Here is a 72,089-nt window from a genome sequence, read left to right as displayed (position 1 = left end):
TGTGCGAGCGCTCTGGTGTGGTCCTACCGGTGGGGGCGCTGGTTCCTGGAGGTTGGCGTGAGGTGCGCGATGAGGTCCCGGGGGAACAGGCCATGCTGGTACAGGTAAGACTGGCAGCTTCTCCATGCTGCAGACTGCTGGGCACCGCCATCTTAGTTTCGGTCATGTGACCTGAATGGGCCAATCAGGTTGGAGCTCTGCATTTGACTCTCAGCAGCCTACCTTGCACCATCCCATGGTACTTAAGGGTGTTCAGCACACCCTCTAGTTGCCAGTCTGTCACGGCCAGGGTTTCTCAACATGGTAGTTACTGGGTATTACCTGTGAGGTTGTTATGGCGGGCGGTCTCTGGCAGCGGTGTTGGTGTTTGGCGAGGAGAATTGGCTGCCCGTGGTTCTGTGAGGGCACATTGTCACTAGGCCTGGTGAGGTCTGGCGGTGTTTCCGTTCCATTGGCATGCGCGCCGCCATCTTGCCTGCGGCCAGGTGATTCCGTCTGTCCAATCCTGGTAGGTCATGTGCTCATTCCAGCCAGTCACAGCGCGGCACTGAGTATTTAGGAAGGTCAAGAGCCTTCCTTCCTTTAACAGTGCAACGTGTTTCTCAGCTGCGGATAAGAGAGAGTACCTGTGCCTTACCTGCCTGTCTGTTTACGCTACTAGCCTGAACCTTGCCTGCTCCAACCTGCTGGATTTACCCTGCACCCTCTACATACCTTTCACCTGCCTGAGTTCCTGAACCTGCTGTTCCCTGCACCTTGCCTCCCTTCACTCCCAGCTGGACTTCATTACCTCAGCCTGCATTTGTTACAGCTTACCATACCTGCACTCATTACAGCTCATCTTTCCTGCATTCAGTTACAGCTCATCATATCTGCATTCTGTTACAGCTCACCATATTTGTTTACTGGACTGTTCCTGCCTGTCACTATCTGGACATTTCCCATTAACCCCCACTACAGTTATCAAGTGCACTTTAGTGCTACAGTCAGGTCCATAAATATTGGGACATTGACAGACTTTTCATATTTTGGCCTCCATTCACCACCACAATGGCTTTGAAATGAAACAAACAAGATGTGCTTTAACTGCAGACTTTCAGATTTAATTTGAGGGTAATTACATCCAAATCAGGTGAACGGTGTAGGAATTACAACGGTTTCTATATGTGCCTCCCACTTTTTAAGGGGATAAGTAATGGGACAAACTAAACAATCCTAAATCTAACTTTCACTTTTTAATACTTTGTTGCAAATCCTTTCCAGGCAATTACAGCCTGAAGTCTGGAACGCATAGACATCACCAGACGCTGGGTTTCATCCCTGGTGATGCTCTGCCAGGCCTCTACTGCAAATGTCTTCAGTTCCTGCTTGTTCTTGGGGCATTTTCCCTTCAGTTTTGTCTTCATCAAGTGAAATGCATGCTCAGTCAGATTCAGGTCAGGGGATTGACTTGGCCATTGCATAATATTCCACTTTTTAGCCTTAAAAAACTCTTTAGTTGCTTTTGCAGTATGCTTCGGGTCATTGTCCATCTGCACTGTGAAGCACCGTCCAATGAGTTCTGAAGCATTTGACAGAATATGAGCATATAATATTGCCCAAAACACTTCAGAATTCATTCTGCTGCTTTTGTCAGCAGTCACATCATCAATAAATACAAGGGAACCAGTTCCATTGGCAGCCATACATGCCCACGCCATGACACTACCACCACCATGCTTCACTGATGAGGTGGTATGTTTTGGATCATGAGCAGTTCCTTTCCTTCTCCATACTCTTCTCTTCCCATCACTGTGGTACAAGTTGATCTTTGTCTCATCTGTCCATAGGATGTTGTTTCAGAATTGTAATGGCTTTTTTAGATGTTGTTTGGCAAACTCTAATCTGGTTTTTCTGTTTTGGTGGCTCACCAATGGTTTACATCTTGTGGTGAACCCTCTATATTCACTCTTGTGAAGTCTTCTCTTGATTGTTGACTTTGCCACATATACACCTACCTCCTGGAGAGTGTTCTTGATTTGGCCAACTGTTGTGAAGGGGTTTTTCTTCACCAGGGAAATAATTCTTCTGTCAACCACAACAGTTGTTTTCCGTGGTCTTCCAGGTCTTTTGGTGTTGCTGAGCTCTCCGGTGCATTCTTTATTTTTAAGAATGTTCCAAACAGTTGATTTGGCCACACCTAATGTTTTTGCTATCTCTCTGATGGGTTTGTTTTGATTTTATAGCCTAATGATGGCTTGCTTCACTGATAGTGACAGCTCTTTGGATCTTATATTGAGAGTCGACAGCAACTGATTCCAAATGCAAATGTCACACCTACAATCAAGTCCAGACCTTTCACCTGCTTAATTGATAATGAAATATTGAGGGAATAGCCCACACCTGTCCATGAAATAGCTTTTGAGTTGAGAGTCCCATTACTTTTGGCCCCTTAAAAAGTGGGAGGCACATATAGAAACCATTGTAATTCCTACACCGTTCACCTGATTTGGATGTAATTGCCCTCAAATTAAATCTGAAAGTCTGCAGTTAAAGCACATCTTGTTTGTTTCATTTCAAAGCCATTGTGGTGGTGAATAGAGGCCAAAATATGAAAATTCTGTCAATGTCCCAATATTTATGGACCTGACTGTATACCTGGACTTTTTATTTGCCATTCCCATGTCTTCTAAGTCAGTTATTAAAAACTCCACTTTTTCATTTAAGTCTGCTTCTGTGTCTGCTCCTATCACCACCCCAAGTCCAACAAATTCAGAACCTCACACAGTGCAACATGTTCTCAGCCTTGCTGTGTGAGAGTTCTATGTGCTCCCTAGCCTTGGTATATTGCAGTCTCAGCAGTGTCTCGTTTGCTTCCTGTCAGCATTCCCGGCAGTTCCCAGGATTCCTGCACCAGCTGTACCCCACATCTCACCCTCCACTTGTTACTGACCAGCCGCACGCACTCAGAACCCACTGCAGTTTACAGACCTCTGATCCTCAGTATACCTCCATTGGAATTTCTTCTTTGTCAATTCATTACCAAGCACCTATTTCTCTGCCTCACGTCAATTGGATTCATTCATTACCAGACACCTGCCTCTATGCTTCACAACTATTGGATTGTTTTATTATCAGACACTTGTTTTGCAGCTCCCCAGCAATTGGACATTTATCCTCAGTTCACCCATGGACTTTTCTTCCAGTTTTTATATCTTTGTTTAATCCCATGAATCTAAATACTCCCATTAAACCAGCTGCCTTTCAGTTTAACAAGACCATTCCTACTTCGACTCCTGATTCCATCCCGGGTCCAAAAAACCCCAGGTCCTGACACCTTTGGGTTGGCTATACTTTTGTTAAAAAATGTCATGCCACTGTTGTTAGCTGTTTAACTTTTGTAGAACTTTAATGGCATTGTGGATATTCCTAATATGCCATATGATTCTCTGGTTATAGGGTCTTTTTGTCATGTCTTTGCATTTTAATACACAATCACATTACTGCAATACACAACTCCTGGTGTTTAATAGTTTAGAAAGTCTCTGATATCCCAGACTTTGTAAATCTAGTTGTATATTTTTGGGTTTGCACTACATAGTCACTGTTTTATAGTGAATTTATTCACTGTATGACATTCAACAACTGTGCCCTTCTTTGTTGCCTGAAAATTACTGTAAAACAACTTATTCTTTAAGGCATTTGATTTTTGCCAACTCATGGATACTTTTTGGCCTACTATCTGTTCCAAATTCTTGTTGGTTTATAATGCATTCCAAAGTGTTTGTAGTATTCTTCTGATTTCTGGCCCTTGTTCCCATAGCTTTTGGTGGTGGTAATAGCAACACTTCATGTGTTTTGGAGTCCACTCATTTCATAGCTTCCTTGATTGTTTCCTTACTATATACTTTTATTTTATCAACTGTTTCTTCATTTCCTCAGATCTTTCTATAGTTTAATCCTTCTTATCAGTTCCATTTCATGTATGAATATTCTCCTTTGGGAACTGCTGTAATGAAGAAAACTGTTTGTGAATGTTTTATTTCTGAGTATGTTTGTTGGCTGATTAGCATTTTCTAATTTCTCAGTTTTGAGGTCTAAGAATCTGGTTGAACTTTGACTTGCCTCAAAAGTTAGTTAGGCTGTTGTGATATAGTTTTTTAATTAATTTTTCTTACATTTTCTTCTCTCCTTCTCAGAGTATTAACCACTTACCTGGCATGGTCATAATTTTCTGACCACACCAGGCAGTTCTTTATCTGCTCTGGTCACAAAATTTCAACCAGTCAGATAAACATAAGGGCGGCTGCAGGAATAGAATCTTCCCGCAGCTGCTGTTTTCAGAGGGACCTTCTGGTCCCTCTGCTTGCCTGCACCCTCTCCCCCTGTGTTGCTGTGCTGCCAATCACTGCTGATTGGTCAGCAAAGCAGGACCCCCCACCAAGCAGCTGCAAAGATTAACAGCCACTGGGAAAAAGTAAATTAACCTCCCCCTCACCCTCCTTGTATACCTGGTGCCTGAAACCTGTCTCAAATTGAATGTCACGATGGTCACAATGTTTCCGATGTTCTGATGGTGGCTTAGATGTTCCGATGTTCGAAAAAACAATTTTTGTTTACAAATCTAAAAAATATATATATATATATTTTTTTGGGATGAAATCATTTTGGATGAGTTAAAATGGATGTTCCTGACCTAATTCACTCACAAAAAAAACAACAATTTTGGAGCATTTTTTAGAAAAAAAATTGTCAGTTTAGTGGTTCAGATATAGGGCCTGTTTCAGAGATATACACTCATGTTGCTTCAGCTGCAAACTTGTACACAGCAGTAGTGTGAAAATGCTAATGATCCAGCTACCAGGAATTGATGTGAGTCACCCACCTGTGGCTTCTTAAATCTTTGTACAAAGATGAAGCCTGGTCACCAATCAGTCCATTATCAGACTTCTGAGTAACCCTATGGTCACTCGGTAAAGGTAATGAGATGCTGGACCCATTTTTACTGCATATGGGATTGCAGTCATTGACAGAGACATGCCTTGAAAATGGCTGAGGCATGATGTGTTTGGGTCACCTCATCCCCATTGCTGCCAGCAAACAGTGCCTACCTGTCAATCACATTGCACATAAAACCTCACTGCAAGCAACATTGATAATCAAACTTGACTCATACGCAGTGCGACTAAGATGTACGCGCAGACCACCGATAATAGTTAAACTGTTTATACATTGGCATTGTGTCAATCTCTGATACAGGCCTATCATCAATAAACCTTAGCAAAAGGATGTTGTTCACTGTATATTTTTCATTAGCTTAATTGAAACCAAAGTCACATTATCATCAGCCTATGTTGGGGCACAAGTTGTTCCCTTCATTGTGCTCCTCAGTTGCAAATAATATTTTTAATTAAAAACAAATACATTTTTAGAGAGAACAAATTTCAGTAACTGTATTAGAAAATGTCAACGTCTCTTTTCATGGTCATGATAAATAAATATTAAGCTGCTTCTATGGATGGAATTCAATTCAATGTGAATTGAATAGTTCCGGGAGCTTTTCAATTTAGCATGCTGTTATGTCAGAGAATGCCGGTTCTCATAACTTAACATGGGTGTTTAGGTGTGAGAACCAACATTCTCTGACTAAAGTTCCAGGTGCACTGCTTTTAGCATCGCGTTAAGCAGGAAAACATCTGCATGTCTGCCACTTTTGTTGGATTTATCCTCGCATCCCCATGGGGGTGTGAGAAGAAATCCTTAGCCCACCCAAACACAGCGTTGAAGTGAATAGATTTGGGAGCTCCCTCCCACAGGTATTCAACATTACATTGAATTGAATTCCCCCCTATATCAGTTGGATGTTCTATATAAACTGTAATTTTAGGGTTCAAAAAATATGGTTTCTACATGAACACAAACTTTAGAAAACTGAAAGAAGTCATAGTATTTAATAGCAGCACACATAGAAACTTACATCAAAGTTAAAATAGATCAACATCAACTTTGCCTGCCAAATGGGGTGCAGTGAACACAAGTATTCGACAACAGCAAATGGAGCAGTCTAGCAGTGGTTTGGTTCAGTCTTTTTAAACAATCCACATTCTAATTCCGATCTCTGGCATTGAGTTCTCACGTCCCGATCAGTGATATTGCGGCATTGCAATGTCACCAAGCCACGTGACCACCCAACCAGTGAGCACATTTATATATTAGATGATGTATAGGCATATAAGTAAACCTATTCAATATTGGATTGGCAGAGGAGGACTCAAAAGCTGTCATGGTGAGGATACCAAAGTGAAGCTGCCAAGTAAATACATTCAATTTGAATTCTATGGTAATATTCTTATATGAAGATGGCTTTTTAGGTGAAAGTTGCAATAGATAAGTCTTGAAAATATTGTTAAATGGTTAACAATGCTTATACCCTATTGAATGAAATCTATAACTGGGTATTGCATATCCAATAAATTAAAATAGAGAGGGAGATAGATTTAACTTCTAGAGAACAACTTTTTGGGAAAGTGTGGTGGTGCATTTACGATAATATTTGAAGTGTTAAAAGATAATAACTGTCCTGTTTTAAATACAATATATATAACTTTAGGTAGTTACTCCCAAAACGTGGGTATTTATGACACTCACGGGAGATGAGGTTATCTCACTCTAAAGCTACTAAAATTTTACAACTTTTATTAAACATTACAGGGTAAAATTAATAGGCTGTGGCTTTGAGACATCTGTGAGTCCTGCAGCCCATTACATTTACCCCTACATGTTTTAAATAATTTTTCCCAAAACTAACAACTAAGGTCAGGTTTGGGGCTCAATATGAGAATCAATTAAGTTACTATATTTGGAATTAGAGATGATTGGTTCCAGAAGCGGCTCCTGTCCTCTTACCTGAGCGGGGCTGCCACTGCTGCTGCTGGCCTGGGTCCTGGCACCTCCTCAATAAATCAAGCAGGCATCGGGACCTGCGCATGAGCGGCGGTGGCACCACGCATGCGCACGCCTAACTCCAGCTTATTGAGGCTGCATTGTTTGTTTAACCCATATCTCACGTATTTTACATTACATGTAAGTCCCTCATGATTTTAGGTGTTGTGAGATGGCCAAAATTACTGAAAATTAATGTTATTGATGTTAATAATACTATAGGAAGAAAAAAATCAGGTCCAAGTTACATAAGTTTAGCAGTTTTAACCAAAATTTAAAGAAATTCAAATAAATAACAGAACCAAAACACTTGAGGGTGCTTTTGCCAAAACCAAAACATGATGATGATTTAGAACCAAAACACGGGGGTCTGTATACATCTGTATTTGCAATTGAATATTTTTAATTAAATGTGGACATTAATGTAAAATATTATTTCTTGGCTTTTGTAAGGAGTTCAGTTGTCTTATAGATCAATGGTTTGGGTCAAGTAAAGTGCCCATGATCAAGACAGTGCCATTGTTTAATGAGGCCATGCTTTAGATAAGCTTGAGCACTTTTTAGTTGTGCTGTTTGGATGCGAGGAGAAAAATGTTTGGAAAGGCTCAAAGAAAGGGGTCACTCAATGTCCTATATCATCAAACATATCATGACTTAAAATATAACTTTTATTTGTAACTATTAAAATGAATTTTACTCAATAACAAATGTAGAAGCAAACAAAAATACAGTATGTACAGTAGGCTGTTGGCCAAAACAGTCTTCCTCAGAAAACGCACTAAATAAAAAAGTGTAGTGGTAATGTTGGGTGGGTGAGGAGGAAGGGGAATAATCTCAATTAATAAATATTTTAAGCAGTGATATACGTGATAATATATGAAATCTTTAAAATGCATTGATCGAAACCCAACATTTAAAAATCTGTATATTTTATTACATATTTGTAAAAATGTGTGATTAGTCTCTATATGTAGATAAGGATGGGGAAAAAAGGCATGACACCTTAATGCTTTCCAAATATTGCATTGCAATATAATTACTTAGCAACATCTATATAATACTATACATTACTTGGGGCATTTCTTAAAACAAGTTACCAGTGGGTTCAGATTATTTTATAAATGGTTAAATACAATATTGGAAAGCTGACAGAAATTCTTCTCCTGGAGTGTCATTGAATACGCATGTGTGACTGCATTTAGATACTTGTGCAATGTTTTCCTTTATGTTTCTATTACTGTATGTAGAGCAGCTACAAATATACTTCCTGCTGTCTCATGAGATCACAATATAGATGACAGTTACAAGAAGGAACTGTTTAAATTTGATGAGGCATTGGGCTAATACATAATTTTGCAATAAGATATTTTATAACAGTCACGCTATTCCAGTCTCATGCATATCGAGGTCAATTTTGCTGTAAAATAAATAAATTCTTTAATACTTTACATCTGAATAAAATGTTCTTTCTACGGACTCAGATCTTAAACATCATTTTTATATTGGATGCTGAAAATATCAGTAACAACAGGCTTTTCTGATAGATGATAGATAGATAGAAAGATAGGTAGATTGATAGATAGATATGAGATAGGTAGATAGATAGATAGATATGAGATAGGTAGATAGATAGATAGATAGATAGATACATACATACATACATACATACAATGGTGTAACTCCTGGAGGCAACAGAAGCATTTGTCTCAAGGAGTCAGGTGACAGGGGAGACCCAGGGGGCACACAGAGACATGGGGAGGGCAGAAAACATAGAGCTTTGTAGTTTGACCCACACACTGCCTCTCTAATGCTACAGGCAGTGCATGGGTCTACAAAGGCTGCACAGGCATTTACACAGGCTACAAAGATTGTGCACCTATGCCTCCCTGCTCCCTCCTGCTGTTTCTGAAGTACAGTATGTGTCAGTAAAATGAATGAGGAGGAATGATGGGTGGTGGTGTAGAAGTTGTCCCTGGTGCTATGAGAAACAAAGGGGTTGAGGTGGGTGGGTGTTGGAGACCTTTCCATCACACTGCTTGTACAAAGGTGGATGGATGGATAGATAGATACAGTAGATAGATAGATAGATAGATAGATAGATAGATAGATAGATAGATAGATAGATAGATAGATAGATAGATAGATATTATATTGTATTTATGATCCCTTTTGACCAACCAGTTTGAGAAACAGTTTTACAGAATTTTGACCATGATGGTCACTGAAGACCTAATTCTACAACAAAGATGACAACAAAAATGAAGTAGAGCGGACTCTGGAAACAAAATGTTCAATTGAAATTGGTACTGACCTTTGAAAGATATGCATCCACCACCTACAAAATAAATACCTGCCCATTGTTACCCCTTTTGTAAACAGCAGAGAGATTAGTTGCCCTATGATTAGTAGTTAAGACATATAGTAAACTGCAAATTAAATGGGACAAAGCTTATTTTTTTCCTGAATTTTATTTATTAAAAAACTACCTATAATCAATTACCTGTTGCTAATAACTAATATGACTATCCTTAGTGGCAATACATTGTTTTACATGAGTTTGCTTCATTTTAATCGTAAGGAGTTTATGAGTTTTTTTATCGGTATTCTTGCAGTTCTTCCAGCTTCTAGAAATGTGTGTCACGCAATCAATTCACCAGCTGCTGGTGGACAAATAACGCTCTTTCCAATCGTAGTTTGTCACTTTAGGGCATCGTTTTACATTTCTGTCTGCATTTCGCCTCCTGATTCAGTGACAAGGAGCCAGTATCAATGTAAGATTTAAACACTAGATTTACGGAGTCAGTAATATTAGGAACTGTCATTAATGTGTGCTTCCTATCTAACCCCGACATTTAAAGCAACATAATACAAAAACGTACTTTGTCCCAATAAATTTAGAAAGATGAAAAATGTTCTACAGAATTAGTACATTTAGGTCATATTCTTCAATGCCCCATGTTGAACATGCCAAAGCATATATCACAGCTAATCCATATTCATTTCAATAGAAAAAAGTTTGATTACTAACTAATTGGTTAAAAACTATTATTGTTTTATATAGTGAGTTTATACAACACAGAATAATATAGACTAACAGCTCTTACATAACTTTACGAATTTAGGAAAAACCTTGTTCTACTGCCTCTGGGTCCACACCCCTCAGGCACACATTGAGCCTATTAAGATTTCCACTTTGTTAGGTCAGCAAAGCAATATACACACATAGAGTATGCACAGTCTACAGATAAGGATATGAGCACATATTTACTCAATATGTGTGCATATATAAATAAGGATATATAGATATATATTTTTTTGGTAGTGAAACAGTGAATTGCATTGTAATACAATAAACCAAGCATTCCAAATGATAATGCTTAATTCAGTTCACAGTAATTCCCATATCCTACAGTCAGAGCAAGTCTTGACATAATTTGGCAGTGGAGTAGTGAATGTGAATATTTTAGAGGTGGGGGAAATATTGATTTACAATGTTTAATGTTCTCTGTGTCCATTTGGTAGTGCATGGTGGTAATTGTCTTGTTGGCATGGTAGTCATAGTTTTAAGAGTCATTTATAACAGCCAATGCCAAAAAAATAGCAAATTGGTTTAACTGCTTCAGAGATGTAAAATTGATCAAACTATTTAGTAAATAATAGGTTATTTATTAAATGAAACCAATGTCATGAATTTACTTAAATCCATATGGGGAAGTAAGCCTTCCAAGTTGAATATTACAGATGAAACATGGAATAACATAATGTACAAGACTTAATAAATTCCTGACAAAGAGCAAAGTAACACTTTGAGGGGTCTATTTACTAAGCCTTGGATGGACATAAAGTGAATGGAGATAAGGTACCAGCCAATCATCTCCTAACTGCCATATCTGTGGCTCTGTTTGAAAAATGACAGTTAGGAGCTGATTGGCTGGTACCTTATTTCAGTTCACTTTTATCTCCATCCAAAACTTAGTAAATAGACCCCTGAGGCTTATGTAGACTTAGGAGCAAAGCTAAAAAGGAGAATATTTGCACCTTGGTAAACCTAGGTTACACTGCAGGGGGCAAATTTAAAATGAACAGACAGATTTAGAGTTAGGATGGGGCATTTTCCAGTTTGATTCTAAATTTCATTTTAAAAATGACGCTGACCAGTATTTGTGCGCTACATAGAACAGCAGCTAATACTTTCTCTGCATGTAAAAATAAATAAATGCATTTGCATCATATGTACAGTAACATGGTTGGTCCAAGACCAAATTTGCTCCTTTTTATATTTGTTTTTAAATCTACTTTAGCCCCATAATGTGACTGATATAGGAAAAAAAAAGGTTAACATAAGGAGATGTGTATAGAATATTGCATGGTATACATTTCCTGTATCTAAGCATTATAGTAAACGGGTTCGGTATGGGATCCTGCTCGGCAGGATACTGGGGGTCAAAATACCATCAGCGGAATCCCGACAGTCAGAATCCTGACACAATTAGGTAAGTGTCCAAACCCTAACCCCTAACCTTCCCAATAACCCTAACCCATCTATCCAGCAGCCAAAGCCTCTCCCCCACAGCCTAACCCTAACCCTCACTCTGCATACTAACCATAAACACTAACCCTAACCCCTAACCCTCCCAATAACCCTTACCCACCTATCCAGCAGCCAAACCCTCTCCCCCACAGCCTAACCCTAACCCTCACTCTGCATACTAACCATAAACACTAACCCTAACCCCTAACCCTCCCACTAACCCTAACCCACCTATACAGCAGCCAAACCCTCTCCCACACAGCCTAACCCTAACCCTCACTCTGCATACTAACCATAAACACTAACCCTAACCCCTAACCTTCCCACTAACCCTAACCCACCTATTCAGCAGCCTAACCCTAACCCTCTCCCCCACAGCCTAACCCTAACCCTCACTCTGCATACTAACCATAAACACTAACCCTAACCCCTAACCCTCCCACTAACCCTAACCCATCTATCCAGCAGCCTAACCCTAACCCTCTCCCCCATAGCCTAACCCTAACCCTCACTCTGCATACTAACCATAAACACTAACCCTAACCCCTAACCCTCCCACTAACCCTAACCCATCTATCCAGCAGCCTAACCCTAACCCTCTCCCCCACAGCCTAACCCTAACCCTCACTCTGCATACTAACCATAAACACTAACCCTAACCCATAACCCTCCCACTAACCCTAACCCACCTATACAGCAGCCAAACCCTCTCCCACACAGCCTAACCCTAACCCTCACTCTGCATACTAACCATAAGCACTAACCCTAAACTAAACCCTCCCCCTAACCCTAATTTTTACCATCAAGATATCAGCGCTCGGTATTCAGCATCCTGACCACCAGGATGCCAACCAACTACATCCCTAGTAAACAATTAAATACTGATAATAGCAGTAAACATTGACCAGCATATGCCCAAAACACAGGTTGTAGTCCTGATCCTGATCGCCAGGATGCCGATGTGGAGCATTCAGCTGTTATATAAAAGATGCTTTTAAGCATTATATTATTACCAGTTCGTAAAAAAAAAAGATTAAATTAATGCTATTATGGCAGTGAGTAATGTACAATCTAAAAGCCAGACTACACTTATATATTCGTACTCAGTATATAATTATACCCATGCGAAAGAGATCTGAGTATAATCACAAATACATAGGAATTCTGTACATAGAGTGTACAGTACACACCTTATGCTTGCTTCCTCCCTTACACCTGCAACTAGAGGACAGACCAGCAACTCCTCCCAATTTACCTGTGTGGAGCAATCCTGGCACTAGGCCAAGCTACCTTGAGAGTGTATATAAACATCACCAAGAACTGACCAACCTGTTCCTTACCTATCATCCACGGTGCTGCCCCAGCTCGTAAGACAATGGGAACCTTAAATGGGATCCCACTGTGGATCCTACTAGTCATTTTAGGCCCATTAAATGGTGAGTATTCTGCTACTATTTTGCGACCTTTCTAAGTGGGAATATCCATAAACCTTGTCAGATATTTTTAGGACTTATTTATATTTACTTTTATATTTGTTCAATACAAAATATTATGTTAACGTTATAAAAACTATTTTTAAATGAAATATTACAATGAAATTTACAGTATGTAAGTATGTATGGTTAAAGGACATATATGCATAACTTTCATTATATCACTATAGATGCAAAGATTGTCTTAAAATATATTCTATACAATTTAGCAAAGTATTAAAAAGGTGGTTACTCCATTAGCACATGTCAAGTAAAGATGGGTAATTTATGCTTTTTGAGCACAACTACAAAAAAATTATATTCACTTGTATCTATGAATACAGTCCAATCAGTTTTGTGGGATTTGTAAATTATGTTTCATGTTGTAAAATTAAACAATAGGATGTTATTATTCACTGATATGTCAAAACCAATATACTGTCAATTTTGTTAGCTACTGTGTTGCACATTCCCAATATTCCTAGGAGGTGCATTTATTAGTGTGACAAATATGGAAAGACAATTCTTTTTCTATACCTATCTCTGACTTTTTGTGTATTTATACATCTGTGTGTTTTAAAACCTACAAATATTTTAGTAGTAAATTTTTATGAGTGTTATAAACTAACTACTGTAATAATGCTCATTGTATTAACATAAATGTGTAAATTCCTGTATTTGATAAATGGGCTAGGTTCATATCTCATCTGTCTGTCTGTCTGTCTGTCTGTCTGTCTGTCTGTCTATCATATACTTATTAATCTAGTATAGATTAGTAACTTGTTCAAAACTGACTGTGACATTTCACAAATATTCCCTGTGGAACTTGCTGTAAGTGTTTTTAGCCCTATTGCAATCTCAGCTTTATTTACAGACAATACATTTAATACAGCGGCTGCTTCGCCTGTGTGCGCGTATGCTATGCGAAGATATGCAAATGTCGCAGAGGCCAACAGATGTATTGAGATGCCCGCTGGTGGCTTTGCACATACAAGCATCTGAGTACAAAGACACAGCATCAGTTGCAGATCATTCGATTAACGCAGTCCTGAGTGAGCCTATGGTCCTGCAGAATGGCCACAGGAACTGAAATGACGGAGCCATATTTCTTGCATACGGGATCGCAAATGCCGGCTGCGACATGCATCCAAAATGGTTGCGACACACTTGCGTTCTTTCTTTCACTCCAAATTGCGTCCTACAAATGCTCCCTGTGTGTTAATCACACTGCGAGCAAAAAGCTGCTGTCAGCGACTACGGTAATGTATCGTGATGCATGCGCCTTACCACTCAGACGCATGCACAGATGGCCAATAATCGCTCAACTGCGATTACATCAGCATAGCGCACATCTCTGAATCAGGCTCTATATTTATGAAATCTGCACTTGATTTAAGGCAGTGTTATAAAAGAGAGTTAATAGGAATGTCACTTTAATGGGAGGTGTAGAGCAATTCCTGTGTATGCTATGTAAATCTCTGAGAAAGTGTGGCTGACATCCAGGCAGTGGTAACAGCACACAGGAGTGGTGTTGGCAGGTTGGAAGCCAGGTGTCTTTGGCTGGATCATACCTCCATAAGAGTTCTATGATGAAATGTGTAGCAATGTGATTTAAAGCTGGTATGTATCATTCATATTTTCATGCAAAGGAAATTCTGCTGTTTTTTTCATTCAAATTTTATGAGGTTTCATTATATATTTAAAGCAGATTATGTCAAGATTGTAGACAGCTTTACAAGTTTATTTGTGAACTATTCAATTTGTGTGTAAATCACTCTCCCTCAATCGACTTGTCTCACTTTATTGTTGTGCTTGATCTCAACATGAAAAATGTCTAAAGAGTAACACGATAAACTTGATTTAAAATACTGTACAAACAGTTTATTGGCATTGATTGATACATATATGCACACTCACACAGTTATTTAAGTCCACACAAAATGAAAGAGGTTTTACGTCGTCGTCGCCCCCCTCAAAAAAAAAGACTGTCCTTACAAAATAAGTGACATTTAAAAGGTATTCATTGCTTATTTTGTGGATGTGTGACCACACTGAACAGGAGGGGAAGAGAAACGTAATGTAAAGCTTTTTATCTAAAGGCATTTTAGATTACAGTATACAAAGGTGTTGTTTGCTGTAATTTGCTTACTTTTGTTGTGCATCATATACTATATTATTTATTATTCATATAATCCTGCTAATAAAATTTTACTCTGTGAATGAGCTTGAGCATTGAGTTTTAGCAATAATTCAATTATCTATATAGTATTATTACTTTGCCTGTATCATATTACAGTTTTGAAGTGGGATGTGTATTAAATAAGGAGTTTTCTAATCTGGTTATATTAAATTAATATTTCATTTGATAGATGGGTTTCTATAACATAGAGTCACAGGCTACAAGGTCAAGGTTTTTTTTCCAAGCCTAATATAGTTCAAACTTCAGTTTATTAATTTAGAGTAAATTATACATGTATAATAAAATTTTCTGACATGGTAAGGGCAGTTTCATGCACGCACGCATAAACACACACACACATGCACAAACATACACACACATGCACAAACATACATACACACACACACTTGCACAAACAAACACACATGCACAAACATACATACACACACACATGCACAAACAAACACACATGCACAAACATACATACACACACACACTTGCAAAATCTATTAAATGTCTTTATTGTACACAAGTAAATCAACTTGTATTTTAAGTTTAGTCATCCTTATAGTTAATGTTTCTTGATAGTTATACTGTACAGTATGTCAAATTAATAATTTATTGGGACTGAGAATGTCTAAAGCAGACTGAGCCAACTATGTTCTGCAGCTCCAAGAGCAATACTACTGTATGTTATCTTCTATCACTGCATTTTAAATCATTTAAACATTTTTCATTTAGGTATTGAGAAAAAAGGTGAATGTTTTATCTTCTCTTGCCAATTAATTATTGAAGTCTCATTCCATGTTATAAACACTCCTTTGTTTTATTATCAATACAGCGCAAGTGGAGTATGCAGACTACTCTGTAGATGAGACTGTTGATACTGTTGATTACACTGTTGATGAGACCTTGCAAGGACAACTGCAGCAACAACAGCAACAGCAGCAGCAACAACAACAACAACAACAACAACAAAACAGTAAGTATGAATTATTATCACTGCTATTCATTTCAAAGTAGCCAACAAACTATGGCCTAAGGTAATATAATATAGAGTAATATACATTACTGTGACAGTTAACAAAGGACATCAATATTGTATAGATAAGTATAGATAACTATGTGCAACATGACAACATAGCACAAAAACATGATAAACAAGTACTACTAACACTATACATAGACTTAGCAATTTCTCACCTAATACTATATTTTTATAATTATTATTTTCAGTTTTGATAAGTGGCCCTCCAAGAATATCATTGATCGCAGTGTCTGCAAAAAGCCCTGTGGTGAAGGGTAAGTTGAGAAGAATTTTTATTGAAAAAAACTGCTAGAAGATATATTATCAATAGTACAACTTTAGTTAACAGCCATATACCCAAGGAGATTCAGGTAAGTGCATCCACTTATTGCAGGTGAGGAGTATGTACTGAACACCGATTGGAAGAGCTCAGCATACATGTAGGGTAAACAGATTAGCCTAGGGCTGATTCACAGAACTTGTAGTAAGAGAGCTAGTCGCCAGTTAAGATCTTAACACCAAGGATCCCTCTTTAGGACCAGTCCAGACCCAATCAGCGCAGACAGCCACAGAATGAAGAATACAGTATTCTGTATAAAATACATATAAAGTTTTATTTTATTTTTTTAAACAAACATTCAGCGACCCCATGAGCTGTCAGCCTACTCCTGGTTAGGGCAATGGACAATCTGCTTTTTCATTGCTAGAATTTGTATATAAATAGTGAACAGGGGTGTAGTACTGAGTAACCAATTGCATACAATAGTGCATTACTGAAATTTTACAGGTTAGGTTACAAAGCATAAAGCTAGTTATCGCAATCATAATTACGCCAGATTGATTTTCCTTAATAGTCAAAATATTGTGATGGACATTTTGCTTATCAAGTTTATCTTGCAGCTGTCAACGTAGCTCACAATAACAGGGTGTGTAGCACCTGGGGGAACTTCCACTTCAAGAACTTTGATGGGGATATCTTCCACTTCCCGGGCACCTGCAACTATGTCTATTCATCTCACTGCAAAAGCACATATGAAGAATTCAACATTCAGATACGGCGCAGTGTTGTGGACAATGTGCCAGTCATCGTCAAGATCTCCATGAAACTTGATGGACTTATAGTGCAGATTAATCATAATACCATCTCAATCAATGGAGAAGTGTAAGCTGCTATAAATGAAATATGATAAATATTGACAAATAATTCATCCCACCATATTATACACTTAGAGCAAGATTATCCATAATAGAGGCACATATTATTTCAACCAAGTGTTTCCCAAACTTAGTCCTCTAGGACTCCTAGCAGTGCATGTTCTTCAGATCTCCCAGATGGAGCACAGGTGTATTAATTACTGGATGACATATTTTGAAACATCCACAGGTACTGCTAAGTATTTAACTTGTGATACTGAGGAGATCTATAAAACAATTGGGGTTCTTGAGGACCAAGTTTGGAAAACACTGCTCTATACATTTACATGTTTTGTGTTTTTATGGGGAGAGCTGGGAGAAGGGGTCAAGCCAGTTTCTTGGCTAGGGCCAAATAGGGTTTTAATCTGGCTCTGCAGATAAACTAATTTAATTGGGTCTTGCCATCATATTATCTTAACTACTGTATGAGCTGGTAACACATGTACTGGAAAAATCAACAGTCAAGCAAGTTAAATACAGTGGGCATAAGAACAGAGTTGTAAAATAGACTATTAAAATGGGTGGGTATTTACATATTGGTCCCATTCTTTTGTTTTTCTTCTGTCTGTTGTACAATTACTGTATGTATTGATTACTATCTAGAAAAAGATTAATTTATGTATTTTACAATACAGCAAGAACAGCTTCAAACAACAAGCTTCATGTGCGTATAGGAAATAACAACCCCTTTACCTACACTTTATGAATAATATTAGAATAAAATAAATGATGACCACTGTACAGCATAGTAAAATAAATCTAATTTAATAATAGTTACAGTACAAAATACATAAAAAAAAAATTACACTTGGGAGTGGGAATCACAAAAAAATAAAAAATATAAAAAAAAAAATATGCACTATAAAAGTCTGGTCATAAACAAAGCAAAAATATACCACGCTATTTACTTGTAAACTTCCTTTGTTGTTACGCATTTTGGTTCATACTTTTATGGCCCATATTTATTTATATTTTTTTGTGATTCCCACTCCCAAGAGTAATGGGTTAATTTATGCAGTATTTACTGTAACTATTATTAAATTGGTATTAATTTACTACACACTTGTTACCATTTATTTTATTATCATATTATGCATTTATTAGTCCCACCACTCAATAGCCTAATCACTTGGACCTATCGCTACTTTCTTTTTATTACTTTTATACATATTGGGAATTGTCAATTCCCTTTTGATAGCTTTTGGGTATTGTATAAACAATATGTATTATTTTTTGCATGCCTTTACCTAAACTGACTGTATCTCTTGTCAGGGTCATACACGCACTTTCAGCATTTATTGGAGAAGTTATGGACATAGTCGCAAGCCTGTTGGCCAGACTTCTTTCTCATAAGCCTTTATAAAAATCTATCACTGTTTCAAATACAATGTTGATAGGCTTGTATCTAGATTACTTGGATCTGGAACCCAGTAGACTTATGCTGAATTATGCTAATTAAAGTGATTAATTCATTTATGAAAATGCAAACACTGTATTAATTTATCTCTTAATATTTCATCAGAGTCCAGCTGCCTTTCAGTGGTTCTGGGGTTCAAATTGAGAAACACGGAGTATATCTCACAGTGACCTCAAAACTTGGTCTGGTGTTCATGTGGAATGATGATGATAGTCTACTGGTAAGAGAATAATAATATGTTACATGACATTGGGGAGGGAATGTTCATATGTTTTTCAATAATTTTGCGTGTAAATATTTTCCTTGCCTTTTGCTATTTTGTGATAACTATTATTTTCTTTATCTCTATATCATATAGTTGGAACTGGATGAAAAGTTTGCCAACCAGACCTGTGGGTTGTGTGGTGACTTCAATGGTATCTCAATCCACAATGAATTCATGTCCAATGGTCAGTTTCACATTGTTGTATGTTAAGTTATATATAGTATAGTAGTTCTAATAACATACTAATTTAACACTTTAAATGATATCAAGGCCTATCAAGTGTTCCTATCTTTCAGGAGAGATATAAGGGGGGGTGCAATTATGGAATTAGTACAAAGGGAAATTGTGACGTTACTCAGAAAAATCTCATCTAGGGGGTATATTTAAGGCGTGGGTTTTTAGACGTTGAGATGTAGCCCATAGCAACCAATCAGATTCTACTTATCATTTATTTAGTACTTTCTAGAACAGGAGTGGGCAATAAGCAGCCCTCCAGCTGTTGGTGAACTACAAATCCCAGCATTCATTGCAACAGTTTTAGCATGCCCAAATAGCAAAACTGTGGCAAGGCATGTTGGCAAGTGTAGTTCTACAACAGATGGCGGGGCCGCTTATTGCCCATCCCTATTCTAGAAGATAATAGCCAGAATCTGATTTGTTGCTATGGGCAACATCTCCACTTCTAAAAAACCCGTAACTTAGTAAATATACCTCTATGGTGAGTTTGCAAACGTGAGTTTGTTTCATGAAACTTGCATACTTTGCGCAAGTACATGCAAATGGAAGATTTAATTAGAAATTGCAATTTACTGTAGTCACAGCGAAGTTGCATGTCTTTTTAAAAAAACAGTGACATGGATGAAGCGAATGAAGAAGTTAGAAAACCATCCTGCACCCCAAAAAAGTGACAACTTAGATAGCAGGACCATATAGAAGGCTGTTAGTGGCCATAAGGAAAGTACTAGAGATTTTTACAGTGTCAAACAGTTGATTTTTGCCCTTTTTTTATTAATGGCTGACATTTTGGGGTACAGAAAAATGTCTACATAGTAATATTTCAGTGTTTGTAATCAAGTTTGTAAAAAGTTGTAATAATCACTTTTACCTTTCATCTACAAATCCCCACATACCTGTTTCCCATCAATACAACATCACCACATATCTGTCCCACATCATTTAGACCTCCACATACCTTTCCCACATCATTTACACCTCCACATACCTGTCCCACATCATTTATACCTCCACATACCTGTCCCACATCATTTACACCTCCACATACCTGTCCCCCATAATTTACACCTCCACATACCTGTCCCCCATAATTTACACCTCCATATACCTGTCTCACATCATTTACACCTCCACATACCTGTCCCACATCATTTACACCTTTACATACCTGTCCCATATCATTTACACCTCCACATACCTGTCCCCCATCATTTACACCTCCACATACCTGTCCCAAATCATTTACACCTATACATACCTGTCCCACATCATTTACACCTCCACATACCTGTCCCACATAATTAAAACCTCCACATACCTGTCCCCCATCATTTCCACCTCCACATACCTGTCCCCCATCATATACACCTCCACATACCTGTCCCACATCATTTACACCTCCACACACCTGTCCCACATCATTTACACCTCTTCATACATATCCCACATCATTTACACCTCCACACACCTGTCCCACATCATTTACACCTCCACATACCTATCCCACATCATTTACACCTCCACATACCTGTCCCACATAATTTACACCTCCACATACCTGACCCACATCATTTAACCCTTTATTAAGCTTTTTAGAGAAATTCACCTGAAAACTGATTTGTTTTATTTGCCAAATTATGTTATTTAAATACCTCCAAGAAATAATTATTCATTGGGAGGGGTGCACCCGATGTTTTGCACTGTGTCCCATCATTTTTACCTTAAAATAAAGATTTTCACTATCTTTTCACATCCTCAGCGGGGTGCGTACAAAAATAATCCAAATTTCTTCTGACAAATCAATGCAAGTTTGGAATTAAATTGCAAATGTAATTCACAGTACAAGTTCGCCTTGGGAATGGCTCGCAGGACTCAACTCGCACCTAGTTGAAGTGACCCCCTAGTATATAATTATTTTTGTAGGTAACACCACAATGATCCTGTGAACTTTATTTTATAAATGTCAACAGCTGTGTATTAAAAATTAATGCACACTATTTGCACAATATTAGATATTTGAAATAATTACAGTTTGATTCTACTGACAAAGTTGTTGAGCATTATGTCACTGCATTTCAGACACATGACATACTTTATTTACTAAGTGGTGGCTTGCTAACATAGCTTCTTTTCAGTATGTTTAAGCTACAAATTTATTGGCGTCATGAAATGTATATATATTTTCTACTTGCAGGAGTCCAGATCACAGAATCCCAGTTTGGTAACTTGCAGAAGTTAGATGGACCCACAGAACAGTGCCAAGATGCCCCACCTACACCCAAGAGCAACTGCACAGATTATGTAAGTAATGGGTTTGTGGACCATGTCCTACTATACAAACATAATTAAGAAAAATGTAATCATTTTATAAATGAATATGTTCCTCTCAAAAACACAATGTTGATTTTTAGCGGTTATAGTTTCTGAGATAATAGCCTTTGTGTGCCTATTATAGGAGAACATTTGTGAGTCCATCCTTCTGGGTTCAACCTTCACAAAATGCCATTCCTTGGTGGGTGTTGAGCAATATATTGAAGCTTGTGTGCAAGACCTATGTCACTGTGATAGTAACACTACTACGCAGTGCCTGTGTGAGACCATTGCTGAGTACTCAAGACAGTGTGCCCATGCTGGAGGTCAACCAGAGAGCTGGAGAACTGAAGAACTTTGTCGTAAGCATCTTTCCTTTGTTATTTTCAGTGGAACTCAAAAGGGTCAATTCAATGAAATGAGATCTCTTATTTTCATTCTTTTTTCCCACAGCCAAAATGTGCCCTTATAACATGAAATACCAGGAATGTGGATCCCCTTGTGCTGACAGCTGCACCAACCCAGAGAGAAGTGTTCTCTGTGAAAACCATTGTTTGGAAGGGTGCTTCTGTCCTTCAGGTATGTAAATTCAGTTTATTTATGAGAATGGATGATAAAAACACTTTATTACTTTTCTCTATAATTTTTCCTGAATACACAACCACATTATTTCCTAATTCTTTGTAGGGATGGTATTTGATGACATTAACAACTCAGGCTGTGTCCCACTTGAAAAGTGCTCTTGTACCTTTAACAGTAACAGCTATGCTGCTGGGACATCTTATGCTACACCTTGTAGTACTTGGTGAGTATTCTGCTGTTGATAAAACATGTCATGCATTGGTGGTATTCAATATACAGTATATAGCTCTACAGTATATAGAGAAACTGATTTAAATGTTCAACTATTATACACTGGCATAAAATAAAAGTACTGTTATTGTGCTATTGTGTATCTTAACATCCCAGAGGAATAATCTGTTTTAGGACAGCCATATGACTATGGGCCTGATTCAGTACCGATCGCAAGTGCAACTACGTACACAGATCGAGCGATTGTTTGCCATTGCGCATGAGTATAAACTGCACTGCACATGCGCGTATAAATCGCACTGCAACTATGGACGGAATCCATCACAGAATGAGTGTCAGGCTGTCAGCGTTTGCGGCTGGTGACGGGGGAGTGGTCGGAAAAATGCAGGCGTGCCTGTCTATTTGAACGCGGTTGCTTGGGCGTTCATAAATTAGCCACTGAGATTGCATATGCAGCTTCAGACCCCACTGCGTGCGAGGAGACTTGCAGTGTCTGCGGCAGGTCAGACCAGTGGTAAATGCTGCGTGAGTGTTTGATGCGCGTCAATGTTTATGCAGAAGAGCGACATTGGACAGATGTGAGAAAGCAGTATTGGGCGTCTTTATGCCAGAGGAGCTTTGGAAAGCATTAGCATATTTTCGCCGCTGCACTCCGAACAAAATCGCAGCTGCAATCGCAATTGCGATCCGTACTGAATCAGGCCCTTGGTACGGTAACCTCATGAATGTTTGCATTAGGTGGTATCAGTCAGAGAGCTGCCCTCTTACCAACTGGGTGGTGTAAGGTATTAAATCCATACTCAATGATAATATTATCCCACAACACCCTTCATTCAAACACTAAGATGTTTAAGTGCAAACTCCCCTCTTTGATTAGTAGATAAGTGATGTGCCATAAAGGGTTTGTAACATACCACCACCCTGATATGTTTTGTACTCAACATGGCTGTAATCTTTTTAATATTGACTTTGGCTGGTAGAGATAAGAACTGGTTCTTTGAGATTATCAGCATTACTTTGCCAGTACACATTTTGGAAGGAGGCCACATTTAGGAAAATGTTGTTAAGGTGGCATTTTAATCCGTACAATAACAATAGCACTAACTAGGACTGTATAATATAATCAGTGCAGTCTAACATCATCCTAACTATCAATAAGAAAAACAAATAACAACACAAAGACATAAACATATACCAAATAGAATTATATTGGCAAAGTACAAAAAAAATATAAAATTATTCTAATCTGAAGGTTCTTTGTAAAAACATGTTCTCCTTCCAATGGTGATTACATTTACATTTAGTCATTGTGGGCAGGAATATGTCATGTTTCAGACCTATGTACAGTACATTATTAAAACACTTAGACTTATTAAAACACTGCAGTCTACAGTATATTTAAGCAGTTGAAAATAACTGTACAACTATTATCTCAGATCATATTGTGTGACTTTGGTAAAAGATAATATGGACCTTTTTATCAGTACAAAGAACACTTTGCACTTACTGAAATGCAAGACTATATAGTAGATATGTGCGATTCCGGATTTCTGAAATCCGAACACACCCAAATTTAGGGGTTCCGAGGAGAACCTGGCTAATCCCTTATCCCTGATAAAACCACATAGTCTTACCACGCACCCCAGCATTCTCTAATTGAATAGGAAGTGTTGTGGAGACTGCACATGCAGATAACTGCCCGCAAAGTGTACAGTAATGCAACCTGCAGTATAATCTTAAAGGGTGTATGTATGTAATTATATATGTCAACTGCAAATCTGTATGTTACAGTCTAAATTGTCAGACTTGCATTATATATTCCTAATGTATGTTCTACTAATATGTATGACACTACAGAGGTTTTGTAGCCCCATTTTAATAATAGATAATAATAATAATAATAATAATAATAATAATAATAGTAATAATAATAATAATAATAATAATAAATAATAATAATAATAATAATAATAATAATAATAATAATAAATAATAAAAACGTATGTGGAGTCAATCTCAAGTTAACATCTGTAAAATATTTTGAAATCCTGTTTTACTTTGTCAACACTTCTTTATAAGAAGTACCTGAGAGGTTATATGTACTTGCTGTACACTGTTGACCTGTCTTAGATTAGCAGTGATTTAAATATGCAGAAAGACAAACATTGCAGCATGCAATATTTGCTTTTGAATATCACCTATGCAAAAAGGTACATTCACACACCAATCATATTAGTTGACATGATCTACAGTATTTAAGCTATCCTTGCCAACTCTGCCTGTTTGCCAGGGAGCCTCCCGAAATAGTAGGAATCTCCCGACTCCATGATTGCACCTTACCCCCATTATGAAGCTATTATATTAGAAAAAAACAGATATATATATATATATATATATATATATACATTCAAATGAGATCATTAGTATCATTTCCCTGCATTGATTAAAATCAGGGCCATCTCTTCCATTGGGCTTGCTGGGCAGTTGCCCAAGGGCCCGAAGCTTGTAGTGGCCCACCATCCCACCCCTCTACAGCTGCGAGTACTCACCTTAGTCCCAGTTTCACTTCATCCGCAGGCTTCAGACCAGTCAGACAGAGGACCTGATTCAGAAATGGTCGCTAAGTTGTGCTCACTCGCTCTGAGCGATTTTCGCCCACCTGTGCATGCGTATAATTCGCAGTGTGCGTGCGCAAGCCAGTCTTTGCAATCTGATTTTGGTTGCTCGTAAGCCAATATCAGGTTGCTGCTTTGAGTGACAGATAGTGGCGTTTGTGGGTGGTAATAGGGAAAGGTGCTTGTGAACGGGGGGGTGGACGTGTGAACGCAGGCGTGTCAGGCCGCCAAAATGCTGTTTAAAGGGCGTGCATAATTAACAAAGTAGCATCAATGTATACGTCACCTGCATGTATTTCAGGCCACACTGATCGCAGTGCTTGCGGCGGGGAAAGGCTACCTCAAGGGCTGCGAGCATTTGCTGAAAAGTATCAGTGGGCTCGTTTACATTTGTATGTAAATCAATTTTATGACACGCCTCTCAGATGTAGCCGTACATGTTCACTTTACCGCCGCGCTCATAGGTGCTGCTTTCACAATCTCCCTGAAATGCTTTCTCAAAAGTAGGCAAGTGTGATTTAAGCTTTTCTATCAAATGCCTTAATCATTCAGTTTAGACATATGCTTTTGAGAAAATCACATTTGAATTCCTTTGGTAAATAACATTCAGTGATTTTACTACATAGAATAAGGTGTCATTGTATCATGCATAGGATACTTCACTGCCCTCTAGTGACTTCTTTTATAGATGTGGTCTTTTTAAGTGAATTTATTTATGTGTTCATTTAATATCTTATTTTTAAAAGCACATGCTCAGCTGGAAAGTGGAACTGTCAGAATCTTCCTTGTCCGGCAACCTGTTCCATAGATGGAGGATCTCACATCACTACTTATGACCAGAATCATTACAACATTCATGGGGACTGCAACTATGTGTTGACCAAAGTAAGGCAATCTTATTGATTAGCATTAAATGAAAATGAATGGTAAATGTAACAGCATACCTGTTTCTCAATGATCGCTATATAATTTTAGCAGCCCTAGGAACCGCCATGGTAGCCCAAAATCAATGCACCTACGCTTAAAAGCCCTTTGCAGTCTTTGAACCTACAGATTTGTTAGTCAATGATGGTATTCTACATGTGTTGCTGACAAATTGAACATATACTTATGTGATGTAACTCTGCGAACTTGTTAAATATATAATTAGAGTTTTATTTTAAATGGGCCAAAACTTAGTAGGGTTTCTGATGGGTGCGGTCATTTCTACCTATGTCTCCATTTTCACTGCATGTTCTGCTTCCCATTATAATCATTACACATCACAGAGAGTCTAATCATGCAGGATATTAACTACGGGTATTGATTAATTTTAATTGATCATGCAACACTTCTGACCATCTGAACCTCACCTCTTTATGAAGGAGAGTTAAAACAATATTAAGTATTGTAGTCTAAATGTTACTTAAGCCTTTACACCATTGTGCTTTATAAGGAAATTACATTTTTATGATGTTTCCTTCTATTTACAGGTGTGCAGTGGTAATTCCTTTACAATACTAACAGAGCTTCGTAAATGTGGGCTAACAGAAAGTGAGACTTGCCTTAAGAGTACCACCATGATCCTTAATGGAGGAGAAACTGTAAGTGCAAATATTGTTTATATTTTCTAGTTATTATGGTATACTGTATTGGACTCCATCATCTTTGAAGATCTTATAAGACCTATCATAAGTTTTACATGTAAACCTGGGACCTTTAATCTGAAGTTTGCTCTGGCCATAAAATTGACACAACACATTGTTTTATGTCCCATACAACATATAAAAACAGTTTTGGGAGCTTATTCTTACTTATCCTCTAGTTTGTAACATCAGGAGGTTCAATTATGGAGTAATAAGAGTTCTGAGTTAAAGATAAATAAGAGTGATACTGTCTTGGAGAAACTAGTACATACAGTAATAGGTGACCTAATAACTCTTGCCGTAGAGATCTATACTTTTCTTTACATTGTTAAAGTCTATGAACTATGTTTCACCTTCATTGTTTCTTTCTCATTACCTAGATTGTAGTAATCAAGCCTTGTGGCAGTGTGTTTGTGAACAGCATCTATACTCAACTGCCGGTATCTGCAGGTATGATACAGGAATTATGGCATTTACTATAAGTTGTATGGTTTTGATACCTGTAGCACAATAAGTCTAATTGGGACATTTTATATTACAGCCAACGTCACCATTTTCAGACCATCATCCTTCTACATTGTTGTTCAAACTCATTTGGGAGTTCAACTTGTGGCTCAGCTCACTCCATTCATGCAGGTCTATGTAGTCCTAGACCCCTCTATGAAGGGCCTGACATGTGGTAAGTTTGACTTTAAGCTATTGTGCCCACTTTGAGAACTGCTGTGTGACTGGCAGATCCCTTATAATTTGTTCTTCTTCACAGGTCTCTGTGGAAACTACAATGACAAACAGACAGATGACTTCCAGACCATAAACGGTGTCATTGAAGGGACTCCGGCATCATTTGCCAACACCTGGAAGACCCAAGCAGACTGTGCTAATGTTAAAAATGTCTATGAAGACCCTTGTGCCCTCAGTGTGGAAAATGGTAAGAGGTCATCATGTGTTATGGGCGATACTGTATGTACTGTATCATTACAGTATCTATGGATATTAAAATGGGTTTCTGAAAAAAACTTGACTTCACTGAGTATTTTGCAAATATTATGGGAGCTGCATCTTGAACTACAGTAAGATAAATATATGGAAGAGTTAACAGTAACTAGAACAGCGGCCCATCTCTTTCAACAGTGGCAGTTTGCGCTACAATATTATTGTATTAAATATAAACATGGAAATGTGAACATCAATGTTAATGAGTGAGGAAACACAATGCACATACAATTTTAATGTTGTACTTGACTGTTTCTTTTATTACAGAGAAATATGCCCAGCATTGGTGTGGTCTTATATCTGATACGAATGGCCCATTTGCTGCATGCCATGCTACAGTCACTCCTGATGTTTACAAAGAAGTAAGTCAAACATTTTCAGGATATTTGGTGTCATGTTATTTATATTTAAGGCATGTTTAATATAATTTAGGACATTTGATCTGGAACAGAACATGATAAGGATTTGCAACGATCTAATACTCTTGTATATCTTCCCAGAACTGCATGTTTGACACCTGTAACTGTGAGAAAAGCGAGGACTGCATGTGTGCTTCCTTATCATCTTATGTTCGAGCCTGCGCTTCCAAAGGGGTCATTCTGACTGAATGGAGAAGCACTGTATGCTGTAAGGAACATAGGACTTTCTTTTCCAATTCTAATTCAGAATAGAACTTATTTTAAAATATGGTGAATGAGCTTGTCACTGCCTAATTCAAGTAATATTTTAAAGCTTGATCAGCAAACTGATATACTTTTATGCATTAAAGAGCCAGGAAACATTGCTAGACACAAAAGGGGAGGTGTGTCATGCATTGGAGAGATAAAGTGGAAATTTTTTTTAAAGCAACCAATCAGCTTCTAACTGATATTTCATAGACTGTGCTAGATAAATGATGGAAGTTAATTGGTTGCATTGTGCCACATCCTTACTTTTCTCCAGGGTTTGATACATCTCCTGGGCCAAACACCAAGCTTGCCACATTCATAAATACTTCTACCATACATACACACACAATTATAATACACAATTAATGTTAATGTATCTATAAGCTCCTGTAAATGATACCTTTACAAATGGTGAGTTCTAATGTCATGGAGCCAGTGTTCATTCTGAACACTTGTGTTATATGGGATAACATATCCCCCTTCTGTCACTGCAAAAGTCATCGCAGCGCAGAGACCTGTGACTTATATACAAAATATTGTAGAATACAATATACTCAGTTTGGAATAATACTTCTTTTTTGTATGCAGCTAAATACATGAACACCTGTCCAAAAACTTTGAACTACACCTACTCTGTCAGCACCTGCCAGCCCACCTGCCGCTCCCTCAGTGAGCCTGACGTCACCTGCAACATTAAGATAGTCCCTGTGGACGGGTGCACCTGTGCCAAAGATTTCTACATGGATGACAGTGGCAAATGTGTACCTGCTGCTGCCTGTCCGTGTTATTACCGGGGTTCTGCCGTTCCTTCTGGAGAGGTTGTACATGATAATGGAATTATGTGGTGAGTGTGGATGTAGATAAAAGATTATCATTCTACAGGATATTGTCTATGATAAAACTGCTAAACGCATTATCAATATTACCATGGCTTAACAGGACTATCTTTCTAATTACAGCACCTGCAATCAAGGAAAACTAAGTTGTATCGGAACTATTCAACCAGGTAACAATATCTATTTGTTTGTAAAGTTGATCTAATTAGTGCTATTTATTTCCTTATTTGTGATATATTATGGTTGGTGATTTTTTTAATTTCTTTTACTTTTACTCTAAGTCCTCTTTAGGTATATTGCAAAAAGTATAAAGTAGTTAATTACGCAAAAGTGAGTAACTTTTTTGTGCCCTGTCTTCTCAGCGTGCACTTCTCCGATGGTTTATTTTGACTGCAAGAATAAATCAGTGGGCACCAAGGGTGCAGAGTGCCAGAAGAGTTGTCAGACATTGGATATGGCCTGTGTGAGTGCTCAGTGTAATGCATTGTGAAATATATATATGTGCTTTGAATTGATGGTAGAAAGGTGTATCTATGATCCATCCCCATCTTTAGGGTCTCTGATTATTTCTGCTTGCCCATACATTTGGCACAGGATCACTGAGTTCACAAGGGGTTCCCACCTGTGACTTCTACTAGCTTCAGTGAGTTGCCCAACCTATGCCCCAGTTATCTGTCCTACCCAGTTTTGTGTGATATAAATGTTTGGTGTTCATGCTAAGGGATTCTGCTGAATACCTTGTAAAGGTGAAATGCTTTTAAGTTATTAAAAAGTAATCATAAAATAACTTGATTTAATAATGCCAATATTGCATCAACATTTGCACATTAGTCTTTTAAATAGTAAATCGATGTTTATTGTGGTTTTAGAAGGAATTAGAAAGCTTGCAATATTCATTTAATGTATATTCATTGTTTGTATCTTACAGTACAGTGCAAAGTGTATATCTGGCTGTGTGTGCCCTCAAGGGCTTGTCTCAGATGGTAAAGGTGGCTGCATTGAAGAAGACCAGTGCCCATGCATTCATAATGATGCCAGTTATCAGCCAGGGGAGCAGATTAAAATGAAATGCAACACCTGGTATGAGAAATCAGTCCTGGATACCCACAAATAAATCACTGAAAAGTCTAAATAAAAAGAATGGAGAAATCTAATTTGAAATTTTGATTTTCTAATAGTACCTGCAAGGACCGAATGTGGAAATGTACCAACGACCCATGTCTGGGCACCTGTGCTGTGTATGGTGATGGACATTATATTACCTTTGACGGTAAACGCTACAGCTTTAATGGAGATTGTGAATATACTCTTGCCCAGGTAAAATGATCTAAAAGACACAATGAAATGTGATGCTTAGTTTAAGTAATGATCATGTTAATTACGTTATATCTTCCCCCCATGCCTTTCAGGACCACTGTGCAAAAGGGGCAAATGGTAGCACCTTCAGAGTCATTACTGAGAACATTCCATGTGGCACCACTGGAACCACATGTTCTAAAAGCATCAAGGTCTTCCTAGGGGTAAGATATAAATATTTTATTTTAAATTTATAATGAATGGATAAATATAATCGAGAAGGATGAGTCTTTTATATTCCTTACTTATTTGTGCTATATTCCAATCTTTCCATACACAGAGCTATGAAATTATTCTCACTGAGGAGCACATTGAAGTGGTAGAGAGGGGCATTGGAGGAGTTCTTCCATACAAAGTCAGACATATGGGTATCTACCTTGTAATTGAGGGTGACAATGGACTCATCTTGATGTGGGACAGAAAGACCAGCATCTTTATTAAGCTCAGTAAAGATTTTGAGGTAAGATTCAATTCTCAGTGTCTTGCATTGGACCTAAAAAATATTTTACAGTATGTCATTAGTAATCTGGAAAAGAATAACGTAGACAAAAATATAGATATGCATTGTCAATGTGCTTCATACTGATCTGTTTTATTATGCACCATGACATGCAGAAAAGTCATTCAATACCTGTAGGAGAATGATTTTCTTCATGGTTTGATATATTTTATATTGTGATGCATTTATTAGTGATATCTGCTCCGTTCACAGGGGAAAGTTTGCGGTCTGTGCGGTGATTATGATGGAAATGGGAACAATGACTTTACTACCAGGAGTCAGTCTGTGGTTGGAGATGTTACTGAATTTGGCAACAGCTGGAAACTATCACCAACATGTCCAGATGCCAAGGTACCCAGTGATGCCTGCAGTGCCAACCCGTATCGGAAATCCTGGGCACAGAAACAATGCAGCATAATCAACAGCCAAGCCTTTTCTTCCTGCCATGCTCAGGTATGCACAACATTGTATACAGGCCGCTACAAATCTGTCCCTTACTGTCACCTTAATTGTGTTTGCCATATAGGTAGACTGAATTATATCTTCTCATAGATCCCATTAATATTATTCATAAAAATAACATTATACAAATGCATTAAGAGACATTAAGTTAAGAGCATCTACTTCTAGAAAATTCCATTAACATATCAGCACTGTAAGTTAATGCCTTATTCATCCAGGCCGGTACTGAAACAGAATATCTACCAAAAGCTAACATGATTCATCATTCTTAGGGTTCTTCAGTGTAGAATAGGGTGTGCTAGTCAGCATTTAAAGCACTAGGAAATAAATACAGTCTTACCAAAACCATGAAATGATAGAGGTGGACCTTGAAGCTTAACCCTAGAGATTAGAGATGTGCAGGTCCGGATTTCTGAAATCCAAAATTACTCGAATTTAGGGGTTCCAAGTAGAACCTGGTCATGGTCCAGTTCTACTTTTGTGTCCCGGTTCAAACTGAGTCCCAGTTTGGATCTATTGACGGTTTGGAACTTGTATTTAAAAACCAAACTGGTTTTGGATTCGGACATTTTAGCTATTTTTATCGATTTTTATCGATTTTCAATTGATTTTTAGCCAAATCCAAAACCAAAGCACTTGAGGGTGGTTTTGAAAAACCAAAATCAATGCACGAAGATGAATCCAGATCCAAGACCAAAACACGGGGGACTGCGCACTTCTATCCTAGAGACAAAATTGTATCAGTAGATTGTTCTGGCCTATGTATTTTAAAATAATATTTGCTCATAATACTGTGTATAAAAATTTTAAATAATAAGGAAAAAGTCATATGTATTTTATTTTTTTGTACAGGTTGATCCGTCGAAGTACTATGATGCTTGTGTTACTGACTCCTGCGCTTGTGACTCTGGGGGTGACTGTGAATGTTTCTGTACAGCCGTCGCTGCCTATGCTCAGGCCTGTGGAGAATCTGGCATCTGTGTTTCCTGGAGAAGTCCAAGCATATGTCGTTAGTATTATATTCTGACATGCTATTGTACAAAGTCATTCGTTGAGAATGTTGCTGTCATTGCTGTAATATCCTCTACCAAACATTACTTCTATACCCACTAAGACGGCAATAGAGACAAATGTATTTAAAATTGAAACTTATTTTTATCAACTTTTTTCACCATATAAAACATGGTTTCTTCTTCTTTCTCCAGCTCTGTTCTGTGATTACTACAACCCTGAAGGAGAGTGTGAGTGGCACTACAAACCTTGTGGATCTCCTTGTATGAAGACTTGCAGGAACCCAAGTGGGAAATGTCTGCATGAGTTATCAGGCTTAGAAGGTAAAGAAACAAATTTATGGACATTTGAGTTATAATTTTTGATTTCTTTATTTTCTATGTAATACTTTTTTACTTAGTATAACAAGGTAACAATACCTTTTATAAAATAACAATGCCTTTTATAGTATACTGTATGCACTGTTACAAGCAATCATGTGAGATAAAAGACAGACTTCTCCTAAAGTTTGCAGCTCTGTACAAAAGTGATAAAGACACTGCAGGGAGATTCAGAAGATTTAATTTTAGAGTCATGAATCCTATAATGTCAATGCCTCACAAAGAAAACACTGAAATTATTTTAGAAGCAATTCACCAACCCCAAATAAAGCTAATTTAGCATTAAGGTTTTTAGAAAAGCTTCATCAAGTTATTAGAGGTCAGTAAATGAATTCCCATGCATGGGCTTAAAATGGATATTGTTGTAGATACTTAGAACTTCGGCTGAAAGACCTGTCTCCAGTGGAAATGGGATAGCTTATAATTACGATAACCTGACATGATTCTTGATGTCTCTTGACCATTCAGGATGTTATGCAAGCTGTCCAGCAGATAAACCTTTCTTTGATGAGGATGAAATGGAGTGTGTAGCTCAGTGCGGTTGCTATGATGATGAAGGAAATCATTACAAAGTTGGGCAACCTGTACCTTCAAATGAGAACTGTAAGAATTGGTAAGTGGTGCGAGTCAACAAATCAAAAGTAACATGGGATGTATCTGGAGAGTTTACTTTAAAAGCTCTTACAGTTGTATATGTTGTTAAAATTCAGATGGATCACCCTTCCTAGAGCTGTTGACAAAGCACTTAAACCAGAGGTTCCAAAACGTGGTCCTCAAGGCTCCCCAACAGTTCAGGTTTACAGATTTCCATGGTTGAGCACAGGTGGCTAAATAAAATTGACTGAGGTACTAATTAGGTCACCTGTGCTTAACCATGGATATCTCTAAAACCTGAAATGTTGGGGAGCCTTGAGGACCACATTTGGGAACCTCTGACTTAAACCATTAAGTTTATCAGTTGATATAACTGTTGTGCTGTGGCATGTCTATAGTTAGTTCTGCTACACTTTATTCATATACAGTAGACAATTAATAAAATGTACATGAGGGAACTCTGTCATACGGCAAGGATGTATTCATATTGGTTAAATCTGAATATCTCTCTCCACAGTGCATGCAGCTTGTCAGGAGTAACTTGCAAATATCAAAAAGAAGGTAAATATGGGCAAATTAATGTTTCTTTTGATTAACATAATGAACATGATAAGACATACAGTATAAGCTTATTAGTTTCTTCCACAAAGCAATCAAAACAGATTTGTCACGAAAAAACAATATTGATTAGAAATGAGTGAAATCTTCAAAACTGCGCTATAGAACATTTTCTTTCCGCATTTCTATGGACTTGATGGCAAGGAATAATCCATGCAAAAGTCCCTTCTATAAGTTTTGTTCCGCCAAGAGTACCCTTGCAGATGTTGTCCCACCCACTCTTCTAAATTACTATAGCACTAAATATCACACCCTACAGAAGAATTAAATGGCACTGTTATTATGCCAGATCTCTTTATAGACAATACATTCAGCAAAATGTATAATTAACAAATATAGTGAAGAATGCCAAAGTAATCTATAGTAAGTCTAGAACTTTGTGTTGTATGTTGTAAAAAGCAACATACCATTTAAGATAAAGTATGCCTAATATATATATATATATATATATATATATGCACGGTATATATATATATATATATATATATATAAAAGAGTATTATTAGTATATATCAAAGGGCTGTGCATACTGAACAGAAGGAACTGAGGTGGAAATACAGTGTTAGATGGAGGCATGTGACTGCAAATCTTCCCAGCCACAATTGTGAGATTAATAGAGGTAGTGAAGTATTTTAATAACTTCCCAATGATAACCTTAAATGGTGATTTAGTGAAGCAGCATGGTGGTGGAGCATGCAGGTATCCCTTTCTAGAAACTTTGGGTACCCTTTAAAATTTTGCTATAATGAGCACAAAGTTCTAGACTTACTATAGTTACACAATGATAAAAGCATGCAGGTATCCCTTTCTAGAGACTTTGGGTACCCTTTAATTAATTGCTAACGGAGCACAGATATCTAGACTTTACACTGCATTTGTCTACTACTTAGAACTTAGATGAAAGGTGGCCACACATCATACATTTACTTCTTATGTTCCTTATTCTAATAGTAATTTTGTATTTTATGTTCCAGTCACTGCTTGTTTTTATTTTAGTTTTTATCTTATTTTTATAAGATGGATGATTTAACACCAATAACATATTTGTTGGAATAGAATTACTGTTTAAGTTTTTTGTTATACAAAATTGAAAAAAATAGTATGCTTTGTTCAATAGGTGGTAACATTGAGCATCAGATTCTCTATAGGAAATTAAATTGTGTTATGGGATACTCTGAAACTTGAAGTTGTGATTAGTGCATAGTCATAGGATGATGTATTCCTTACTTGTAATTATTTATTAATGTTGTTCCTGAAATAGTGCACTTAGATTATTATTAAATACTATTGTGCTACTGCTTCTTCATGTAATTTTTTTTTCTGTCTTGACAGCTTGTCATTGTGAATATCAGGGTAAAATATACAATTACAATGATGTTATTTATGAGACCACAGATGGCATTGGGGGCTGTTTTATTGCTATCTGCAAGGAGAATGGCACAATTTACAAAGATTATTACACATGCCCTGTTACTGCAACAACACCATTTACCTTTACAACTAAACAACCCATTACTACTAAAGGTAGGTCGCAATCAATGATAAACATATAAAGGGAGATGTATCAAAGCTAAAAGAGAGACAAAGTGGAGAGAGATAAAATACCAATCGATCAGTTTTTATCATTTTTCAAACACAGCCTGTACAATGACAGTTAGGAGCTAATTGGTTGGCACTTTATCTCTCTCCACTTAATCTCTCTGCAAGGCTTAGAACATCTCATCCATAATAGAGTGGTATAACATGCCATCAGATAATCTATCAATTGATATTATTAAAAGCATGATAAACTAACCCAATACCAATTGTTTTCATTGTCATTACTTAGGAACAACAACACCTCTTCCTACAACAATCTGTGTTAAAGAGGTTTGCCGGTGGTCCCAGTGGTTTGATGTTAGTTATCCTGAAGTAGGCATGGAGAATGGAGATTTTGACACATATGAAAATATAAAATCAAAAGGATATGCCATCTGTAACAACCCAAAGGACATAGAATGCAGAGCTGAGAGGTTCCCTGACACACCTCTAGCAGAGCTTGAACAGGACGTTCAATGTAATGCATCATTTGGACTAATTTGCCTGAACAAAGACCAGTTACCACCTATTTGCTACAATTATCAGATCAGAGTCCAATGTTGTAGATTTGAAAGTTGTGAAGTCAAAACACCAGCTACAACTACTGTAGCCACAGAAACTACTACTGTTAGCACCACAGCACCTACCACAAAAGAAACACCTACATCCACACAGCCAACTACTCCGAAAGAGACAACACATCCTACGACCACAGTTACCACAAATTCCCCTCCAACCACTCCTGCTAGTACAGCTACATCAAACACACCAACACCAACAGTCTGTCAACCAAAATGTACATGGACTACATGGATTGATGTTCATGCACCAGGTGTGGGTAAGGATGGAGGTGATTTTGAGACATATGAAAATATCCGAGCAGCAGGAAAAAATGTTTGTTCAAAACCTGATGGTATTCAATGCAGAGCCGAAAAATTCCCCAAAGAACCAATTGGACGTATTGGACAAGTTGTTCAGTGTAATCTTACATTTGGTCTTATTTGTAAGAATGAAGATCAGGAAGGAGACTTTAAAGTATGTCTCAACTACCAAGTGAAAGTTCTCTGCTGTAATGACTTCAGTCACTGTGAGCAACAATCAACAACAACAGAAACAACTACTCTTTCGACGACACCAGAAACAACCACTACATCCACCACTACTCCTAAAACTACTACAGTTACAACCCCTGAACCCACAACCACCTCAATAACACCGAAGACAACACCAGAAATAACTACCACTATCACAACCACTCCTCTTTCTACAACCACCTCTACTACCCCTGAAATCACAACCATACCAGAACCAACCACAGATCTCACTACTCCTTTAACTACAACCATCTCAACTCCAACTCCAACAACAATACCAGAGACAACCACAACACCAGAAACAACTACTCCTATTACCACAACCACCCCTGAAACCACAACCACCTCAACCACACCAGAGACAACCACAACACCAGAAACAACTACCACTATCACAACTACTCCTCTATCTACAACCACCCCTACTACCCCTGAAACCACAACCACACCAGAACCAACCACAGATGTCACTAGTCCTTTAACTACAACCATCTCAACTCCAACTCCAACAACAATACCAGAGACAACCACAACACCAGAAACAACTACTCCTATTACCACAACCACCTTAACTACAATTTCTATCACATCACCAGAGACAACTACAACTTCAGAAACAACAAGTATTCCTATAACAAAAGAAAAATCAACAACTCCAAAAACAACCCCTGAACCTACAACCGAAGCAGTAGTAATAACTAAAACATTTACAACTACAAAACCAACAGAATCTCCACTTGAGCCCTGCCAACCACAATGCAAGTGGACACAATGGATTGATGTTGATATGCCAACCTCTGGCTTAAATGGAGGAGACAAAGAAACCTACAAGAACATAATGGCTAAAGGGATACATATCTGCAAGAAACCACAAAACATTAAATGCAGAGCTGAAGATTTCCCTGGCATCAGCATTGATAATGTTGGACAGATTGTTCAATGTGATGTTGACATTGGCTTAGTGTGCAACAACAAGGATCAAGTTGGTAAAGTAAAACAGTGCTATAATTACCAGATACAAGTTTTTTGTTGCGATGACTACAGTCATTGCAGCACAGCACCTCCACAAACAACACCTACTACAATTTCAACAACAACCCCAGTTATAATAACTACTGAAACACCAACTACTACCAAGATAATTATCACTACTCAAACACCAACAACAACTGAATCTACAACCATAACCACCATACCTACAACTACAGAAACAACTACAACTGAAACTCCCAAAACAACAACAGAAACTACAACTTCTACTACAGAAATTGTTACAACATCTCCTACAACTCCCAAAACAACAACAGAAACTACAACTTCAACTACAGAAATTGTTACAACATCTCCTACAACTCCCAAAACAACAACAGAAACGACAACTTCAACTACCGAAATTGTTACAACATACCCCTGCCAACCACAGTGCAAGTGGACAACATGGATTGATGTTGATACTCCAACTTCTGGCTTAAATGGAGGAGACAAGGAAACCTTTGAGAACATAATGGCTAAAGGGAGACATATCTGCAAGAACCCACAAAATATTGAATGCAGAGCTGAAGATTTACCTGGCATCAGCATTGGTAATGTTGGGCAGATTGTTCAATGTGATGTTGACATTGGCTTAGTGTGCAACAACAAGGATCAAGTTGGTAAAGTAAAACAGTGCTATAATTACCAGATAAAAGTTTTATGTTGCGATGACTATAGTCATTGTAACACAGCTCCTCCACAAACAACATTGACTACAATTTCAAAAACAACCCCAGTTATAACAACTACTGAAACACCAACTACTACCAATGTAATTATCACTACTCCAATACCAACAACAACTGAATCTACAACCACAACCACTATACCTACAACTACAACCGAAACTCCCGAAACTACAACTTCAACTACAGAAATTGTTACAACATCCACTACAACTCCCAAAACAACAACAGAAACTAAAACTTCTACTACAGAAATTGTTACAACATCTCCTACAACTCCCAAAACAACAACAGAAACTACAACTTCAACTACAGAAATTGTTACAACATCTCCTACAACTCCCAAAATGACAACAGAAACGACAACTTCAACTACAGAAATTGTTACAACATACCCCTGCCAACCACAGTGCAAGTGGACAACATGGATTGATGTTGATACTCCAACTTCTGGCTTAAATGGAGGAGACAAGGAAACCTTTGAGAACATAATGGCTAAAGGGAGACATATCTGCAAGAACCCACAAAATATTGAATGCAGAGCTGAAGATTTCCCTGGCATCAGCATTGGTAATGTTGGGCAGATTGTTCAATGTGATGTAACTGTTGGCTTAGTGTGCAACAACAAGGATCAAGTTGGTAAAGTAAAACAGTGCTATAATTACCAGATAAAAGTTTTATGTTGTGATGACTATAGTCACTGTAACACAGCTCCTCCACAAACTACACCTACTACAATTTCAACAACAACCCCAATTATAACAACTACTGAAACACCAACTACTACCAACGTAATTATCACTACTCCAATACCAACAACAACTGAATCTACAACCACAACCACTATACCTACAACTACAACTGAAACTCCCGAAACTACAACAGAAACTACAACTTCTACTACAGAAATTGTTACAACAACCACTACAACTCCCAAAACAACAACAGAAACTACAACTTCAACTACAGAAATTGTTACAACATACCCCTGTCAGCCACAGTGCAAGTGGACAACATGGATTGACGTTGATACTCCAACTTCTGGCTTAAATGGAGGAGACAAAGAAACCTTTGAGAACATAATGGCTAAAGGGAGACATATTTGCAAGAACCCACAAAATATTGAATGCAGAGCTGAAGATTTCCCTGGCATCAGCATTGATAATGTTGGACAGATTGTTCAATGTGATGTTGACATTGGCTTAGTGTGCAACAACAAGGATCAAGTTGGTAAAGTAAAACAGTGCTATAATTACCAGATAAAAGTTTTATGTTGCGATGACTACAGTCATTGTAACACAGCTCCTCCACAAACAACATTGACTACAATTTCAAAAACAACCCCAGTTATAACTACTACTGAAACACCAACTACTACCAAAGTAATTGGCACTACTCCAATACCAACAACAACTGAATCTACAACCACATCCACCATACCTACAACAAGTAAATTGATTACCACAGAAAGTGCAACAACAGTTGTAATAATAACTACACCAGAGGAGACTACAACAGAGTCTACACCACCAACTCCAACAAAATGTCAACCAATATGTAAATGGTCACCCTGGTTTGATATAGACCATCCATCATCTGGAATTGGTGGAGGAGACTATGAGACCTATAAAAATATAATTGCATCAGGGGGGTCTATCTGTCAGACACCTTCAGATATCCAATGTAGAGCTGTAAATTTCCCTGGTGTCAGTATTGATAAACTTGGTCAAGATGTTATATGTAATGTCCACTTTGGTCTTGTTTGCAAAAATGAAGAACAAAGGAAAGAATTGGAAATGTGCTATAATTATGAGATAAGAGTTCAGTGCTGTGATGATTTCAGTCATTGTGAAGCCCCCACTACCACTTCAGCTGTAACAACATCAGTTCCAACAACTACTTCAGAAACAACTACCAAGCAAGTCAAAACGACAACAAAAGAGATCATTACCTCAACAGTTCCAACAACAACAACAACTTCAACTTCAGAAACAACTACCAAGCCAGTCACAATAACCACAAAAGAGATCATAACCACAACAGTTCCAACAACAACAACTTCAACTTCAGAAACGACTACCAAGCCAGTCACAATAACAACAAAAGAGATCATAACCACAACAGTTCCAACAACAACAACTTCAACTTCAGAAACAACTACCAAACCAGTCACAATAACAACAAAAGAGATCATCACCACAACAGTTCCAACAACAACTTCAACTTCAGAAACAACTACCAAACCAGTCACAATAACAACAAAAGAGATCATCACCACAACAGTTCCAACAACAACTTCAACTTCAGAAACAACTACCAAACCAGTCACAATAATAACAAAAGAGATCATCACCACAACAGTTCCAACAACAACTTCAGAAACAACTACCAAGCCAGTCACAACCACTACAGCTACTCAGACTACTACAGAAGAAAAGACTACTCAGCATTGTTTCTGTCATGTAGATGACAAATTCTACTTACCAGGTATTTTCATTTTGTGTAATTTATTTCCAATATTTCCATTAACCCAAATATAATGATAATTTGATTTGTTTATAAATCTGTTTATAAGAGCTCTTAATGCTATTTTCACTTTAACATTAGTTATTTGAAAGGGGATGAAGCCCATTACTCAATTAGCCGCGAAAAACCGAGATCTGCGAAAAAGTATAGCAGATTGCAACTTTTCATCACTCGGAAACTTATCTCTGTATTCCTTTCCAAATACTTTCTGTGTACACGAAAATGGAATGCAATGCGAAAAAGATTTGCCCCTGAATAGCAGGCGGAAAAAAGTGCAGAATTGCGGTTTTAGGTTGCAAAGGTGTGGAAACCATTCAGCACCCTTGGGACAGGCCCCCAAAGGATAACTGTGTCAAAAAAAATGCCCAAAAAAGTGAGGTACCCCCCAAAAAAGCACTTTGAAAAAGGGAGTGAAAAAGTACGACGTGGACGTACAAACTTAAAAACTAGCAAAATAGACTTTTGGGGGTCTGCAAGTATGGGTGAAGTGTTTATTTGATTGCAGGTGCTTGCTTCGTGTGCATTTTTGAAATTTTTTGAAACTTCACTTTGTCAGGATGCCGCTATCGGTGTTTTGACTATAGGCATCCCGACAGCTGGGATTTCATACCCAACCCATTTGAAAGGTATATGTATGTGCATAGTAGATTATTATTTTTAGTATTATTATTACTATTATTTTTATAATTATTATTATTATTAATAATTTTATTATTATTAATAGGTTAAATCAGCATTTGAGTAGCACAAATGTGACATGTATTGTTTGCATAATTACAATTACATGACATTCTAACATACTTTTGTGATTTTCTGCTACAGGAGAGATCATTTACAATAAAACTGATGAAGCTGGATGCCTTTTCTATGCTGTCTGTAATGAGTTTTGTGAGGCTGAAAGGTTCAATGGACCTTGTATAACATCTACCACCACTCCAGCAAAAACTACCACACCTGAAACCACAACATCCACAGAGCCAACAACAACCACACCTGAAACCACAACATCCACTAAGCACACAACAACCACACCTGAAACCACAACATCCACAGAGCCAACAACAACCACACCTGAAACCACAACATCCACAGAGCCAACAACAACCACACCTGAAACCACAACATCCACAGAGCCAACAACAACCACACCTGAAACCACAACATCCACTAAGCACACAACAACCACACCCGAAACCACAACATCCACAAGACACACAACAACCACACCTGTAACTACAAAATCCACTAAGCCCACAACAACAAGTCAGACAAGTACAACAACAATTGTCAAAACAACTGAAGTAGAAGGATGTCCGCCTAGAAAGGTAATTAACTATCATAACAGTCAGTCTATTATCATTATTGTTATAACAATACTTACAGTATGTTTTAATCCTTTGCCTGGTGTGGTCACATTGTTTCTGAGCACACCAGGCTGTGAGTTACCTGACATGGTCGCAAACGATGCTACCAGTCAGAAACAAACACTGGGCGGCTGAGGGGACCTCCAGACCCCTCTGCAATCCTGCACCCTCTTTTAGTGTCTGCCATGCTGCCAATCACAGGCTCCAGAGGGGAGCAGCCACAGGGGAATGTAAATGGACAGCTCTTAGCCACCCAGTGTATACCTGGTAGCTGTTCAGAGGAACAGCCACTGGGGAAATGCAAAGTCGAAATGGTCTGATCATCAATAGTCCGATATATCAATTACCAATTTTTTAAAAAAAATCAATATTTATGTTATTTGTTAAAACAACAACATTTTTGAAAAATAAAATTTGTGTTGGATAGGCTAAATAAGTAAATGTTGACCTAATTCAATCATTAAAAAAAAATGTACAAAGACAAATAGTGAGCGTTATTTTAAAAAAAATATTTGCCAGTTAAGTGGCTAAGTCTTTTTTTTTCCATCCTTCTCGAGGGATATGAGCAGAGGATTACAACTTTCCCCCACGATAGTACATAATAGGGGTCAAAGTAGCAGGGTCCTGTAAATATGGACCTGTTCCTCAAATTTTTGCAACCAAACCACATACTGTATGGGGTAGGTCTGCAATGCCGTACAGTGTTATGTGGTGCTTTATAGTATTTACATTGATTACATTTATTTTTACTATTTGTCATACTTTTTGCAAGTAAAAAGTTTACGCAATTAAAATTTGCCTCATTCTAATTGAATAATTCAAATATACATGGTTTCACTCTGTGCAACAGTAATAGTAAAATATTAGAACAGTGTGTGAATTTTCAGTTGCTCTTACTCAGTACATCTGCAGTACACAGAAAACCTGGGTTTAAATAAATACCGTTGGATGAATGCTTTGAAACGAGGCCTTTATTTTTGTACTCTACAGACCAATGAAACATGGAAAATTGACAACTGTACGGTGGCTACGTGCCATGGAAACAAGGTTATTACCATCGAGCCAGTGACTTGCCCTGAACAAAAACCACTGACTTGTGTGAATGGCTTCCCACCACTGAAAAAGATGAGTGAAGATGGCTGCTGTGACTATTATGAATGTGAATGTAAGTCTCTGATATAAAGTATAATGCTGATGGGAGTACATTTATAAATGCTGAAACCTATTAACATGTAAAAATGCATCTATTTATTTATTTAATAGGTGTCTGCAGCGGATGGGGTGATCCACATTACATCACCTTCGATGGAATCTATTACACTTTCCTAGACAACTGCACTTATGTTCTTGTGCAGCAAATCACTCCCAAGTATGACAACTTCCGTGTTCTTGTTGACAACTACTTCTGTGATGCTGAGGATGGCTTGTCCTGTCCACAGTCTATCTTGATCTACTATAAATCCAATGAGGTTGTGTTGACACGGATGTTGTACCAAGGAAAAATGAAAAACAGGGTAATTGATATATGAGTCAGTTATTATTTCCTTTATAGACTTCATTGGTGGTAAAAAAAGACTTTCAGGTTTAAGCCAGTAGTGAAGGCTAATTTGTGCAAATTTTTGATATTATTTTGAGATGACAGTTTCTTTCTTTTACCAACAGATTAGGTTCAACAATGACTGGATCGCACCAGGATTTACCAAGAATGGCATTTCCATTACCAGTTCTGGTATCAACATGATTGTGGAAATTCCGGAAATTGATGCTTACATTTCATTTAGTGGAATGATCTTTGTAATTAAACTGCCATTCAGTAAATTTGGTTACAACACAGAAGGACAGTGTGGTATGTAATGTGTATTATTTCTGCTGATAAAGATCACCTAAATACATAATAGGGGTGCTGTTTGCTGTGTTCTTTTATACTACACTGTTGTAGTTAGAACATCAAAAAATGTTTTTCTTCCAAAACAGGCACCTGCAGCAACAACAGCACTGAAGACTGCAGACTGCCAAGTGGTAAAATTGTAACTGACTGCTCCCAAATGGCTCCTCATTGGAAGGTCAATGTGACAGACAAACCATATTGCAATGTGCCAGCACCTCCACCAACTAGACCACCTACTGGGCCTACAAAGCCACCACCAACATGCCCACCTTCAGCTCTTTGTGATGTGATCTTAAGCGAGTAAGTTATAATCATTGAATGTATTTATTTTCTCTCTATTTATTCATATACTACTCTGTGTATAGAAATAATAACAGAAATGACACTATTCCAGTAGCATTGATAGGAAAATTTCACATACCTTGATTGTTGTCTTTAAGGGTCTTTGCTGAGTGCCACAAAGTCATACCTCCAAAGCCTTATCATGAAGGATGTGTTTATGATGCCTGCCGAATTCGCAATGATTCAGTGCAGTGTTCCAGCTTAGAGATTTATGCTACCTTGTGCACTGCCAATGGTGTCTGCGTGGACTGGAGAAGAAAGACATCAGGCCATTGTCGTAAGTGCTATTCAGGGCACATCTTCATTTTGGATTAAAATATCTGCACTTTGATCTGTTTTCTTGAGTGCAGAAATTGTATTAAAAAGAAAAACAAGGAATAATAATTATTGCTGACCATTTTTTGTATAGCTAATTAGGTTGTGATGTCTGTTATACTGTAAAGATTACACTCTAATGGTCTATTTTTCTCTGTAACATAGCATATGACTGCCCTGCTGGAAAGATATACAATGCTTGTGGACCCGTGCATGTTAAGACCTGTGATAACAAGTAAGTATTAACTTCAGCAGTTAGCTACAGATTTCCCCTCAGTTTTTCTGTAAAATGTAAACTAGAACATATAGTATAATCAAAGTGTGGATTAGTGTAAGGTTATAAACACAGTTAATATTAATTGAGTATTTCAACAACCCTTTGTAGGCAAGATCTTGTGAACAGGATTTGCTCAAATATGGCCAAGGGCTACTGTTTTTGCCTTCAAAGAGAAAATATTTATATACTATTCATGTCTGGATTAGAGGATAACCCTCAAAGGTTCCAGGCTTCTGTGATCAGAGGCAACACTCTATGATTTTCAAACATTTTTTTTATTTTTGCACATTAATAACTTACCTTTAATCATGGCATCAGATTATTTCAATGTATTTATTTTATATGTATATGGGAAAAATGGAGGATTGTAATCTTGGGACATGGCTTCAGCAATAAGGGTATGGAGCAGCCAGACAATTGGGCCTTGTGGGCAAAAGTGTAAACCAAAACATGTTAATTTTCAGTAAAAATATACTTCTGTTTTTCTCATTACAGAAACACACAGAACCTCAGCACTGGTCAAACTGAAGGTTGCTTCTGTCCTGAAGGGGCCACTCTCTTCAACTCCTATACCGATACCTGTGTTAAGAGTTGCTGTAAGTATTCAAAATAAAACACAACATCACTAAATATAGCAGAAACAAGGAAACAGTTAAGTTTTATTTAACCAAGTCACTGACTTGAAAGGGACTATAGAATCATAATCTATGACTAGTAATTTCCTATTTTCATGTAATTAATTTTCTATACAAAGCTTCAGGTGAACTGACCTGCTTATCTCTACCAAGTAGTTACATTTCTTATGTATTTTTCAGAACTACTGTAGCCAGTTTTGTAACATTTGACTACCAAATAATTATAGTAATGTATAATACAGAGCCAAAAACCATCTGGAATGTCTATTTATGTATTATATTACCAACTAGTTCACCCATGTTTCTGAATCCCTCTAATCCATTTATTACTTTTTCAATCCTTGTCATAATGTGTTCATGTTTAAAAAAAAAAAATTATCTGTGAATCTTTTTCAGCTTGCGTTGGACCTGATGGAATGCCCAAAAGTGTGAGTAGGAATTAAAACGTATACCAATGACAGAAGCTACAATACAATGCCCTTCTAAACACTGTTCTCAAATTATTAGTTTTGATGGGAAACAGAATTGTAGTTATAAAAACTACTGCTACCAACTTTTCATATTTTTAGTTTTTTCGCATGTTGAAGGGGTCTAATATGTCACCATTCATAGAGCAGGAAGGTAGCGCATTTGCCATAGAATAAAGTGGTATATGCCTGGCTGTATAGAAAAAGTCTTCTCATTGCATTATTAACATTATTACAGTATTAACATTAACTTATATAGCACCATTATAGTCTGTAGCATGGGTTTGTTAACTTCTGTAAGATGTTCACTGGCAATACAATTTCTTACATTTAAAATGAAATAATATTTCATGTGCCTACAGCCTTCTGAGACCTGGACAAGCAATTGCAAGGAGTGTGTCTGTGAACCTAATTCCCTCACTGTACAATGTGGACCGCTGAAGTGTCCTGAACCAGCTGCCATCACATGTGACAAGGAAGGATTCATAACTGTGCAGCTACCTAACCCCGAGCAACCATGCTGCCTGCAGAATGAATGCCGTAAGGGAACTCAGTGGCCATGTGCTATTCAAAACTTGCTCTTAATTATTGTTAATGCAGTTTGGGTACAGATTTAGGATATGTTATTTCTCTACCCACAGTCTGTAACAGTACCTACTGCATGAGCCATGTGAGGAGCTGCCCTCTTGGATTCGAATCTACCCCTATACTTCTGGAAGGTGATTGCTGCCCATCATATGACTGCAGTAAGTTCTTAATATTTTCTTTTGGTATATTTGCTAAATATCTTTTTCTACTTTCTGCTACTACTGTGTGACTGGGAATATTTTACAAATAGCATCTTCTGCTCTTTTAGTCAGTTTAACTGCACTGCATATTGAAATTAATCTACAGATTAATCTTCAAATATATCTGTTTTGGTTTTTTGACAAGCACTGATCATGTACACACAATGGTCAGCCCCTGTGTAAACTGAACCAGATTTTCTCAGTAGGGACATCAATGAAACACTGCAACAAGCTACTTCCAAAATGGGCACAATAATGTTACCATTTACTAATGGGCAGCTTTGTTAGCTCTATTGGATCAGCCATCAAAATGGTGGTCTACTTCGTGTGGAGGCACCTAGTACACTTCAGCTGTGTAATTTAATTTTTTTTGCATTAGGACAAAGTGCAGCAATTCCAATAAGGGATCGGGATTATGTAAATACTGTATATTAAGTATTTACTATAACCTTGTAAAGTAATGGTTGTAGTTATCATTTGACCCACTTAAATTTGTTTTAAAATACTACACACATCTCTGACCTCATTACTAGATACACCCCAGGTCCACCTCTCTGCTCTGCCTCTGACCTACTCAATACTCCTATCCAGGGCTGTAACTATGGTAGTGCTGCCGGTGCCCTGACACAGGGCACCGCAGGGCAGGGGGCGCTTTTCGGTCCTGTCAATTTTCGGTTTATTCTCATTGACACTTGTAGCGTCCTCCTATTTCATCCCCAGCATCTCCTGGCCACCCTTATCTCTTCCCTGGTCCTTCCCCATGAGGCCATAGCACTTTTTAGGGTGTGTTAACTTTCTATTTAAAAAATAGGGGGCGCCAATGCTCTTTCTGGCACAGGGCACCAAAAAGTAAAGTTACGGCTCTTCTACCATCTCATTAGCTCTTGTCACTCCTGCTTCCAAGACTTCTCCCTTTACATTCAATCTTTTAAGTGCTCCTTCAAAATCCAGCGTTTCACTCTTCCCTACCCTACTCCATCACGCACCACTCCCAACACTCCATTTGTATTGTCCACATGTTATGTCCACCTGTGTCCAATTGCATTTACTTTTCTCACCTTCTCCATCTCTCTAGATTGTAAACTCTCATAAGCAGAGCCCTCACTAACTTATGTTTCATATCTGCTCTTTCTATCTCACCCTGCTTGTTTTGTTATATGATGCATTTTTTTTATTTATTAAAACATGTTATTTCTTTATGTTCAAATTATACGGAATCTGTAACTGTGTAATATTATATTTGTATCACATTACTTTTATGCCTAACTTGCATTTATGTATTTTTATGTTGACTGTTCAGCGCTGTGGAAGTATTTGCACTATAAAAATATAAGTTACATGCTAATATGTGTTTAATCCACAGGACCAACGGAAGTCTGTGTTTTCCATGAAGCCATCTATCAAGTAAGTAGCATTTAAAAAAAAAAAAGTTTCTACATGTTAATAGGTAGAGAGTATTAATATTCAGCCCTAAGTTGTTTATTTTACACTATATTGAGCATCCTAAGCTGCAAGAAGTGGACATGCATGGGGAACAGAAGAAATGTATTTCCTTTGTATTCACAGCCAGGAAAACCAATCCCACAAGATAAAGAGTCATGTGAGGAGTGTTTGTGTACAGCTGATAAAGATGTTAAAACTTTGCTCAATTTGATCACATGTGAGCCCATGGTTTGCAAAAAACATTGTGACCAGGTCAGTTGTATATCTGTCTATATTATTACACCTTAATAACAAAAGGTCTTGGTATATTGCAGTGGTTATAACCTGTGTTTTCTGCTTGTGATAGGGATTCTTGTACAAGGAGGTGAAGGGTCAGTGCTGCGGTGAATGTGTACAGGTGGAATGCACAGTGAAGATGGACGATGATAAAGTTGTCACTATTAAGGTGAGGTGTTGTTTTTTTTTTCTGGCATTAAACCATATGTAGGGAACATGAATGAGCATGTTTATAAAAACAAAGAAAGGTCAAAGGCATAAACGATTAATAGTAAAATGAGGGCTGTTATCCTAGCTTAAAATGGAAAATAATAAGTACAAACCACATGTTATCTGAGTGTATCGTAATATGCTAAATATAAGAGGTTTGAAAAATCTTAATCACTTGCCTGGCATGGTTGAAACGTTTATGACCATGCCAGGCTGTGCGTTACCTGACCTGGTTGCAAACAAACCGAACAGTCAGAAACGCCCACTGGGCGGCTGCTGGAGGACAATCTTCTAGCAGCCATCAATGGCAGAGGGACCTCCTGGCTCCTCTGCAACCCTGAACCCTCCCCCATTGTCTGCCAATCACTCCTGATCGGGCCGTCTGTCAGTACCCCTCACCCGATGGCTGCAGTCAGGAGCAGCCACTGGGGAAATGTAAATGAACCAGCCCTCAGCCCCTCCCCCCCAGTGCACACCTGGCAACTGCAGAGAGGAGCAGCCACTGGGGAAATGTAAATGAACCAGCCCTCAGCCCCTCCCCCCCAGTGTGCACCTGGCAACTGCAGAGAGGAGCAGCCACCGGGGAAATGTAAAGTTGCAATGTCCCGATGATCGATATTCCTATATATTTCTGGTCGATATTTTTTCTTATTGATATTAATGTTATGTGGTACAATTTTTTTTTATTGTTTTGGATAAGTTTTAGATAGATGTTCTTGACCTAATGCAATGATAGAAAAACTGACAATTTCTGAGAGGATTTTGGAAAAAAAATCTTAGCCAGTAAAGGGGTTAAGGAAAATGTGTGTGAAGCTTGCAGATGACATGTAAGACATACTGTAGCATTCAGGTTCTTACCAATAGAAAATGATTATACTGGTTATATTAAGCAAAGTTTTTGCTCCCTAGAAAATATGGTTCCTTTGCACTGTAAAATGTCATATAACAGCACCAGTCATGTTTACTTGCTGGTGTTCTTGTCATTTATCTTCACAATACACCTACAATACAAAATGTGCAAGTGACATAAAACATATATAATGTCATTCAATTTAAAAAAAATGTCATACCTACCATAAACAATTCAATTGAAGAGTACAGTACCAGGGTTTTGAGGTTGAGGCATTTGAGGTAGTAAAACTTTGGTAAGGTTCCCCTTGTACTGTACTGTATGATGTTGAACAACTCACATACTGTATATATAGTGCCTAAACAAGTTAGTTTGTCCCCCTAAACTATGGACCCCATAATAACTGCACTTATAGTACTTATGCCCTTACATAAAACTGTACATTCATTTGCTCACTAGATATTCCAAAATACTATTGTATTTCAATCAGTTAACCCCCACTACTGTCAAATTAATATTTTGTTTTGCTTTGTAGCCTGGTGATACGTGGTCTTCTCCTCTCGACAAATGTACTTACTATCAGTGCAATAAGACTGGTGAACACTTTGTTACGGCTAGCACAACAAAGGAATGCTCTGTTTCCATTGCAGAAGACTGCCCAGCGGTATGTGTGCAATGTTCCTCAGAGATGTTTTTTAATAGAACACTATTTTGGTTTATTTATTTATTTATCTAATAAATACCATATTATCTAATAAATACCATATTTACCTAATAAATACCATATTATCTAATAAATACCATATTTGTTTATCTCAGGGCACCAAATTCAAAACTGTTGAAGACGAATGCTGTGGAATCTGTGAGTCGGTGGCATGTTCAATGAAGCTGAAAGACAATTCTACACATATTCTGCAGGTATTATTTTGTGTTACAATTGGTTTTAATCTGAAAATTGCACTATTTTCAGATTTTACTCATTAACAAAGAATTATATGCATCAAATATTTGTAACAAAAATAGGAAATATCACTACTGTACATGTTACATGTACAACACTTTATACAGAGCTATGACTGTACACTACCCTACATGACATACATTGGACATGGTAATAATGCAATTATTGTACACTTTACATATACATAAACACTAGATATGATTCATAATACAAATATTTGACACTTTATACGGTATGAAGTCATTAGGTTGACATTAACAATTCTCATCAACTATACAATGTTGATATTTATGATGTTGACATTATTAAAATGTTGGCATGCAATGTTTCTACATTCTCAGAATGTCAACATGTGAAATGTCAACATTGTCAGAATGTCGACATTAGAGTTAGGCCATGGGGTGCAGGTTAGAGTTATACACTATGGGGGTGGTTACAGAGAAGGATTAGTGTTACAGGGAGAATACTCACCGTAACCATCTCTCCGTCACATCTATGCACCAGAAGTCATACTTACATACTCACATTTTGTTGGGAAGACAGCACTGGAGCTGCTGCTAGGACCAGGAAGACGCTACTGGAGCACACCCCTTTATACAAATGTAGATCCCTATGCCTTACCAACATATCCTAGCCATTGCATATCATCATAATACAATTCTTTTTCTCTATATATAAAACACCTAGGACACTACATCTTCCATAAATCACCTGACCACTGGTTATACAATCACAATAAAATACTTTTACACAATACATAGTAATTACACCTACCCTACATGACATACACCATATATTAATATAATGCAATTTCATTGTACCTTATACACACATAGATAGTGGATGGGTAGATTCACTTATGTGAGAACCCCTTGCAGTAATTACTCCACCAAATATTAAGAGAGGAACACCTTGGTTTTTTTTTACTTATGTTCCATAGAGATGTAATTAAAAAAACACAAGTGAGGAATTCCTACCGTAATAGGCAGAAATGTGCCAAGCCGCACATAAGATGAGGTTCCTACAGAACCTCACAGCATCTTACATCTGCTATGGAACTTTGGGGTCTATTTACTAAGCCTTGGATGGATATAAAATGGACGGAGATAAAGTACCAACCAGCCAGCTCCTAACTGTCATTTTTCAAACGCAGCCTGTGACATGGCAGTTAGGAGCTTATTGGCTGGTACTTTATCTCTGTTCACTTTTTCTCTATAATCATAGACAGATGACAACAATTTCTGAATGCAAAACTAGTACAGTCCTACAGCGTAGATAAAAATAACTCAGTACACTGCTTTTGAGGTGCCTGTGTAATATTTGGAAAGAGCGACACATTACTAAGAGAAGCTTTATTAATATAATGAGCAAAATATCCTTCAAATATTTACAGCCTGGTGAAACATGGAGCCCAGCCGATGAACCATGTGTCCAATATGAGTGCCACCAAATCGAAGATCAATTTGTCCCTGTTGAAGTCAGAAGAACCTGTGATATTGAGGATTGTGAACCTGTACGTTTATTTTAACTTGAAAAGATCTGGCTAAAATTCTCACAAAAAATACACAGTAATCATAACCAATAGATTTTATGTACTTGGGTAAATGAACTGTCATATTTCTTACCACAGGGCTTTGAATATGAGCTAACAGCAGGAGAGTGTTGCGGAAAATGTGTGAAGGTCGCCTGTGTAATGAAAACAGGGGACAACACAACAAAACTCATAAAGGTAAGTCCAGTGCTAACGTCACGTTATCTAGTCTGTGCTGAAATGGACCGAGTATGGAAACAATAGAAATGTTACAGGATACCCTACATGGAAGTCAACTTTGCAAATTATGGGGTTGCCCTCCATGTGATTAAAACCTAACATGTATAGACATGGATAGCGACAGCACAAATACAGTAGTAAGGGTGTTCACTCAGCCACAGAATGTCTCCTATGATGCCATATATTTAATATAGATTATTTATAATATAAGTGCAATACAAGTACAAAATAATATATATATATATATATATATATATATATATATATTTAACTGCCTACGTTACATACTTTCTGTGCCTATTTGCCAGTATACTACATTGTATATTATCATCACATTAACCAACCTCCTTTACTGATAATTTAAACATTTTATGTCATACTCTAACATTTGTAGAAGAATTTGTTAGGAATCATTTATCACGCTATGAACAAAGACACAGCTCAGTACTGCTTATATTACATAAATTTTCCAAAAAGTTCTAAATGTATTAATTAGCATATGTGTGATAGTAATATATTGTCCAGTTGTTTTTTTCTTCATTCTCTATACATTTCTGAATACAACTTCATAGTTACATCTCTATTGTACATTTCAGCCTGGAGAGGTGTACATTTCACCAGAAGACAAATGTCAGTCTCACAGCTGTTCCAACACCTTTGAAATCACAAACAACATACCGATATGTCCAGTCTCCGATTCTTCAAACTGCCTGGAGGTTTGTGTTTATAATATGACTTGTTGTCATCTAAATGAACATACAACTGTGGATATGATAAAAATGAGCACAAATGATCACTGCTAGTACTAATTACATTAATATGCAGGTTATGAATGTTCATCTAGTGAGCCATATATCCTGGGAATAGAAAAGATCAAAAGAAACTGAAGTAGACATAGCATTAATCTCCAATTTCTACATAACTAGTCCCTGGACAGTGATTAAACGCAAATTAATTTTATTCACATGCTGAAATGAATGGTGTTATATATGTGCATCAGAAGTGATGAGGTGCATTGTAGGTGAGGAATGGTTGCATATGTCACATTTTGTTAAACATAAAATGTGTAGCAGAAAATTCGATTTATTATGAAATGTAATACACAGTGATCATGACCAATAGATTTTATGTACTTGGGTAAATGAACTGTCATATTGCTTTCCACAGGGCTTTGAATATGAGATAACAGCAGGAGAGTGTTGCGGAAGATGTGTGAAGGTCGCCTGTGTAATGCAAACAGGGAACAACACAACAAAGCTCATGAAGGTACGTCCAGTTCTAACATCATGGTATCTAGTCTGTGCTAGGAGCTGAAATGGACCGAGTATGGAAACAATAGAAATGTTACAGGATAAGCTACATCGAAGCCAACTTTTCAAATGATGGGGTAACTCCTCCATGTGATTAAGACATGACATGTACAATACAAGTACAAAATAAGATAACAAATATATATATACATATATATATATATATATATATATACATATATATATATATATATACTGTGTGTTTATATATATATGTATATATATATACTGTGTGTATATATATATATATATATATATATACTGTGTATATATATATATATATATATATTTATATTTGTATGGCACTCAGACTATAGATGGATTCAGCTGCCCCAGGTGCCAGTGTTACACTGGTATAGATATCATAGGTGTAGGTTCTTTGCAAGGCTGTCCTCCACCACACTGCACTTCGGGAGTCCTGGAGTGCAGTGTGGTGGAGGACAGCCTTGCAAAGCACCTACACCTATGATATCTATCTATCTATCTATCTATCTATCTATCTATGTGTATATATGAAATTAACTGCCTACGTTACATACTTTCTGTGCCTATTTGCCAGTATACTACATTGTATATTATCATCACATTAACCAACCTCCTTTACTGGTAACTTAAACATTTTATATCATAATCTATCATTTGTAGAAGAATTTGTCAGGAATCATTTATCACGCTATGAACAAAGACACAGCTCAGTACTGTTTGTATTACATCAATTTTCCAAAAACTTCTTAATGTATTAATTAGCATATGTGTGATAGTCATGTATTGTCCAGTACTTTTTACTTCATTCTCTATACGTTTCTGAATACAACTTCATAGTTTCATCTTTATTGTACATTTCAGCCTGGAGAGGTGTACATTTCACCAGAAGACAAATGTCAGTCTCACAGCTGTTCCAACACCTTTGAAATCATAAACCAAATCACGTCATGCCCAGTCTCCGATTCTTCAAAGTGCCTGGAGGTTTGTGTTTATAATATGACTTTTTGTCATCTAAATGAACATACAACTGTGGTTATCAAAAAAATTTGCAAAAATTGAACACTGCTAATACTAATTACATTAATATGCAGGTTATGAATGTTCATCTAGTGAGCCATATATCCTGGTATTATAAAAGCTTAAAAGAAACTGAAGTAGACATAGCATTAATCCTCAATTGCTACATAACTAGTCCCTGGACAGTAATTAAAATACAAATGAGTTTTATTCACATGCTGAAATGAATGGTGTTATATATGTACATTATAAGTGAGGAGGTGCACTATAGGTAAGGAATGGTTGCACATGTCAAATTTTGTTAAACATGGAATTAGTAGTAGAAAATTTGATTTATTATTAAATAATACACAGTGATCATGACCAATAGATTTTATGTACTTGGGTAAATGAACTGTCATATTGCTTTCCACAGGGCTTTGAATATGAGATAACAGCAGGAGAGTGTTGCGGAAAATGTGTGAAGGTCGCCTGTGTAATGCAAACAGGGGACAACACAACAAAGCTCATGAAGGTACGTCCAGTGCTAACATCACTGTATCTAGTCTGTGCTAGGAGCTGAAATGGACCGAGTATGGAAACAATAGAAATGTTACAGGATACCCTACATCGAAGCCAACTTTTCAAATGATGGGGTAACTCCTCCATGTGATTAAAACATGACATGTATATTATATATATATAATATTATATATATATATGTATATATATATAAAATGTAACTGCCTGCATTACATACTTTCTGTATATTACATTGTATATTATCATCACATTAACCAACCACCTTTACTGGTAACTTAAACATTTTATAACATAATCTAACATTTGTAGAAGAATTTGCCAGGAATCATTTATCACGCTATGAACAAAGACACAGCTCAGTACTGCTTGTATTACATCAATTTTCCAAAAATGTCTGAATGTATTAATTAGCATATGTGTGATAGTCCTGTATTGTACAGTCATTTTTTTCTTCATTCTCTATACATTTCTGAATAAAAGTTCATAGTTACATCTCTATTGTACATTTCAGCCTGGAGAGGTGTACATTTCACCAGAAGACAAATGTCAGTCTCACAGCTGTTCCAACACCTTTGAAATCATAAACGAAATCAAGACATGCCCAGCCTTCGATCGTTCAATGTGTCTAGAGGTTTGTGTTTACAATATGACTTTGTCATCTAAATGAACATACAACTGTGGATATGATAAAAATGAGCATAAATGAACACTGCTAGTACTAATTACATTAATATGCAGGTTATGAATGTTCATCTAGTGAGCCATAAATCCTGGGAATAGAAAAGCTCTAAAGAAACTGAAGTACAGTAGTCATAGCATTAATCTCCAATTTCTACATAACTAGCCAATGGACAGTAATTAAATACAAATGAGTTTTGTTCACATGCAGAAATAAATGGTGTTATACTGTATATGTACATTTGAAGTGAGGAGGTGCATTATAGGACACACTTGTCTACTTTGGAAAAAGCATTTCAGGGAGATTGTGAAAGTAACAGCTATGAGCGAGGCAGTAAAGTGGGCGTGTACTGCTACATCTGAGAGGCGTGTCATAAAATTGATTTACATCCAAATGTAAATGAGCCCCCAAGCAGTCAGTAAGATCTACTTGTGGATAAAAACACACTGATACTTTTCAGAAAATGCATGTAGCCATAGGGATCATTGTGCCTTATAACCAATGCAGGGAAATTATACTAATGATCCCATTTGAATGCATAAATCTATGCTGTTGTTTTTTAATATAACAGCTTCATAATGGGGGTAAGGTGCAATCAGGGAGCTAGCTAGACTTTTCAGGGAGTCAGGGAGATTGCTACAATTTCAGGGAGAGTTGGCAAGTATGATTATAGGGGAGGAATGGTTGCACATGTCAAATTTTGTTAAACATGAAATGAGTAGCAGAAAATTCGATTTACTATGCAATAATGCAGAATAAGCATATTAGTAAGTAGGGAGTATTAAGACAATTAATATATAACAATGTATAACTTGGGGCCTAATTCAGCACGGATAGCATGGCTGCGTTCACACGCACCTGCTAGCTGTGACCTTATGCTAATGAATGCAATTGCACGGCAACTGCAGCACTATACCAAGACGCCCATCATTGTATAATAAAGCTCCCATTTCCAATGACATGCATCCGTAAGTCAGCGAAAGCATCGGTAACATCGAGTATCATACGCACAGTTGTGGCTGACCTGACCCTACCTCACAAACTGCTAAACTTCCTGTCACAATCTAGACCTCGTATACAATTGCAGGGTCTTAATTATGCATGCCCCTGTAACGGCATTCAAATGCACAGGCACGCCTGCGTTCCACCAAGCACCCCTCTCCGTCCCCAAATGGTCACTTCACGTCAAGCACTGTGCAATTGGACAGCATTCTCACTGCGATCGCTTCCCGATCGCAGCGGCCGGTTTGCGCACGTGCACTGCTATGCATGCGCATGCTCAGAGCACAAACATCGATCGGCTGCGTGTGAACGCAGCCATGTGATCTAACCTTAATAAGGCCCTTAATTAGAAACACTATAGTAGTGGTTAAAAAAATATGTAAATCATTACTTTATTTCTCCTGTCAAAAGTAATCCACAATCAATATGGTGTGCGCATATAGATAATACTGCATTTGTGAAAACTTTACAGGTATGGTTATAAGGGCTCCAGTTTGGCTGTCGATATAAATGAATATTGAACTGGTATAAAGTAGAACCTGAATTTATGTCACTGCTGTTGCACCATATGAAGATTGTAAGTGTGCACACTTTATAGGTACAGAGACCTAAGAATCACCAACAGATCATGGTATATGTTTGCCTGTAAGACAGCCTCTCATCAGATTAATGGTTTGCAGAGAGTCAGTTTACTGGCTCTCAATGTTTGGGAGTAGAAATAGCATCCTTAGTATTGCAGAAGGCCAATTAGCTGTGGATACAGTGTGCAAAATGAGTGCAGTGATTGGTATGGAGTACAACAAACTTTACCAGGTGTAATAAGGAGGTAGAATAAAATCAACTGATACGTTTTGTCTTAGATGGGGCCTATCCATTTGCCGACTTTCTGCACGATGCGACCAAAACCAGGAGGTTTTGGTTGGAACATGCAGAAAGTCTGCAAGTGGATAGCCGGCAAGGACCAGCGATGCGCGTGCACACTGGGTCCTTGCCGACCACGACTATCTATTGAACATGCCCGTCAACCTGACGACAGTCATCAGGTTCGGCATGTTAATAGATAGGGAGGTCGGGCTCCTGCACTGAAGATGTTCAGTGACATGAAAGTGTGAATGCTGGATGTTCAGACTTTCATGTCGTTTAATGGATAGGCCCCTTTACTCAAGGCAAGAGAAGGACATTGCACCCCAATAACAAAAAGTCTTTGTAATATTATCATCTAAGTGTTGTGGGAAAACACCACTGAGCCCGGATACTTTGTATTATTTGTAGTATTACTTGGGACTGACACATGTACCCAGAAATAGAGCCATAATAGTTTCTCAGCACAAATACATATATAAAAAGACACCTTTTATTTTGCATTATTATAAGAGTAGAAAATAGAAATCCTTTGTACATAATAACTAGACACCTTAAAGTAAAATAGATTTTTTGTAACATGGCAGATTCTCATTGTCTCCCCTATCTGAACCATTCCCTGTCACAAGTCTTCTCTTATGTATTTTTCCAACAGGACACTATCACGTCTGATGGCTGTTGTGAGACTTGCAAGTGTAAGTGGATTTTTTTTACTTATCCTACAGTAGCTGACTTCTATGTTTAATCATTTCCAAGAACACAATAAAATATTTAAACCATAGATAAGAGTAAGAAATTGGTCATGATCATAGAATATGTTATGGAATGTTTTAATATACTGTAAATAATCCAGGTACATTATATATAGAACAAGCCTTATGGGCAATAAAGTTTTAACTGAAGCTGCTGCTTTGTGCACAAGAGAAGAAGACTCTCCAATAAATATGATGAGACTATGCAGCTCAGAAAATCTCCTGCAATTTACTGAATGACTAAACATAATGAAAATGATTTTCTGCTTAAAAAGTGCATAGTCTTAATTGCAGCTGTAGCAGCATATTTGTTGTATACAATGAAAAAAAATATTTTTACATAAAATAAGTCATTTTCTTTGTACTTTTTAAAGTAACGTCATGTCAGGCTCACAAGGAAGTCCAAAAAATCAAAACTGGTAATTGTGAAAGTGACCAGACTGTGGAGCTGTCCTACTGTGGAGGAAGCTGTATGACCACAGCCAAGTAAGTATAGTCATTATGTGCATGTACATGTATGAGTCAATGGTTGTAAATTACATGAAGCCTTCTTGCTCCATCTCTGTTTCTGAATTGAATGGTGCTCTTCTCTGTATAAGGCTAATGTTAAATCTGTGATTTAGAAGTGGTGTCTATCACTTAACAGATCAAAGCTCATGTAATCTAGACCCACATCCAGAACAAGTATAAATGTACTGTTTTCCTTGGCAAATACAAAAAAAGAAACACTCAGAAACACTCCTGAAAATGCTCTCAATCATTTCTGAGTGAATGTAAGGAGCAGAAACACACCAGTTATAGTTCTTATGTATCACAATGCCTGATATGTCCCTTTGTCACTACACAGAGAAGGGGCCGGTTGCACTTTTTGACCCAAACCAGTTGGATTCTGCCATACTGACAATAAATCCTGCAGATATGCTCATGAGTCTTACTAAAACTAGTCAACTTGTGGGCAAGTCTCATCACTAATAAAATAATTCCATCCAGTTAGTTCTTCTGGGACATTCTAACATCCATAAATCTGAAACTGGCTGCTAAGATGAACTGCTGGTCCAGTCACTCTGAGTCAGTCAGCTCCATTCTATCTATGCAGCTCTGTATTGAACAGAAACTGGTGCAAAATCACTTAGGTGTTACATTTACAGTACAGCACACTCCGCATATTTTGTATAACTAGGACAGCATAATCTGACAGGTGGTAGAGAGACCTATTAAACCTATCCTAGAGAAGACCACATCCAAAACATTAACTGTATAGTCTGGGATTATGAGATTATTCTTTACTCTTGAAGGCTCACTGACATTTATTTTACAACACTATACTTTAGCTAGTGCATGAATAGTTTTTAAAAGGCTAGAACATATTTTTTAACTGCCCAGATTGACTGCTTTTTAAAGACATTTACTGTAGCATTGTATTTTATTGTGGTCTTCCCACAGGTACTCTTTTGAGGCAAACACAATGGAGCACAAATGCAGCTGTTGTCAGGAAGTAAAGACCAGTAAACGGCAGATAACTCTCAATTGTTCGGATAGAACTACTTCTGTCTATACATATGTCTATGCAGAAGAGTGCGGCTGTTCCACCACTGAATGTGGATTGGATACCCAGACCTCCATCTCACAGCAGCATCAGCAGGATAATACTCAACAAACAATCGACCAGGAGCAACAACAGCAACAATCCAACTGAACAACAACATCAATCTAACTAAATGAATTACACTGAATCAGAACTTCTTAAATATAAACTTTGACACCTTACATCCAAACACTGAGATGAAAACACTCTACCAATGGGCTCTTGATGACTCTGCTTTGCTTTCTGACTGCCAAGATCTCTTCAAAGGAGACTCCAACTGCCACTTATTTTCATTTACACTACGAGGCCTCTAACAATGTCTGGTTTCTTTCCAAACACACTGTACTTACTGTTTTATTTTAATGTGGTTTCTGAAAAGCCACAGTTCAACCATTTTCATTATATAAACTAGTAGTTAGATATAGAGTACAGTCAGATGCTATAAATATTTTATCATATATTATTGATTTATTATGCCCGTCATTTCCTTTATACAATTTTGAATGATCCGTATGTACATTTTTATGTCATATTAGTTATTGCAAACTTCATGTTAACATTTCAAAATTTTCAGTATAGAAGTAGTTTACATAGACAGTTAGATTTAATATAGAATACATAGAATTTAGTTTACACTGTGCATACTGTATAATTCCCATATTAGATATAGTTAGGCAGTATAACCTAAGGTCCAGTTATGCATTTCATGAATTGGAGGCAACTAGATTGTTGCTGCTAGAAAATGTGGTTCTGTTTACAAAATAATATGATTAGTTAAATCCAGTAACTTCAACTGGAATGAACTAATAGGTGAATATGAAGGACTGTTTTTTTCTAACTTTATTTAACCACATTGTTTCAGGGATATCTAATTCTGGTAATTCTAAGGCTACAAGCTCTTATCTATTTATTTGTTGTCTGGAGAATTTTAATATGTATCTATGATTTTTCTTCTGTGCCATTGGAACTAGAGTGTAATGTGTATGTTTTTTCATCACCAGAGTATGGAATGTGATTTAAATTAAAAAGAAAAATCTTTTGAGCATTTTAGACACTTGTTTATGTTAATTATTATTCTCTTTCTCTAGGAGCAAAATAGCAAATCGATCCATGGTATTTGTCAATGTAGATTAGTTAATACATAGAGTTGGGCCAATAATGGCAACAACTTAGTATGGAACAGTGGTGATAAAGGTACAGCAGATTTATTTGTAATGGGCTAAGCTACTCATACAGTATGTAAAATCATTACTCTTAGAGATAATAATGTCCAACAAATAGCAAGAATGAATACAGGTACATGAATAGTAAAAATGGGAAAAAAATTGAATAGATTCAAGTGATAGAAAAAGCAAACATAAAAGAAACAAATAATTAGCACACCAAAAATTCATGTGGTACTGTACAAGCAATATAGAAGAACTATATGACAGCAGAGAAAACACACACACATATATATATATATATATATGAGGTACAGTGTGTTTTATATATATGTATATATAAAACATACTGTACCTCAGGGGGGATTTACTTCAAAAGTAAACCCTTTCTTATGAAACTAAAATGCAGCGAGCTTCTGAGAATATGCATGAATACACACTGAAAGAGTTAAGTGCATGAGGATTCCAAGTCAAGGGCATACCTCATGGAACATCACTGAGACCATAGTATTAGAACTTAAAGGGGCATTTACACTTAATGTACATAAACTGCTCATGGGGCACAGTAGAATAAGTTTGGAATGGTACCATAAGTTTGTAGGTAGCAGTTGAGCACATCAGCAAGATTCAATCCAAAACTACATGGCAATCATAGTGGTATTTCACAATCAGTTATATAACCTAGTATACTAGTCCAGAAGGATGAGACCATAGGGCAAGACCAAAGTAAATGAAAGAAGTAAGAGTTAGTATCAAGGTGGAATTTCACCCATTATGTGTTTCACCAACTGGAGGAACAGCAACAAGCCATCCAAATGTACACAACATGCCATGACATAGGAAGAGGAGAGTGAATGTATCTTAGTATAGCACAGTGGTGAATACTCTCCATTTTAAGCAAGCTACTGAAAACATTTGAATTAGTAACCAATGAAGTGTGTTCAGACACTTCCAGCTGAGTCAGGTAATTCCCTTAATTAAACTACAGGAAAAGCAGCTAGAAAAGCTAAAGGAGGAGTTGAAACAAAGTGATTTGGCTTAGTTTTTTTGACCTATAAGTGCAGTTCTTTATTCATTCACTATAACCAAAGGCTTTTCAAGATCTTGCAATTGGATCACTACATTTTGGCAACCTTGTTTGAAGCTAGAATTAAGTCCTACATAACTGCCACAGATATTAAGAAATTTAAATAGCTCATTGTGACTCACTCACATCAGTCCTTGCCCCAGTTGAGCTTTTTGGTGGTTCCACATTTTTTAAAGAAATTAAAGGGGTATGTGGGAATTGTTTTATGTGGCCATAACAATTTCTGGACATTTTCAGCACTCAGCAACCACATGTTGAAGACTTCAACAGCTGAAGCAGTTCAATTACCAACATGGCACATCTAGGAATGAGATTGGCACTGCAGTGGCAGACATGATGGCAGTTTAATAAACTATAAAATTAAAAATGTCAGGCAGCAATGCCCCAAAGAGCACATAATGCAAAGAAAAGAGGTGCAAGATGGATCTGTCCTTGGGCCCTTCCACCCAACCTGCTGTATATAGGACATTTTGTGTGATGCCCTGGGGATGGTCCTTGGCTGGATTCTTTTGGGGTGCCCTGTGCCTCAGACATGAACCCCTTAATGTTAGGGATCCAGTATAGAGGAGCCTTGACGCTGGCCTGGCTCATAATCATATATTTGCAAATGTATACAACTAATACCTCTGAATTTCTATTATAATGTAGGGTTCAAGTATTTTTTGCTGATATTGTTGCAGTGTGCTGGAGGGAATACTTTTTTCTTCTGTGTATATAGGACATGCACAGTTTAACAAACCAATCACTTCAGCTACAGGGACTACCAATTATGGCTGAAGCGATTGGTTGTTTGGACCCCTAAAAAACAATCTATCAATTGGCAGGTGACATTGCTGCCAATGATCTTTCTGTGTACAAACTGGATTTACAACATACTGTAGGTAAGATCAGATGTCGTAATCATCATCATCATCATCATCATCATCATCATCATCACATCATCCCCATCAGTGTGTACATCCTCTTCTGCACACAATATTAATTCATGCCCACTGGAATCCACCATTACAGGCACCTTTGTATCTTTTTGACTTAATTGCTGCTAAAGGTCTTCCTCGTGGAATTTCTAATTAATTTTGAAGAACATCACCTTATCCACATTTTGGGAAAGTAACCTCCTATGCCGATTGCTGACAAGGTACCCGGCTGCGCTGAAAACTCTTTCAGAGTACACACTGGAGGGTGGACAACTTAAGTAAAGCAAAGCCAGTTTGTGTAAAGGACTCCAAATTGGCTCATTTTCCTGCCAGTAGTGATATAGACTGTCTGTCACGCCTATTTGGATGCTATGCCTAAAATAATCATCAACCATTCTCTGAAAGGTGACCGTCTCAGACAAAGTCACTAATTGTAGACAGTTCTTTCAGACCCAACCAGATGTCATAAAGTTTTGCTGACTGATCTGCATCACCAGCAGTGGGTCTCTTAGGGAAATTTTGTTTTTTCCTGGCTGCCGCAGAAACTGAAGGAGGAAATGCTGCCATGTCATGTGCCACTTGAGCTTACAATCTTTTCACCAACAGCTCTTTGCAACTCTTTAGAATTGTGTCTGTTGGAAAGAAAGACACAATGTATGACTTAAACCTAGGATCAAGTATTGTCATCAAAATATAGTGATCTGATTTCAAGAGTTTGACAACCTTTGGATCCTGCTGAAGTGAATGAAGGGCTTGATCTACAAGTCCAACATTCTTAGCATAATTGCTCAGTGTCAGCTCCTACTTCAGTTTCTTCAGCTGCTTTTGCATAAGTCTGATTAGGGGAATGACCTGACTCAAGCTGGCAGTGTCTGAACTAACTTCACATGTGGCAAGTTCAAAGAGTTTGAGAACCTTCCACAACACAGAAATTATTCTCCACTGCACTTGACTAAGTTGCATTCTCGCTCCTTTCCCTATGTCATAGGCCATTGTGTAGCCTTGTATGGCCTTTTGTTGCGCCTCCATCCGCTGAAGCATATAGAGAGTAGAATTCCACTTAGAACTCTTGCTTCAGCTGATGGCAGGGCAAATTCAACAGTACTTGCAGGATCTACAATCTTTGACATGCAGTTGCCGAATGTCGAAAATTATGAAAATGAATTGTGTGAGCAAAACATGGGATGTGTTCGACTTCACCCAGATGTAATGTTCTCACAATATTGGTGGCATTGTCAGAAATCATAAATCATGAGGAGGGTCCAAGCAAGGTAAGCCATTTTGCAATGATTTCCCTGAGTTTTTCTATGAAGTTCTCAGAGGTACACTATGCCTCTTAGTCAAAATGGTTATACACAGAATAGCCTGCCTCTGAATGAGCTGGCATTTGTTAGATGCTGCTGTTGCTGTTTGCACTGTTGGAGACAATACAACTACTGTACCAAGTGGGCTGTCACAGTCATGTAATCTTTAGTTTGCCCTGTCCCACTTATCAACATATCTGTTGTTAAGTGGACAGTGGGTACAATGGCATTTCGGAGGACACTAATAAGGTTTTCTTAATGGCCTTGTACAGATTGGAAATTGCTGTTCTAGTGAAGTGGAATCTGGAAGAGACATGGTAGCGGGGACATAGGACCTCAATTAACTGTCTAAAACCCACTGCATTAATGGCGGATACTGGATGCACATCTAATACCAATATATGGTGTCAGTAATCCACTGTGAAACTGGGTGACTGCTGTTATACTTGTTCCCCCTCGCAAAGGATTGTTTGACAATCAATTGTTTTGTTAAACTACTAAAAGTAGCCTTCCTCCTAGTCCCCTTCTGGGATGAAGATCCACTCACAGCAGCAGCAACAAACATAGCACTCAAGGATCCTTATGAGGAATAATCGATAGGAGAGGAGTCAGTCACTCTTATGAAATTGGATGCAGGACTACTTCTGATCATGATTGAGGATGTTGATGATGCAGGTGTTGGTGATGGAGATTGCAGGTGCTTGGATCTAACAGAGAGAAGGGAGCAGCTAGGTGATGGACACTGGACAGATTGTTTATGTTTTTTTATGTTATGTCAGCATGTTGACTTGTGCTGCTCATTATTATTATTACCAGTTATTTATATAGCGCAAACATATTCTGCAGTGCTTTACAGATAATATTTGGCCATTCACATCAGTCCCTGCACCAGTGGAGCTTACAATCTATGTTCCCTATCACATGCTCACACTCATACACACCAGGGGGTAATTTGTATTGGGAGCCAATTAACCTACCAGTATATTTTTGGAGTGTGAGAGGAAACCAGAGTACCCAGAGGAAACCCACGCCAACACAGGGAGAATATACAAACTCCACACAGTTAGGGCCATGATAGGAAACGAACCCACGACCTCAGTGCTGTGAGGCAGTAATGTTAACCATTACACCGTCTGTGCTGGCCATAGCTCATCCCCACATTTGCAGAGGGCACACAAATGGTGGAAGGAGGATCCACTTCAAGTACAGTATTGAAAAGGTCAGGCTCACACATGGCAACCACATACACACTTAGACTCTCCTCTGGCATCTGTGACTTTTCTGAGCATGCAGTTGGTTTCTGTGCCTTAACGATTTTCATTTTTTTGACACTTCTACAGGGAGAAGGGCTTAAATCATCATAAGAGGAAGAGACACCAGTCATAAATAAGGGCCAAGGCCTTATCCTTTCCTTGCCACTTTGTGTATTTCATGGCATATTGCCAATTTTTTGTTTCCCTGCAACTAACATAGCTTTTGATTTTTTTTCTTTAACATTGTAAAACATTTCTTGTTTGATTTTACATGCCCTGACTTAAGCCCTTTAGCATCAGCCTTGGTAGATGATGTTGATGGCCTTGTATCGTCATCATGACTGCTGGCAGCACTAGTATGTGATTATTGCTCTCCTCTCATTTGATTGTCCTCCATATCAACGAACATATACTGCAGTCTGACCAGCAGTGTCACCAAACAATAGGTGAATATGAAGGACTGTTTTTTTCTAACTTTATTTAACCACATTGTTTCAGGGATATCTAATTCTGGTAATTCTAAGGCTACAAGCTCTTATCTATTTATTTGTTGTCAGGAGAATTTTAATATGTATCTATGATTTTTCTTCTGTGCCATTGGAACTAGAGTGTAATGTGTATGTTTTTTCATCACCAGAGTATGGAATGTGATTTAAATTAAAAAGAAAAATCTTTTGAGCATTTTAGACACTTGTTTATGTTAATTATTATTCTCTTTCTCTAGGAGCAAAATAGCAAATCGATCCATGGTATTTGTCAATGTAGATTAGTTAATACATAGAGTTGGGCCAATAATGGCAACAACTTAGTATGGAACAGTGGTGATAAAGGTACAGCAGATTTATTTGTAATGGGCTAAGCTACTCATACAGTATGTAAAATCATTACTCTTAGAGATAATAATGTCCAACAAATAGCAAGAATGAATACAGGTACATGAATAGTAAAAATGGGAAAAAAATTGAATAGATTCAAGTGATAGAAAAAGCAAACATAAAAGAAACAAATAATTAGCACACCAAAAATTCATGTGGTACTGTACAAGCAATATAGAAGAACTATATGACAGCAGAGAAAACACACACACACACATATATATATATATATATATATATATATACACATATGAGGTACAGTGTGTTTTATATATATGTATATATAAAACATACTGTACCTCAGGGGGGATTTACTTCAAAAGTAAACCCTTTCTTATGAAACTAAAATGCAGCGAGCTTCTGAGAATATGCACGAATACACACTGAAAGAGTTAAGTGCATGAGGATTCCAAGTCAAGGGCATACCTCATGGAACATCACTGAGACCATAGTATTAGAACTTAAAGGGGCATTTACACTTAATGTACATAAACTGCTCATGGGGCACAGTAGAAAAAGTTTGGAATGGTACCATAAGTTTGTAGGTAGCAGTTGAGCACATCAGCAAGATTCAATCCAAAACTACATGGCAATCATAGTGGTATTTCACAATCAGTTATATAACCTAGTGTACTAGTCCAGAAGGATGAGACCATAGGGCAAGACCATGCAGTTCTTTATTCATTCACTATAACCAAAGGGTTTTCAAGATCTTGCAATTGGATCACTACATTTTGGCAACCTTGTTTGAAGCTAGAATTAAGTCCTACATAACTGCCACAGATATTAAGAAATTTAAATAGCTCATTGTGAGCAAGTTTTCAGCTCAAGTGGCGCATAACACTGACTTCAGTTTGCCCTGCAAATGCAGCTACCAGGAAAAAGTTTACCTTATTTAAGAGACCCACTGGTGACGAGGGTGATGAGGGTAAACTTATCACAAGTTCACAACATAATGAAACACCATTATGACATCTGGTCAGGCCTAATAGATTTGCCCACAATTATTGACATCTTTACTGTGACTCAATCTAATAAAGGAAGCATTAAAATTGAATGGTGTAGATTATCTAAATGACAATGTTCAAATTAGCATATCACACACACACAGTCCCTCTGAATACTGCAAGGAAAAAAAATGCAATGTGGAGCCCCTTGTACAAAATAGATTTGGTTTACTTAAGCTGCCCACCCTCCAGTGTGTACTCTAAAAGATTGTTTAGCACAGCAGGAAACCTTGTGAGCAGTCTGCGTAGGAGGCTACTTCCAAAAAATATGGAAAAACTCATGTTCGTAAAAATTAACTACAAAGGCTATAAAGAAGTCCTTTGCTGCCAATTACAACAACAAAGTACATCTGTAACAGTGGATTCCATTCTGGATGAGCTTATATTGTGTTATGATGACAATAAAACTGATAAAGGTGATAATAACATCTTCCAAATGTGATAATGATTAATTACACTCTTAGCAACTTTAAGATCACTGGTAGCTTGTTTTTTGGGGGCTCAATCAAGCCAAGCACTTCAGCCAAAAAAATGGCAGTCACTGTTGCTGATGTACTTTGGCCCTCATTCAGAGCCGTATGCTCTGAGCAGAGCGCACGCTCTGAATGAGGGCCGCCCTCCATAATTGTGGAGCATCCTCCTGGACGCTCGTATAGCTGTGGGTCACCACCCACAGCCTATACGAGTGTGCAGTTTGATGGCCACGATGGTCTTGACCATCGCAACCATCGTCACTGTGAGCCGAAGCCTGCGGTTGAGGTTTTCAACCGCAAGGCCCGGAGTGATTTTGGCTCTATCAGAGCCAAAATCACTCCCACTGACATCACTAGTGATGTCAGTGGGCCGGCTTCTGATGGTAGGCGTTCCCTTGGGAATGCCCCCGTCTGGGAGGCATGCCCCCGGCACGCCCACCAAAGGGGGCATGCTGTCAATCAACATCGATAGCATGCCCCCTTTGATCAGACACAATGAGTGAAGGAAAGTTCTTCGCTCGTCGTGTCTGGCGCATGCGCACGATGGAGCTCCCTCCATTCTTCAACTGTTACTCTGCCTTGAATTCTGAGGCCTGTGATTTGCTGTTTGGAGTCATTGTCCACTTTAAAAATCTCATTGGGATTTTGGATGCTTATATTTTAATTGTGTTTTCCTTGTCTCCAATTTGGTTTTATTTATAGTTACATTAGTACTGTAATCAATCAATCAATCAATCAATCAATCGGTCAATCAATTTATCTTTTACCTGGCTTCCTTTAAATACTCCACTTCCATTTCCATGTGCTGGTCTCAGGCTTCTGATCTAGTTCTTGATTAATGAAAACATTCTAAAGCATTGTATTGTTTATAGAAAACTGCCATCTTGTCTGCCACTGCAATACCACTACTTTTCATAGATGTTCTATATTATTTTTTTAAGCTTTCATATGTCTTTTGCATAAATTAGCTAGCCAGCTTGCTACAGCCTTTGGCCAACATGGGTGAAAACAATATTGTGAACTGTGAGGTGGTCAAAATTGAGGTTAATAATATTGTAAAAACAAAAACAGGCCTGTATAACACGATTTTAGCTGTTTTATCAATTTTAAAGAGATCCAAAACCAAAATCAAAATTGAATCAAAACACTTGATGGTGTTTTTGCCAAAAGCAAAACCTTTGATAGTGGTTTTGCAAAAACCAAGACACGTCGATCCATGCTCATCTCTGTCTAGAACAGGGGAGTTTGAATACTGAGAGATGGAATTAGGGGAGGGATACAGACACACAATCACTCAGACAACACAAGCCCAGCACTAATAAGCACAGTTGGACAAGACTATCAACCATAAAGATAAATCAAACACAGACCAAAGAATTATGAAACACCCATTTTTTTAGCTATGGGTGTAGAGCTATGAACCAGCAGGGATAGGAATATAACCCAAAACAAACACAATCTATAAATTGAGAAGCACTAGAGCAGGATGAAGGGAGAACAGGGACAAGAGCACAATGCCAAAAGCAATATATAGTTATTCACACACTCTGATGCAAAGGCAATCTTCAAAGTTAGAAATACCACACTATCACAGAACCAAGAACCAAGTCAACTCACAAAGGGTTTTAAATGTGTTTCCAGAAATGGCCTGAACAAATATGAAACCTATCTGGATAAACAGAGGTTTGTCACAAAACTGTCCTTAAGTTGATGTACAGTAATAGGGTACAACATATCCTCCGAACATCTAGATGCATATAATCACTCCAACCTCCTACCCTAAAGGACATTTTTACCTTTAAATTTTAACAATAAAATACACTTAATACCTTCTACTTTTGAGACTATGGGCAACAATGATAAATTACAAAGTCACCAAAAATAAGACTGGACCACAACCTCATCATAGCAGAAAAAAAGCCTTTAAGGAACTCAAGGAAACAAAGGAACTAATCATAAAACCAGTAGATAAGGGCTGTGGAATTGTAATAAACAAAGCACACTCCATCATATAATACTAGGAGATACTAAGATATACAATTCCATAACAAACTGAAAACATTTTATTCTACAATAAGGACTGCTGACAGGGAATCTGATCGAACACAACTTCATATTCGTAGACCAACCAGTTATACTGGTATTATACTATTTACCAAAAATACACAAAGACTTACACAAACCCTCAGGAAAACAGATAATTTCAGGCATCAATTCCAGGAGAGCCAGTCCCTCGAAGTATATAGCAGCACTTTAAACAACAAACATCACACCTACTGTTGCATCTTCCCTGCTATCTTGTTCATGCAACCCTGGTTGGTAAGGTACCACAGCTTATCTAGTAATCCTTGACACTAAAACAAGGGATGTGCGCCGACCCCCGTGTTTTGGGTTTGGTTTTGGATCTGTATTTCCTTTGTGTTTTTTATCTGGATTTGGCTTTTCCAAAACCGCCCTTGCGTGTTTTGGTTTTTGTGTTGGATCTGTATTTTTTTCTAAAACATCATAAAAACAGCTGAAATCACATCATTTGGACCTGTTTTTGATCCTACAGTATTATTAACCTCAATAACATATATTTCCAGTCATTCCCAGTAATTTTGACTACCGCAAAACTCACAATATTGATTTAATCCAGTTTAGGCAAAAAGGCTGCATCGAGCTAGCTGGCCGACTAAGCTAAGCAACAGCAGTGGGCGGCACTAACATGTGGCAGTTCAGTTTCCAAAATGGCACATCAGGAAACAAATGTTTTTTATTAATCAAGACTGAGGCTTGAGGAAGTTGAGTATGTATGTAGTTGAAGGCAGTACAAGGAAGGGTTGGTTCATAGTAAATTTTAAGTTTTGGATTCCTAAACATATCTATGAGGGAGGAAGGACGAGAGTCATTTACAAAGAAATTTGACTCACTCACATCAGTCCTTGCCCCAGTTGAGCTCTTTGGTGGTTCCACATTTTTTTAAGAAATTAAAGGGGTATGTGGGAATTGTTTTATGTGGCCATAACAATTTCTGGACATTTTCAGCACTCAGCAACCACATGTTGAAGACTTCAACAGCTGAAGCAGTTCAATTACCAACATGGCACATCTAGGAATGAGATTGGCACTGCAGTGGCAGACATGATGGCAGTTTAATAAACTATCAAATTAAAAATGTCAGGCAGCAATGCCCCAAAGAGCACATAATGCAAAGATAAGAGGTGCAAGATGGATCTGTCCTTGGGCCCTTCCACCCAACCTGCTATATATAGGACATTTTGTGTGATGCCCTGGGGATGGTCCTTGGCTGGATTCTTTTGGGGTGCCCTGTGCCTCAGACATGAACCCCTTAATGTTAGGGATCCAGTATAGAGGAGCCTTGACGCTGGCCTGGCTCATAATCATATATTTGCAAATGTATACAACTAATACCTCTGAATTTCTATTATAATGTAGGGTTCAAGTATTTTTTGCTGATATTGTTGCAGTGTGCTGGAGGGAATACTTTTTTCTTCTGTGTATATAGGACATGCACAGTTTAACAAACAAATCACTTCAGCTACAGGGACTACCAATTATGGCTGAAGCGATTGTTTGTTTGGACCCCTAAAAAACAATCTATCAATTGGCAGGTGACATTGCTGCCAATGATCTTTCTGTGTACAAAATGGATTTACAACATACTGTAGGTAAGATCAGATGTCGTAATCAACATCATCATCATCATCATCATCACCATCAGTGTGTACATCCTCTTCTGCACACAATATTAATTCATGCCCACTGGAATCC

General features: G+C 37.7%; 1 protein-coding gene across 1 annotated transcript; it reads left to right on the top strand.

Annotated features, from left to right (window-relative positions):
• The first annotated feature begins 12,827 nt into the window (after nucleotides 1–12,827).
• On the top strand, nucleotides 12,828–61,286 carry MUC5AC (mucin 5AC, oligomeric mucus/gel-forming). Its single transcript, XM_088470980.1, has 55 exons — nucleotides 12,828–12,888; nucleotides 15,945–16,122; nucleotides 16,350–16,405; nucleotides 17,031–17,292; nucleotides 18,847–18,961; nucleotides 19,100–19,190; nucleotides 21,435–21,541; nucleotides 21,696–21,912; nucleotides 22,004–22,129; nucleotides 22,238–22,355; nucleotides 25,725–25,863; nucleotides 26,451–26,561; nucleotides 26,984–27,053; nucleotides 27,145–27,282; nucleotides 27,367–27,531; nucleotides 27,864–27,958; nucleotides 28,097–28,223; nucleotides 28,853–29,108; nucleotides 29,224–29,270; nucleotides 29,463–29,563; nucleotides 30,029–30,180; nucleotides 30,279–30,417; nucleotides 30,510–30,620; nucleotides 30,737–30,916; nucleotides 31,169–31,408; nucleotides 32,270–32,426; nucleotides 32,623–32,751; nucleotides 33,277–33,421; nucleotides 33,920–33,963; nucleotides 35,353–35,544; nucleotides 35,849–37,454; nucleotides 37,746–40,897; nucleotides 41,759–42,098; nucleotides 42,171–42,261; nucleotides 43,291–43,465; nucleotides 43,564–43,814; nucleotides 43,963–44,146; nucleotides 44,275–44,488; nucleotides 44,629–44,807; nucleotides 45,011–45,080; nucleotides 45,618–45,718; nucleotides 46,154–46,185; nucleotides 46,587–46,764; nucleotides 46,866–46,970; nucleotides 48,376–48,416; nucleotides 48,579–48,707; nucleotides 48,802–48,900; nucleotides 50,327–50,455; nucleotides 50,611–50,709; nucleotides 52,146–52,265; nucleotides 52,383–52,481; nucleotides 55,869–55,988; nucleotides 58,555–58,594; nucleotides 59,026–59,137; nucleotides 60,095–61,286. Exons 1-55 carry the CDS (start codon nucleotides 12,828–12,830, stop codon nucleotides 60,345–60,347), a joined length of 11,988 nt encoding a protein of 3,995 aa, XP_088327106.1. The 3' UTR covers nucleotides 60,348–61,286.
• Nucleotides 61,287–72,089: the final 10,803 nt, after the last annotated feature.

The sequence above is a fragment of the Taudactylus pleione genome, unplaced genomic scaffold (assembly GCF_031769625.1).
Source record: "Taudactylus pleione unplaced genomic scaffold, aTauple2 ptg000109l, whole genome shotgun sequence".
NCBI classification, from domain to species: domain Eukaryota; kingdom Metazoa; phylum Chordata; class Amphibia; order Anura; family Myobatrachidae; genus Taudactylus; species Taudactylus pleione.
The sequence above is the reverse complement of the archived record's forward strand: the minus strand, read 5'-3'. Positions and strand labels throughout refer to the sequence as shown.

What these genes read in the sequence shown, in the direction of transcription:
- MUC5AC (XM_088470980.1), top strand. Translation starts at nt 12,828, where the DNA reads ATGGGAACCTTAAATGGGATCCCACTGTGGATCCTACTAGTCATTTTA. An exon ending in GTGAATATACTCTTGCCCAG is followed by an intron (nt 30,418 to 30,509) that starts GTAAAATGATCT and finishes CATGCCTTTCAG; the next exon opens with GACCACTGTGCAAAAGGGGC. An exon ending in CTGCCCATCATATGACTGCA is followed by an intron (nt 46,971 to 48,375) that starts GTAAGTTCTTAA and finishes TTTAATCCACAG; the next exon opens with GACCAACGGAAGTCTGTGTT.